The following is a 60,948-nucleotide window of genomic DNA, read 5'->3' as shown; positions in this document are numbered from 1 at the left end:
AGGACATGTGAAATTGTATACGGGTATCGATGAGGTAGGTCCGATAAGTATTCCTCGTCCTGTTCCTATGTGAATTGTGCAGTCTACGTCCGTTAGGCTGTCTAGACAAAGTCTGGCTTGAAACTGTAAGATTAAAGACAGCGAGATGAATAGAAACAGCCTAGAGATACAGAAAAAGAACGAAAAATGCCTTTACGAAGAAAAGCTTGTGCGCTGTCACGTACACTGTATTCTTATTTAATCTTTTTGCAAATGGTTTTGTCTAGAGTTCTTTGGTGCTCGCGAAAATACTGCTCTTGGACTGAAGATAATGACTATTGTGCGGATATGTATGTTTACTGTTCTGCATGAAAGCGTACGAAGATTTTTGGTCCTTTTCAAATAAAATGTATACGACCTCGTTTTGTGTTATTCAAATGTTGATTCATAAATCTCCGTTAGTGCCTACTGCCTATATAACAAATTAAGAATTCATAAACCTCTTTCATAACAAAATAGCGTTATTGTTGATGCGGCAGCCATTAATATTATTAATATGGCTTCACGACGCGAGAACCATAAACTTGAACAAATGAGAGAGGCGGGATACTTTTTTACCGCCCGAGCTCACATAAAAACTCAAGCCCTGAATTAGCCCGATTCTTTGTCACCCCTTTTGAACAACCCTAAATTTCTACTACCACCGTCTTTGTCTAACAATAACCACCACGTTCCCATCCGTTAAACTGCATCAAGGAAAAACAACGTAAAACCGCCCGAGATGAAACGAGATAGAATAAAATATATGCACTAGTAGAGAGGACAGAGAAAGCGTCATACGTAGTAGCCATCTACGTGTTTTGCGTAGTAAGAGTGAAAGAGAGGCGGGGAACCCTCGCGTTAGAGCGAGAGAGGTACAAAAATTAACTATCAGAGGGGAGAGGAATAGAGCTTCTTCAAGCGGGGTGGTTAGTCCGCATTCGACCGCGGTGCTGTGTGTATCGCTGCACGGGAGATGGTTATAGCGAACTATTAAGTTGTGAATTTTTATTTCTGCTCGTTTCGTAAATTATTAGTTTTATTAGTACACACTTTACGTTAAGTTTTACGGTGTTTTAGTTGTTATCATGAATAAGAATAACTTTTAAAAACTTTAACGTTTTTCGGATTTTGTACGTGCGTGAACTTAAATTAGTACGCGAATTTTTGTATTAGAAGAAAGGACATTATTATGATAATATCACTGTTTGGATTACTGTGCCGTTTATGATAAGGAAGGACTTTCTTGGACTTCATTATACCGGAGATACCAAAGAAAATGTGTGCCAAAATGTTATTTAGTTTTTCCTTGTTTTCTGCTTTAATATCATGGATTGCCGTATTTGCTGAAGAGGAGGTTTCATCTCCTTTGAGAGTAGCGCAGTGCCGGGCGACATGCTTACAAAAGGTCAGTGATGTAATCACATTCGCATTATTTATTTGCTTTACAGTATAATTTTTCACACATCGAATCACTATCCATCAATTTGATTATAGCCATTCAAAAGCACGTAGGTAATAAATAAATGATTGTTGCTAGCTATCCGTTCGCAGCCGGACCAACCACGGCGTGAAAATCAATGGTTAGAATATTGTGTGTAAGCTGTATAAAAAGCTGTATAGCATCTATCGAATTTAATAATAAATAATCCTTATTTATTATAATGGCTATAGCAGCAAATTACGTATGATATTGGATTCTGTTACCATCAATCACGTAAAGTTATCAATGCCGTCCCGACGGACTGCTATAATTTGAAACAGTAAATTATGGTTTTCAATACCATAATATTGCAAATTGATATAGCTCCATGTTTTATAATGAAAGTCGAGGAGAGGAGTACCTTTATAGTAGTTGAAAGTAAATTGATATAGAGACCGGTACAGTGTACATTACAATGACCTAAACGAATTGATTTTATTTTAGGCCTTTAAATATTATGGTGAATTAAACTTACATAGGATGTAAAGTTAATTTGCACCTATTTTAAAAGTGCTTTTAACTTACTGAAAAAATCGTGTATCGTAAGAAGTACATGTGTACTCGCAACATCTAAAGCTCGTTTCTATAGCATATGGATCGACCTATGCAAGAAATGAGCCTGCTATCAAAAATCTTGGCCAACATAAACAAAAAAAGAAAATCGAAAACTAGGTGCATATTTTTATTTATTTAATCATTTCTCACGCTTGTTAAGAATTTTTTTTTAAACAGCAATACTATACGTTATAGTTATGGCATGCTGCAATACCTACATTGTAGAATTTAGTTAATTGGTTATTTCTAAGTTCTAACTAATCACTTTTTCATGCCGTAAATTTATTTTGCTCTTAAACATACCTACTTTGAATTTGGAGAACTGTTTTTATTGAATATTTTTTCATGCTGTAATATTCTCAGAAATAATAGATGCATAGTTAATCATAGATGGAATTCAACTATTTTTTTCTCATAAACGTGTTTATCGTGATTCGTGACATATCTATTTTGTTAATTTCAATAGGTATATTATGTGCTTTTAGTTTGTATTATATAATATATGTATATAATATTTTTCTGAAAAATGGTATGCTTACATTTTGTAGATGCCTGCTTGGTACCTGCCTTCAGAATTCTTTTAATAGTCACAATTTTTACTCAATATTTAATGTTGTCTTTTACGCATGTCTTTAAAACATTGTATTCAAAAATGACAAACGTTTTCTTTGCTATTTTTATTTTGATATTAAAAAATATTACTAGCTCTACATTTCAGCGGAAACGCAATTAAGTGAGAAATGCTTATCACAAGGATAAGTATACAATTTATTCTAACTTTCACGATACTATTTATCTAGACTGGTTACGGTATTTATTTGAGCCATTCGAAACAGGTTGGTTATCTGTGGAAATGCAACCATAAATGTTATTCGTAACTCAAATTGGAATAACCATTAGCTTTTATTTGACTTTCGAAGTAGGCTATAATATTATATTACAATAATTCTACATTATGATAAGTCAATATTATCACTATAGCTGTTTTCAATTATAAGTACATAGCTGTTGTATTTAAGTTATATTATATATTAGTAAGATTATATTTTGAACAAGAAATGAGTTACCTATTCCTATTGAAAATTTTCGCTTTTGTTTAATACGTAATAATGGTACCTAGAGATTAATTAGAAGATATCGCACATTATGTTGCTTTGACCCTAATTTTTAATAAATCATAATAAAATTAAATTAAAAAATGAACTGTATTAAGTAACAAACATGTAGGTACCAATATCATTAAATCGCCAAATAAGGTTCATAATAAAACCAAATTTAATGAGAACTTAAGCTCAACAACAATGAGTAGACAAACAAAGGTCCAGTGTTCAAGTTATTGACGAAATAATTCAAGAAAAGGTTAAAGAAAAATAAAAACTTTGAATTGAGAATTGGTCCTTAAGTCGGGAGTTCGATTTCAATGGGACATAAAGTATCGGCTATCGAGACGGCTAACGTTGTAAATAAATTAGTCGTTGTATTGAAATTCCCTCTAAATTGACCTTTTCTTGAAGTTGACTTATGGAGTACGTTTCAGTAAACAGGAATGTTATTGAATATCAATTTTAATATTATCTCTACTATTGGCATTACTTCGACAAGCGATCTCTACAAAGTTTTTGATTTTCTTTTGATCTAGTTGTTTATCAAAGGATCCAACTTATTATTATTTATTTCATTTATTTATTCATAATTATAACTTAGGAGGCTTCCAAGAATTCGGTAGCTACTGCGTAAAGATAACTTCAAATTTATTTCGAGTTATAATAACCATCCTCACAGTTTGCCCGACAGAAGATCGTCAATTGATTTCACGACCTACCTGATCCGTCAGTTTACGTAAGCTATCGCTGTTTGCAGATTAAACATCGTACGTTGCTAACAAAGGAGTCCATATCACGCACGTTTCAAAAATTGACATCTGCTGATAATCCTGATTTCCATCACAGTTCAATTTTTTGCGTAACGCCTTGCTTTTAGTCCTTTTTTGTTCGTCTACCTGCTAAGATTGAACACAATGGCGTGGCATTAGGTTTTTTACTCTATTTGTGAAGGGACGTGCGTGATGTATCCGAGGGCGGAAGGATAGGCAGTTAGTGCTTGCCTTTTGTTCGCATGATGATCCTTTCGTGAAATACGCCAATTATCTGAAAATGATAAGACGTGACGTCATCGATTTAAAAATTAGGAATAACGTAGTGTATAATATCTCTGACTAACGCATTGATGCATATTGTTTGTACGGTTGTACCTGCTATGTAGGCTTTTAACGCAATGCATTTTAGATGAAGTGTATTTATAAAGTACACCATAAATACGCACGTTCGATAAATATTTGAATTATAAAAGAATTCATCCACGTATTGTATAACTTGTTGGACTAGATTCAAAAATTCACTCAAATAAAACAACATCTGAGATTGCGTCATTGTCATGCACTGTCGTCAGTAACGATTTTTTTTCTTGTAACTCAGTCCTTTTTAAATATGTTCACTTGTGTTTTTCTGGTTCTTTTGTAAGCTTTTCGAGAGTTTTTGTTAGAACGTGCCTCCATGGCAAGTCTGAGTACACGTGATGAATTTTAAAATGTTCTCATAAGTAGCAAGATAAAGATATGCTTATGTCTAAGAACTGACTTGTCATGTTAACTTTGAGAATGTTTTATTACTGAGATAATGTAATTTGTATAACACTGGCCCTATCTACTGCTTAAAATAACAAACTCTTAAATTTCTATAATTTGTAAGATTCAAGACATGAAGTGAGAAAGTTGAATTACCATGTCAAATAGACAATCTGGGGGATAAAAGCTCCTTTCAACAAATATAAAATTATTTTCTTCGCAGTTCTAATTTTTGTACTTTTATGAAATTGAAATATGCAAGTTTAATTGAACATGAACCACTCAAAATAAATCTTAATGCATGATACGAATTATCTTAAACCTATTCTTCTAATACCAAATAAAAGGGCTGTCGATTTATTCGATTCATAAAATATCAAAAGGCTATCAGATATCGAACTAGTCAGTTATGCAAAACCGATCGACGAGAATAATATCCGTTTCACCTTGAAGCTTAAAGTATTGCAAAAAGAGGCCATAAAGAACGAACCCGGTGATCTCAAAACACAATCCCGATTAGAAATTTAGGAGCGTTCCGGCATCCCCTTACGGTCCCTTTTCGAAACCACTGAGACTCGAGCATTATTATTTTATCGTTTCATATGAGAGGAATGAAATTTTGTTCGAAGTGGACCAAAAAAACCCTAAGGTTTCGGATGCACGTCCTCTGGGCGCTTAGGGCAAAAAAACAAGTCCACGCCGAAATGACCTGCGTTTTTGTCCACGATTTGTTTTTGTTTTTGTTACGTTTGAGATCATTTGGAAGTAGCCATGTCTGTTGCTTACTGAATTAACTTAAATTGCCTTCGGTTTTTGTTTGAGGATCATCATTTTTGATCGTAACATCGCAGATGTTGGTGAAGTTAAAATTGATATTGAAATATTCAATACGCCGTAATTATTTCCATCTCTACCGTGGATTTACTTTTGTATTGGCGAAAACTTATAACTTTTTTGAGTCGATCCTTTTTAAGGTTATAAAAAAGGATAATTTGTGTTCAGAATGAACCGGAAACTGAGCCGACATTGATGGGATTACTTAAGTGAAAAGAAACGATTCAACGATCGACAGGTAGGGTAAAAGTGGGATAGATGCCGCACGGGGATAGATGCCTCATTTTCAAAAAACCTCACTTCCCAGAGTCGTGACTACGAATTAATGATTTAAATAGGAGCTCCTATCACCCCGCACCTCGGGTACGCATGAGCTGTTGTTTGGTGAAGACGTGTTTCGCTAGTGCGTGTTATAATATACGCGGTGAACTTCACGAACACGTTAAAATTTAAAAAGGTTGATATTTGCCTTTGCATAACTTTATAAGTATTAATAAATTTCACTATATTTCTTATTATGTCTATACACTGGTTCATTAAGTACAAATCTAAGTGAAAATAGTGGCTCTTTTGTTTTTATTTAATAAAAAAAATACTGGGGCAGCTATCCTTATCAAAAAGGATAGTTGCCCCTTTTTTTTCCCTCAATACATATGTACATGTTATTATCGATAATCACAAGTACTGTTTATATTTTTACCTGATTGCGTCAGAGGTTTTCTCTACATTAACCGATTTTACTCGTTTAATTTGCTTTTTTTGTTATGTATACTTACTTATTAATGATCTGTCCTTATACTGATTGTAGGAGAACCACGCCACGAAAATACAAAAGAAAAGAAGGAGTGCGAGCGCAAGTATATTCTTGGACAACAGAACAACTATGTTAACATGACATTTGCTGGTTTATCATATTAATTTTATTAGATTTCGCGTTTATAGAGTATGTAAGGCATCTATCCCACTCTGCAGGCATCAATCCTCATTAGTATTTTCATGGTGGGGCAACTATCCAACTAGGTATCCTCAAAAAAGGTGTTCTACAAAAATATTTATTACACATTATCTATAAATGATAGGATAAAAAATATATATAGTAATTCAAAACAGATAATTAACCTAGCTATATTCATACAAAGTGTTCGTATAAGATTCATGTATTTAAAATTATGAGGCTATTTCAAAAAGTAGGGCATCTATCCCACTTTTACCCTATTAGAGGAGATGAGTAATGCCGCTCTGAGCTTGTACGTGTTATTTTTGATTGAAGTTGTTTTCCTGCTTCTTATATTTTTTATTGTGTCAATTTTAACGATCAATTATCATTTCAAAGTCTGCGCTGTCAGTAAATTATTTTTAAAAAAGGTAGTCTGGTAGGTATGTCTTTTATTCTTAGTTGAACATTTTTCTATGAGTAAGTGTACCTACCTACACATATTGAAAACATTTATAAATATATATTTTTTTTCAATTTATTATGAAAATGAAAATAAACTTTGATTATATTGTGAAAAATTTTGTTAAAATTAAAGAATCCTAAGTTGGTTTTTCTTAAAGAACGTTCATAAAATTCACGCATGGAAAACCGCGTTTTTAGAAAATATAACAACCTGAAGGTGCTGCGAAAGGCGCGCCACCTCGTCATAAAAATATGCGAGTTCATAATTTATGGAGAAGGCAAGTGGAAGAGCTGTACGTGTTGCAACGAGTTCACCTCGTGAAGGGTGGCTTATCCGACGAGGCAGTCGTAATAGAGCCATAGAAGAGACCGGACGATTAATGATTCATGACCCCTCGTAGCGGAGTGTCATCAATATTATTCTGTTTGTATCTCGCGTTTGGGCCACCCTCGCCCGCGCCCCGTTCATACATAAATAAACGCGACACGTCGTCTTCTCTGATTACATCGCACCGAAGTAGTGAGAAATAGTGTAGTCGGATGCTGTGCCCGTCTTTTGTTCAATATATTCCCAAGACACGCCGAATGAATAGTTAACACTGTGTGCTCAGCGCATGTTTACGGTTTCGGATTTCTCCTAAAGATCTAAGATAACGAAGGTGATGGAATTTATTTGTCTCGTGGTAATAAGCTGATGTTACAATCCGCTTTGGTGTGAAGTTGTCGTCGATATATATCGATAACTGGTTTTGTTGGTGGATTGCATTTCCATTGAAATTTATCGATTCTATACATAGCGTGGAAACATTGCTTTTTTAATTGTTTACAATTTATGAGCCTAAGAATAGTTCAATGCATAGAGTTTTGCTATATGCTCTAGCAAGAGTCGTTTTTTTTCTTTACTCACCGCACTACTGCCCAATAACTATAGTCTCATCAAATAAGTATTTAAGAATGCCGTATACTACCGCCACTGTATATCATGTAACACGTCATACATAAGAATCACATGTAGATGAAAAGTTGCAAATGAGCCGATATTTAATACTAAATACAACTTAACATTACCAGTTGATGGTTAACAGGTCGGCGCTATGTGACAGTAAAAGAAACACATCGTTACTGGGAATTACATGACGTACCGTTGGTTAAAACTTGATGTAGTGTATATTGTCACGCAATTCGACGATAAAGCTCAGTAAAGCTTGTGCTACATGTAGAAGAGAAGCTAAAGAAGCTATACATAAGAAAGAGTTAAGCTGCATTTTCATTTGATTGTGAAACCTGCATTTGCTTCATTTGCATTAAGTATAGATATCATGTGTTTGTTTACACTTTGAAACAAGTGACGTCTCATAATTATATATAGTTGATGTCGGTGTAGATAAGTTTTTCACAGATCAATTAAGAACACCAAGAAAGAAAATATTATATGCATCGTAACGTATACTCAAACATGCAATTTGTTTTTTTGACATATTGTGTCAAATTATTATTATTATGGGTAACGGTTGCGGTTTTGCCCCAGTATTTGCCATTCAAAATAACAATAAAACTTCGACAGTTGTGAATATAGCTGACACTAACTCTGCAGTAACACCTTGTCGTAGAAATTCATATAAATACGTTTAGAACCCATCGCTTATTGATATAAAGTATCAATGAATATTTGAAAAGCTGGATGAATTAAAAAATTGGATATATCTCTTTTGTGTAAACTTTTGATACAGCTGCCTCACAACGTTTAATGACAATTCAAATATAAAGTTTCTATATCCACAATTCTTACCTACTTTATCAATCTTACCCATGGTATTTTAAAAATTAATAAGTTTTAGGTAATAGGTATGTTTAGCCTATGATCTTGATAAGTACATCGAAATTTAAATTAGAATATTGTATGTAGGTACGTCCGGAATATTTAACATAATTATGAATATGCAGGTACGTTCAAGGAATACAAAATTCTCTACTTCGTCTGTCTTATAAATAAATGAAGAACAATCCTACCAAGATCGTTTTGGATAAAAAAACGCATATCCTTCAGTGATTCAGGAACCTTAATGCGGCCGTGACTGGATTCCAATATACAATCGGTCTTGGGCCGCAGGTTTTGATAAGTCACCTAATTATCTGTACGAAACATGCTGATTTGAATTATTGTTTGTTAGCGTGTTACTGGCTTATTTTAATACGAAATGTGTAAAAAAGATTATGTCGGTTTATATGTGAAAATATTAAATTACAGCTAATTTCTTTCCTATATAAAAATATTTTAAATTTTGCATTTAAAATTGCCTCTACCTCGTTAAATTAAACTTAAATAAAATTCAAAAGAACAAAAATACTAATTAGGTTTACATGGCTTACCTACGTTAAAGTCTTGAATATTCAACCTTAGTAAAACAGACCAAAAATAAATTATAAGAAGAATAATGTAGCTATTCGTTATACGTCTGTACGTAAATATTTTTAAAGTACAATTCAAGTTGAAGTCAGTAGGACTCTGATAAATGATGTGCCCGCTACTGTTACAGCGATTCGCTTTTAATCCTCCTTCTTCCATTGTGTCGCTGTCCAAATTTTGACATTACCGTTTTCTTAGTCCACGACACCTACGTTGTTTTAACAAATTAATGATCTCGCCTTATCTCTCACGATCGATCAGGCACGATACCGAATGGCCTGTCTCGCTACGTATCTAAATGGATCCGTTTTGAAAACCAATAAAAACTATCACTTTATCACACGTCCTATTTGTTTATTATTAAACAGATCCTCGTTTTTTCTTCCGTATTTGACACTTTTCTTTTTAGACGATATTTATAACATCGATACTTCGCTCATTAAAAGAACTGTGTAACAATCATTACACCACAGTTAGATAATGAATGTTTAATCATTATAAAAACTAATCAGCATCGAAATTACAATCATAAATAACACAAACATGAGCCGTATTGCTGGGATTATTAACAAAATATATAATAGGGACTATCACTTTAATAGTTGGAGCGCGGTAGTTTTGATTACATATTTTATACATTTAACCTCGTACCGAAGTTGATTGGGATTCGATTAAAGGCAGCTGCCCTGTAAAGGCATGGACTAAGCCTTGAAGCTTGCGATGAAATGGAGATAGTTTTAATGCTCGTAAATTTTGTTCCCGACCCGTCCGATCGGCTAATCGCTCTTGCGTTTGCCCAACTTTAAGATGAAAAATTTGAATCATTTATTACGGGCTTATAATAAATGTTTTTACAAACTAGTCTACAAGTATAACGATTTATTTGATACCTATAGATATTGGTGATTTAATACGTTTATAAAACTTCATTTATTTAATGGTTTTACAGTATGTACAAAATTTTAAGGCCAAACTTTTAGACAAATTAACTATCTAGTCAATAAATTAAATATCTTTTTGCTTAGAATTTCAGATATGCAACATAATATTATGTATATCGTGCATATGTTTGCATTTAAAAACAAATAAAATAACATTGCTTGCAAGAAGTAATGTCAGGTAAAACAAAAAGTATAACATGAGCAAGGAAAGGTTATTTCGAATTTGTCAAGCGTTATTATAATGTCACAACTCACAAGTGTCTGAAATGAATGTACAGCGAGTGTTCACGCATCGGTAGTTTCATAATTTTAAACAAAGCCCAGTAGGATGTCTCGAAGGCGGGGCCAACACGGTGCGTACACGCATAACGCCATAATAAACTTTATAAAGGGGTGGCCGGACATAAGTGGGGATACACTATTTTCTACCTAATTAATCATGTACGTATCCGGCGATAAAACAAACGTTTTATTCTCGTAACCAAATAAGGTGTCACAATTTATTGTCTCCGAAATTCCATCCAATCTTAGTCGCCCCAAATCTTTTTATCTCCGCATTAATCTTTTAAAAGCCATAAAAACGATTCGATCTTAACAAATATTTTGTACGAAATTGATGGAGGGACCGTCACTTATCGAGAGCAGAGATCTTACGATCAAAATTCCTAGAGGTGTCGATACAAGAAAAAACCATACATAGATTTGAATGATTATTTAAAATGTTCGCGTTTAATATTCACATGGTGACAGTATACCAAAATATACATTTTTATTTATTCTTTCTAACTCTAAACATGCTCTACGATCATTTTAAAATTCAAATAACGTAGTATTGTAAGTTGTATCGTGTCTTGTAAACTAACAGCTTTCCTTAGTAACGTTATAGTCGAATACTTAAAGAAAAGGGTAGTTACGGTACACATTTGTGTATTGTGAAGAATATAATACATTACGCTCTATAGGTATCTATAATTTAGTTCACTTACTGTATTTTTAGATTATTCAAGATATACTACTCAGCAGATTTTAACTTCAAAGTTTTAACTGCGCAGAAAGAGCCCCAAAAACCTAAAGCGTTATAATCATGGTAAAATTTCATAAAAATAATAGAATTGCAAGGCTTGTAGTCACTTCTACAAGTAGCTATTCAGGCGCAAGCCAACTACTGTGAGTTCACTTAAAGTGTGAACGATAGGCGACCGCGTGGGATGGGGACGAGCATTCAACCTACAAAAACACGGCACCCCGTTGTTTTAGAGAAAAAATAATGAAATATGCCCATTTGGTAGGTTTTTTATTAGTTTTAAGTGTCGTATTTAAAATGAACAACCCGCGGTGAACAATAAAATTTAAATTCGAATGTCGTTTTGAGTTGTGGCATTATTTTTGAAAATTGTTTAGTACATCGTATTTTAATTGAGATACACGGTAAATGTTTATTGGTTAAGGGATAATTACACACGTGTTTAATATTATTAAATACCAAAACCGCCGCAATTGTATTTAATTATACTCAGGGAAATATTTGTAAGCACTCTACTTGTAAATAAATATATTTGTATGGTGCGTGGCTTACTGGCTTTTACGCTTATACGAATGTACGATCAATAGCTATAATTATTATTAAAGATAAGTAAAGTAAGTTAAGTTTTCATTTCCTAATAGATAATTAATTAGTTAATTTAATCGTAAACTTGAATCAGAATCTCATTTTTATTGATTTATGATACACATACAATATATTTTTTTTTTTTATATTTTTGTAAAATGCAACAAATTAACAACGTTGTCATAAAATATGAGTAACATTTACATAAGTCCGTCAACATCATTATTTTAATGTGAACCAGATGAGGCTTGTTAGTTTTTTAAATATAAATGTAACTTTCTAGAAAGTTTAATGGATCGCAAGAAAAGGTCTTTGTTCGCGGAATGAACAAAAAACTACCCTACCCTCGTAATGGATTACCCCGTTAATTGAGATCGGAACATAGGTACTTTATATAAAAAATTAGACGAATGTAGGTATATGAAGTATTTAATTTTATTTATCGCATTTGAATAAGTACTTTTTTTACAATCGGGTTTGTATTAACAATACCTAATGTTTTAATATTTTTGAATGTTCCAAAACAATAGAGCTTGTCGATAAATAACATTTTGAATAAGGTGATTTTTTTTTTGTACAAGTCTTCTATACATATTTCATTTCATTTCCATGCAAAACGACTATCGCTACCCACTCCTGAAATACTGAATACAAATAGTTGGAACATTAACGGCATTATTAAGTCGTATCTCAAGTCACCCGTAATTCATGGTGGAGCAATAAATTCATGACTAATTTCGTTTCCGAATTCTAACCGAAATTACCTCCGTCGAATGCTTATTTTAAAGTTTCATCTGGGTAAACACGAACGAATGGTGACAGGCAAGTCGACAAAAATACGAACGTTCGTGTTCGTAGACGCAGTTGTCATGGCCAATAACACATATCAATGTTGCGTGCATTTGGCCACGCCACTCAGGGAGAACACTAATTTTGGAATCCACCCTAGTCGTACATTGTCTACCAACTTTTTGTGTCACGCTAATAATCACGGGAGATCTTTATAGACAAAGGTCTGATAAGGAAACAATAACTCACACGAATCGTAAATCTTACTAACTTAAAAGTTTAATTAAATTTTTCGTAACTTTAGTTATGTATAATGTCGCTACAATAATATGTTCGCTCTAAGTGCCTATATATAAAACTCCTTTTTTATTGTTTTGCGATGTAAATTTCACAGAAATTTCACGGCTTACATAAAATTGCAAAGGTTATGTTTTTCAAGTCACATTCATTCTTACAATTTATGGTACTATAAAATGGGACCCATGTATAAACAAACATAAAAGTTTAAATTGGTTTTTTGGTGCCCAATTTTTTACACGGTGCAATATACTTGACCGTATTAATTATATACGCCGTTCCCAAATGACGATGGTAACGAGGCGATATAGTTCGAAGCTATTCAATAAGTTTTGTATCGATTTACAATCGTTAATTCTGACTTTATTTGTATTAATCAATAATTCATCTGTCCCATCGCTATTTAGTTACAGTCGACAGGTTTATTATCTGTTCTGAGATATTTTAACGAAGCTGATACGTCTAAAATAAAGGCGGAACACACGAGTACACTTTTTTTCGTTCATCGGACATACCATTTAAGTCAGAACCGTAAATTTTATTGAAATGTCGCAACAGCGATCGCCGCACGAGATGTCTTGTCTTCGGGGACGAATTTATGCGTAATTCGTAAACAAATTGACATTTTCGTATACGCTCTTTGAAGGGGAGTCCCGCTTGATGATTTGACACGTCTTTTGAGATTCTCTTTAAATATTTACGACACGACTTTCCCGGTGTAAATGTTTCGGTTTTATTTCTATTTTGTTCAGTTTTTGAGACAAATTTAAGATACACGTCTGTATATGGAGTGGAATTTATGTATCATGTCACAAAATGCCTAATAAAATGTATGGTTTGGATTCGTGATGTTTTTCCTCGAGTGTTTTTAATATTGGGTGTGGTAGGTAAATATATTTAGATACAAATTCTAGCTACATGCTTTTACTACATTGTACTGTATTGAATTATAAACCTAAAGATCAATTTAAATCTAGTTTAAAGCCGGGTGGTATACGCATATCGGTATAAATAAAGCCCGACGTGGTTGAAATCGCAAAACCCTGCGCATTATTGTAACTTAACCGCAACTAATCAATGAGCAAGTTTGTTGTTCCAGATACGTATCATGTGTAAGGGAATCGAGTTAATCTTGTCATTGCTTATCCAGTGTTATCTTGCTAGGCTTTACATAAATATACATGATAATCTGAACTTGTTAGAGAACTTGTAAATCTTTATCGTTTGCAAGTCAAAACGGTTGTTTTTTTTTAAGTTTGACTAGCTGTTATCTTGTTAAACTTTATGTTATGCTAATATGTTTTGATGAAATTGTTAATATGATTAATGGTATTGAATATTTCAATTACCACTGTAGAGTGTAGGTATCATTTTAGATGTGAGTAGAGCTTCTGTTCTTTCTTATTTAAGTCTTTCAGTATTGTGTCAATTTGATGGTAATTTGAATAAGAGAGGATACTTACCTAAAGCAAAAAGCTTCTAATTTACCATTTACTAAAACCGAAATATATACCAAAAAAGCAATGCTCCCTTCTTCAAAGTTCAAAGCTTCTGTATCTAAACAGTACCTAGTACCTACGAGTACCTATATACTAAATTAGTCGCGTCTCGAAATTTCCACAGTAATCGAATCCTAGTCATATGGAACAAAGTATCCTGTTTTTCCAAATGACATACCACAAGCGATTTCGTATACGGTGTTTCGAAGCCGACACCTCAAAGCGCGCACTAGTATGGCTGCTTAAGTCGTAAAAATATCGAATAACACAATAGCCGCTAACGACATTTGAATGTTTTTTTGTTTTATTTCCATTGACTTTCTATTGTTTAATTGTAATGAAAGTGTAACGTTTTTGATTGGGTATTTATTTGGGCACATTTTTGCAATCATTTTGATTGTTTTTATGTTACAATTAGAACTGATCGATCGTTCGAACCGACGAAAAAAATATTTGGAGAAATAATAATTCCTAACGTCATCAACCCAATATTTGTAGCTGTATTAAAGTAATAAAGTATTGAAATTTCATTAAAGTCAAAAATTATTTTTTAAATATGCCTTAATAACGCAATAAAATTATGCAAATCATTAATTATTGCTTATAAGGACGACTTAATAAAACTTGTAAATAAATATTATTTATATCGACATAACCATAATATAGTTACTTAAAGTATTTTAATTTGCATCATTTCCAATCAGTAATAGCGTTATAAATTCGCTTGACAAATGTTTATATACAAATATATACGAGACTTCCCGCTGTTTAGGCACGAAGTAAGCACCTTTTAACTTTATTTTACGCGAAGCCTGCCGTGTTTCTAAAATTCCTATCCATAATTGACTATTAAGTATGTTCCGAGCTTGCGCCGTGATAAATTGACATTTTTATTATTGAACACGTGAAGATGAGTGTGATGGAGAAATGTCTAGTTAGGCAGCCTCTACGCGTTCATAACGGTTAAAACTTTATGCTGATATTGCTCATTTGTTACTTCAAAATAGCTACTTATACATGTTAATTATTTATTAACCCAGCTATTGGATATATTTCAACACAATAATTGTCGTGATTACCAAATGCATTTGGTACAATGGTATTTTGATTAATACGAATTATTATTCAAATCATGACTCGTGTCGATGGCACATAGCACCGACACATCTGTACGATTTTAATGATACACTAATACACCCCCTCCTATTGTTTTCGTTCCGCCTTCTTTCGTGCCATCGAACAAAAGGATTGTCAATTGAAATCGTCGCTTCGTGGTTGTCTTAATTGTAAGATTAATACTACCGACTCCCTTCCGATTGTTATCTAGGAGAGTAATGGGTTCTTAAATAAACGAACCACGCTCTATTTTCCTAGTGGCATTTGCAATTTTATAAATCCCGAACGGAATAGGAGGCAGTCTACTGTTCCGTTCCTTGTTAATTAAGGCTTGGTGGCCAATGTTTATGGTCCGCAGTAGTCACAACAATAATACGTCTCGAACATTGCGTTTCCTTTCCGAGTCGCTTGCGGACTTGATTATCTGATGCCGTAACTCCTATCAGAGCAATCGGACTCTGTCGTACTTATCTAGAAAAAAACAGTATGAATGGCACTCGTTTACTGATCGTATCACAAGTTAGTTTTATTTACACTATCAATTTATATCGCGGTAATTCTTGGAGTTGGTAAGAACTAGAGCAAAAGAGTTTATCCGAGACTCGAACAAGATAATACACCTAAGTAAATGAAATTGTCGTATAAAATAAATTGCGTTAAAAGTTCGAAATTTTGGAAATACGCAGAAACACATTGTTTTCAACATAAATTACTGGCGGGGTTCTTTCGGCTGCATCACATATTGTGTCCTTAACTTTATTCACAATCGTTTTGCATTCCGCCAGCTGCGTATGTTCATTGTCTGTTTGCTTAAATTAAAAAAAAAAAGATACTTTGTTCCTTTTTCAAACTGTCTCTTTCGCCCACAACTTTATGTGACTTCAACTTTGGAATGAGGTATTCTTATTGTTATCCCGTGCAGCGTTTACGCAACGTTGCATAAATTATTTGAAGGTTTTATTTTAATTAAGGCTTTAGATTCCGTTTCATGCGAACACGTTTGTTTAGGTATAATTTGCACGGCTTACTATGATTTACGTTTTTAATCTCAACCTCTTAGTCCCTGTGGGCTTTCAGTTTACGTTGCTTTCAATGGTTTTTTATGTTGAAACATGCATTGTTTAATTTTAGTTTGTTTGAGGCACTTGGGTAATATTCTGACTTTATAATCGTGATTAAAATATAAACATCTTTCTTTTTATACAGTAATCAATTTAGAGAGTTGCTGTACAAAGTAGTAACTATGAATGATTACAAAGTAAATGCGTGCTTATCTAGTTTGACCCTTTCACCGTCTCCGTAGAACTGGTTTACTACTTAAGTTCCTCATATTAGCGGTAATCTTCAAACAAATTCCATTACCGATTATGTTAATAATTATGGCTAATTCGAATTGTATTGCGGGCACATACGTCGAGTCACGCGCAATCGTCACGTTGGTCGAATTGACTGCGTGATTGGCTTACAAATCGATTGTTTGGGAAACTATTTGTGGTAATATTTAACTGCATTATAACCGCTTGTGTAATAGTTAATATGACTTGGAAACGGATGCATGCTTTCTTTTTATTTTTTCAAGTTACAAAATTAAAAAAAAATCACACTTCTTGTAGGTAATCTTTTTACTATAAAATAAAAATGTATATTTAACTCTAGTATAGAATACTGTATCTGTAAATTAGTTTGCTACCCATAACAGCAAATTTATAATCTTATTTGGTAGGTATACTATGTTGTATTTTGTATATCGGTTAATTGCAAAACAACTGAAAAACAAACACGCCTGCCCTTTTGAACTAATTGTCCTACATCTTCGATTTTAGTGTCCCGACCCTAGATAACGGTACAATGGGTTCGTTCACCTCCATCATAGCCGCGAATGAGTAGCAATAGTTATTACATATGTATAATGATCGGCCGACCTGCTATACCATGCTATAGGCGTTAACGACTTCCTAAGTAGAGACGCTCTTTACATACTAATTACACACTAGCAAAGAATAGTAGTATATGTCAAATGCTTTATGGGCTTTCGACACTTCGTTAACAGGAATTTCTTGTAAAATCCATGAGAAATAGACTTTTTGAGTTATGTTTTTGTAACATGTTTATCCTTTCTCTAATTGCACATCTGCTCAGTTGTTAACAGGTAGGTAATAACCATTACACAAGCGTGAAATAACTTTTAGCGTTCTGAAATGTTGTGTGACCTCAGCAGATGCATTTTTTGCATTATCTGTGCACGTGTATTAATAAATGTTTCATTGTTGCAGGTAAATTCCGAAACGACCGGAAGCGTTCAGCAGTTAACTTTAAAGGTATACATTAACACGGCCATAATTGTCAGACAATATAGGGAATAGGGATCGATCAGAGCACGGTATATTGTATTCGGGCTACCCGAAAACGTTTAGCAAATATTTCGTCGACGCCCGCACCGTTCCTTTGATAGAACGGAAATCGTAATTGAAATTGGCTCCAACAATGTCGCATGAACCCACAAATAAAATAGCCGTCTATTCTGGCAACAGCGTCCTAGGATCATTTCAATAAAAGTTATTGTATTGAAAAGTGACAATGGGTGGCACAGGAAGTGATGCGAGTTCGTGTATGGAGGCAAGTGGACTGTTTATAATTTGTGCATTGTTCGGTATGGAACGCGTCCAGTGTCCGCTAAGCCTTTGTTCGGCCGCGGTTCGCTCCTTTATGATTGACTTTTTACACCAAATATCGGTCGAATGAATGTGATTGTGTTTATCCGTATTAATAACACGTATCATGTTTATACTATTGTGGATAGGTTAGGGCATTCAATAGTACAAATGTGTAGACAGAATTGATCCGTATTGCGGTTAAATAAAGGTTTGTTCCAGGCGTCTATAACGATCAGGGATTTACTTCGTAGACATAATAGGAGACCCAACATTGCCTGTGACAATAATTGATTTCATCTATGCTACAAGTTTTAACTTTAGGTATAAACATAGGTAAATCTAAGGATGGATGAATGATATTCCTTTTTTTCATTTCGGTATCTTGTCAATAAGAAAATATAAATTGTGAGTATATTAACGTATAAAATCAAGACAGAAATCATTGCGCTTTCTTACAGAACCAGCTTATTAAATTATATCCAGGAATAATTCCCCACACTTATTACCACGACGATAACAAGCGAACAGGTACCATCTATGGGCACCATAGATATTATTTATAAGCAAAACTACCGTAACATAATATATTACCGTCACGATCCATACGATCATATATCTATTAAGTCTCGGATGTACAAGACTTAATATGCCGATAGTGATCACACTGCCACTATTTTCTAATGATATAAAATCAGAGGTCACCAGGGTTACTCTAACATTGAGTCTGGCCATGTACCGGTGCGCGGTAAGGCAATGCATCTTACGGTTACATCGCTTTAATATTATATTAGCTTCATAAAACTTAAGCAAAATACCCGATAAGATTTCGGATAAACTGCTTCATTACCTCCGCTTGTTAAATTATCTTTAATGTAGGTACAGCCAACGATGGGTACGATATGGATGTTTCGGATATAATTCTTGTGTTATAATAATTTATAAAATGTATAATATTTTACAACAGTTTATATTATTTCGCAATAGGTAAGAGAAATATCTTTTTAATAGTAACGTAGTTTGATACCAAGCCTCAGAACCTACAAGTTTTGTAGCCCATTTTACCTATAATGGCTCAATAATGTCCGATCATTTATGCAAAGTACACACTCAGGTTTTAAAATCCCATTAAAATACCAAGTGTTAGCTTCACTTGAGTAATGCTAGTTGTATATTTAATTAAACTAAAGCTTGAGTTTTATTGTCGAATAAAACTTTGATTATTTTGATACGTGACTTAACCATGTTATCGTGATGAGACGGGACCTCCAGGACAGTCGTTAAACGTTTATTACGATTTTAATATCACTGTGAACTTTATTAAAAACTCATTGGCATTGCAGTCACGCCACATGAGTCTAGACTCTAGCAGATGCTGAATATGCTGAAATGATGTCAGTGACGATCTACGAAATGTGCTTTGATATTATATATCTTTGGGAATGGCTGTGAAAGGGTGTCATTGACGGAGGGTATAATATGTTCGTTGTACCTTATTAGTTTGAGTTTCTTTATTTGAATTAGTAGAGCTTTTTTGCTTTTTTGTTTACACACGAGAGAGAAAACGTAACTGCCAATAAAGGTTAACTTTAATGTTGTTGTTTTTCCATTTAAATGAACTAACAAAAAACAAACTGTTTACAATTCGTGTCTAATAGCAAACTTCGCATTTGTCTTTATCAAACTGAATGAAAACAACGTTACAAACATTCTTATTTCCTTAGTGTTTCCAACTTGTACTGGATACGGCCATTTGTCAGGCTGAGTCACATTGAGCCCGCCTTATCTAAGAAAGCTGGGTTTAGTTTTGTTTGCTATCAACTGAATATCACTGATATCCTTTGCTACGGGATATTATTTATTATCTACATTGTTAGTACGTATATCTTATCAAGTTGGAGCGGAAGAGAGCAAATAATACGTTGGATTATTTGAGACGTTTTGATTTAATACATTACGCTTTATTGGTACGTCTTGCGGTTTCATCTGCGTCGTAAAGTAAATTTACTCGTTGATAATATTGCTGTTTGGAAGTGAAGTAATAATTTAACAGTTACATTTGTATTTTTCTAAAACAAATGTAGAGCAAGAAATTATTTTCTCTCTATAATATTAATAAAGGTTATTTATTATTATATAATATATTTGTACACAAATTTATTATTTATCGATAATATTTTAAAGCATACATAATTTACTTTATTATACGTTATCTATATTGACGTGCAGCTCAATTAATATTTTGCAAAAGCAATAATGTTTATGAAGTAATACCATCAAGAAAAGCTATTGGAAGCGGGTGAGTCAGCAAAAACAAAACTGAATCCATCGAATTTACTGTTTCCAAATAATCTCAATTTCAAATCCATCACGTTTAATCCTATAAGGTACTGTTTACATCATCTTTTAAACATATTCAAATATAGGTACTTCTCAGTTTGTGAAATACTATAATATAATGGGTATTGGGTACAGCATTTAAATAGGCTGGTCTAACCTTTATACCGGGTCGGGCGGAGTTCCGAGATACACAAGAAAGCCAGGGTAACCGCGGGGAATGCCGACTCTATTGTTTTTGCTGTTCTTTAGCTTAGCTATAAGCATGTTAATACTTTTAACTTTCCTCCTGAAGTGGAGTAATGCAAGTCTTGATCGTTTTTGTGATAACGTAAGTGCCGTACTCATTTTTTGTTCACGTTTTAAATTTAAAAATGGATTTAAGTGTTATAAGTGTGTGTTTTATCTTGAAAATTATTAGTGAGATAATTTTAACGTTCATACAAAAAGTGTTGGAGAGCACATTATCTTTTGATAATATTTGCATGTTATTGTTGACTTAAGAGCTTATTTTATGCGTTAACGGTATAAACAACCATTAAATAAATGTATCTGCTTATCCACGCTTTTATTACGCAGGAGAATTAATTCTGATCGCATCCATAAAGAATAAAAGCTACTTATGGGCACGTGATTCCCACATACTAATTAAACATAATATAACATGCATTTTATTAATATAATACACAGATAAGAACATACTAATTAAAGGTATATAAATAAAAATAAACAATTACACAGAACAAGTAAAATCTAGCTTTCTGAATGACATCACTAATTTGTAACTCAGGCACTCGCAAACCGCCTTCTCACTGCACCGTTATTTCTTTTACCTGACGTGTATGTTGAGTCTTAGGTCCTTTATTTATAACTGTTTTTACAGTATTTAGTTAAATTTTAATTGTATTGTAATTTGTAATCATCTACATTTAACGTTAACTAAACGTTATAATATTACAAATCATTGTTTAAGTATCTTCATAAAAATAGCAAATTGTGTGTTATTTTGTTTTAAAAACAAAAACATAGAACACTATTGATATTACTTATAGGTAATGAAAATATAATGATTTTTCATTCAACATACCAGAAACCATAACAAAATGGAATATTAAACTATGAACTTGACGTAATATTCAAATGTTTGGGACACGTAGGTACCAATAAGTAGGTATTTAAATGTTCTATAGGTTCCTATTAATAAGTTTAATTATGTATTTAGTACAGCTGCGAGATTTCATTACAGGCCGCTTTTTAGTATTTTTAATTAGAAAGTACAGACGCACTTGCTATCAGATGAAATTCGAGCGTGACCATGCGACAAAGAAGCTTACGGTGGTCTTCCAATAAATTGGATCCATCGTACCGTAACGATTTCTTTCGACAAAAAATCAAACCCTTCCTTTCTATGACTTTGGGTAATTTTGTGTACACAATAGACGAGGTAAAGTACCTATTCCAATGGTCACTCGTTTATCTCGGAATTACATCGATGCATTTTATTTTTAACATTTTAAATTACTTTCTGGTAATAATTTGTTTATTTCTTAGCTTATCGAGATGTGTTTTCAAATCAAGTTAGGTTTTTTAGTTCACAAGCTTAGTATGAACAAAGAAATATAAAGTTTAAAATTAGATATTCAATATTTATGAGAACATAACATTTGAAAATTAGGACTTGAATATGACACGATGTTAAAATCTAGTCTGTTAGATATTATTATATAGAAAAAATATGTCCGCGAAAAGGATATTAATTTTATATGCAAATCTGAATTATTTTATTTATTAGCTTGTGGACATGATACAATTTGTATTGCTTTGAAATAAATTAGACATTGGTAAGGATTAATATCATGTGAATTATATGCAATTAACTTTAATATATTCTATGACAGAATTTATTAAAATTACCTTGTTTTAAAATAACGCTGTAAAATTGGTGTGTTATAATTATTTATGATATTTGCTGCTATTGCCATTTCGATAACATTCACATAATATAGAGATATTAAATACATAAATTAAAATTTCAACATAGGTACTTACGCGTTAAAAATAATATAAAATTTAAAATTATTATTATTCAGTAGATCATATTATAGACGCTATACGCATCTTTGTATAAACTACAAACGGCAAGAAATTATAAACTGGATTAGTAAGCCGCGATCTAACAAATTTGCCTACAAAAGAAAATGTTCAAGAACACTTCAAAGAAGCATTAGCACATTTTTAAATTTAGGCCGTTATCCTGCCAACCTAAATCAAGTGTGGTCGTAAGTGGTAATAGCTCCCACAGAGGCAACTACAAAGCATAGCTCAGATTTATCGCGGAACCGACGGACATCGCCGTAAATATTCCCTTAACGTTACTTCCTCCAATACCTTTATTGATTTATTACTCAGTTTTTAAAGAAAACTTTTTACAGAACTCGCCGCCGCTTGTTGCCAACTGTCTGCGGCATCTTTGCTCAGTTTTTGGTCGTTATCCCGAACATTGTCATTCTAAAGTTTATATCTACTCGAAACAGGTGCTTATATCTGAAACAAATATGTACAACAAAATAAGTGCAGATTGACAAGTGAATTGTGTCGAAATTACATCCTCAACAGAATATGTTAATCGCAATGATATATTATAATAAATTCCTCATTCTATTTAATGCACATAAATCCTTATTAGACTTATTTGGAAGTCGTTTCAATAAGCAGTAAAGGGCCAAGACTCCATAAGAAACTCTCTGATCCCTTTGTTTTATAGTCGCTTCAATCAAGAGCTTTATTTATACCAATAAATTCGGAATTAAAACGAAATTCTTGAATCACTCGCTCTGATTAAAGACTTATTACGCTAAGAGATTAGTTTCTAACTTAAAGTAGGCCACTTTTCATGTTGTCCGAGTCTCTCCGAGGCAAAACTACCTTGTAGGAGTATTTTATGTATCTCAGCTAAACTTAGTAGTTCGCTAAACTTGTATTAGCTACTTGAATTATACTTGTGTTTGTTAAGCTTAACACTACCTTAATTGGCCATAAATTAAGTTCTTACAAGTTGGTTAGCTCCCGACTGTAGGATACGCTCTCCCATCGCAAGATAAGGGGGTTATCGCTACCAGGATGTTAGGAATTTACGTGGGGTCATTTTATTGCAGCACTTAACTAAACCTACATTTTGTTTTGTTTAAGAATTCCATTGTACTCGCTCTTGAAGTAATTTCCCTTGATTTATTGAGACCGATACCTGAGACGTATTGCTCGGTTTTATTTTATTTCTGATAGAAGATGGTTTATCGATAAAACCTCATTTCATATAAGAGAAGATCTTGACAATTTACGAGTCTAGTACAAACTCGTAAATTGTTTACTATCAAAACTACAACACACAGTAATACGTTTTGGTCAGATAAGAACTTATTCTTTCTCGAAACGATTCATAAAAATATAATGAAGTTTTTAAATTGCCTCTTTTTAGTATTACGAGTTGCTGATAATGATTGACCTTTGATTTTTCCAATATAAATTTATAACCGCTTATTTAAAGATGCAAATCGGCAATAACCATAAGGAGACTATCACTAAATATTATGTTCACGTAGATATTTGAATATCTAAGATAGAATTTTGGACGTATTGACGAAGTTATGAAAATAAATGTCTCTATTAAGGACCGGTAATATCAACATACCTGGGCACAGGAACGCTATACATATGCAGATGCTTAATCCTTCAGAGCGTTTCTAAGCAAGTCATTTACATTTGAAGCCGCGGTGCTTTGCCGTAACGGGCCCTAACACGCCTGCACGGAAGGATTACCTCACTTCACTCGCTCTCTATTTACCCTCAAGCAAAGAGACCTAAACGTGTTTGTGTCCCTCTCGTATAATTCTTTCAGCCTGTTTGTCTTGGATTAAACGCATGTCTTTGCTTTTAACGCTACTGTTTACTCGACCGCCTATATAAATATTTGTAAGAGAATGCGGCCATTTGCTCGCTCGGTTATGAACCCTTTAATTGCTCTTATTTTATACTTTTGAAATATTACCGCGATAAAAATTAAGCCGTGCCGCGATCGTAAACGCTGTAATAAAAAGTGTTCCAGATTAGTTAAAAATAAAAGCGTAGTGGAGTCGATATCAGTGATACTGTGAGCTTTAGTTTGATGTGGGTCGTGTGTATCTCATCTCCGATTTCGATCGAAGCACTGCTTCGATATAATGCGTTGATAAACTAACTGTTCATTTCTCTGAAGTCTAGCGATATCGTGCCCGTTTAAGATTGATAAATCCTTAAGTAGAATGTAGACAAAGTTCTATCAGGTAACATAAATTTATGGCGAGATGAAGGACATTGAGAGATAATTTGAGAGCTTATTTGTAATTAAGGCAATTACGGTCAACGCGGTTAGAATGCTAGGTATGGTACGTTTTATCCGGCTTACCTAGATATGAAGAAATAAAATTCCTTCAATAAACATTCCGTCCACTTTAATGTGCATTCTGAAATGTAATATGAAGCACCTAAATGACATTAATATCTTTGACGCATTATTTTATTGAATTTATTGTGCAACTGTGTAGGTATCATCATCAATAAAAAATCATGATTAGGTAAATTTATTATCTTTAAATTAGTTCGCCTGATTCTCACACAACATAACTTATCATTTTTTTAGAATAATTGGCATGGGCCAGAACTTTTTTTGTTATACATAACGGTACATCGCAGCGAAAACTTTCATAAACGGAGAATAGATTATAAATTGTGAATATCGTTTGTTTATTTGTTATTATACAAGCGAAGTGGGCAATAAATCGATCGGATCTAAGCTTGCAAGTAACCGTAAGTAGAATAAACGACGTGTCACAACTAAAATCAGATACATAGGAAACGCAACCATTTCGACGTCGCTTTTACGCCTTCGTTGCACTTGCTAGGGTTGTCGTGGCGATAATAGTTTTCAATAGAACAACTTTTGTTTGAATTTATGATCGTTTTACGTGAGTCGCAACCCTGGATTGTTAACATTTATTGTTGGTAATATATTGTGTCTAACAGTTTGATTCTGCTTGCATTGTGAAAAGATGTTTGGATGTCTTGTTTTTGAATGTTTATGTCTAATGTATTATACGTTACATTTATTATGCAATCTCATACATGTATATTTTTGACCATCATTTTTAATTATATATTTGTATATTTCTAAACACTTTTTATATGTTCTATTTTTTATGCAATTGCAATTCTTTTAATATACATACTTAGTACTTACCTTCTCCAATATTAAAACTATTTAAATGCGATTATTTTTTATGAATTATATACCTATTGATTTAAGTATGTGACAGAATAGGTTACTTAATATTGCTTGTTACCTATATCTGCTAAACTTATCACCCTATAATTTTCTATTATAGTTCCAATCCTTCACAATTACAGCTTTTAGAACACAAAGCAGATAAATCTAACCGTAAACAGAATTACTCGTTATAACAACTCAAATCCACAGCAGTAAATTTATCAAATCACAATTTAACCAATTCACAATATTACATTCCTAACAATAACCTAAACAATACTGAAATAGACGTCATGATTAAGTAATTCAAATTCAAAATCACGGTTTCCAATATTATTGAAATATATTATCATAACCCAATTGCATGCGGTGGTTGAAAATAATTTGCACATTGAAGTCGATTCTAACTGTACATCGATAATTCATAATACATTCCCTGCACGCATGAGACCTTTGAGATTAGTTTCAAGTTATGGAATACTGATTTTATAATACCCTTCAATAAGAAGGAATACTTTTTTAACCGTATATTGATATTTATAATAAAATACTTTCTCAGAAAAGTTTATTTTCTATTTCAGAACATTTCACCTTCTATTATAAGACGCACATCTCAAGAAACTTATTCTCATATTGAATGTACAATTAATTTCCGAGCGTATGTATCTTTATCAAATTGTTTACAAGTTTCTCTTTTCTATAGCCTCATTTTTCATTATAGGTAAGTTGATTATCGTGTCGATAATGTTAGATAAACACAAGCTTACTAAATCAGCGATCCGGTGACCGGTCAAACATTGGAGGTATGATTGATTATCCCGATCGAAACATGGTTCGTTACGAGCCGCATCCAAGCGCACATCTGTCGCATGCTCCGTGGCACTTGTGAGACTTACAAAAACTGACGCCTAGAGTGAGACAAAAATATCAATTATGCATAAGTACAACAGAGACGGGGATTTAAATAATCCGTAGCGAGGGTTAAACTGTCCTTCGGCGTCACTACGCCGTATTTTCGGTGATTTAGATCGAAAAGTTTTTGGTTTGAAATGATTTTATTCTAATTTTAAAAGTTTAGAGTAAACGATTATAAAACTTTGTTTAATACAAATGACTGTTCATTATTAGTCCGTCAGTAAATAGAGATGTGATTTTGATCTATTTATAGTTTCTACGGTTAGGAAGTTCAACATTATTAACATTGTAAATAGTTAGATATTATAAGAAACCTAATAACACAAAATACGAAAAAGATATTTAAATATCCTTCGTCTGCAACATTTGCTAGATTTTTATCAACAAAAGAAGTTTTTACATTGGGAATATTCTTGGAATTTAACCGGAACATAATAGTTTCTCGTAATCCTTTGCTAGTCTCTCTCGTAAAAGTAACAGATTTGTGACTGGGATTTCATAGAAATATACTCGGATCGAGGCAGCCATGAAAGGATTTAATAATTTGGAACTGAATAATTCTCTTTATCTATGAAAGTGCTCTGAATATAAATTGCAATGAAATCGTCATCGCTCACCACCACCTGCCTGTTGGATGAGCCTACTCCAGGGCCGCATCCCGTATAGTTTTATGAAAAACAAATCGGGAGCGGCACGTGTGTATTCCATATTAGCTTCCCCAAGATGCTGGCTTGCAACCCAGGTACTGAGCCCCCCCGCCACGACAAGGCTTGGAACGATGGGAGGGTTTGTTTTAATATTCCTGCCTTTTTTGAGCTCGATCACAAGTTACTGGTTATACTTAAATTAGATAAAGAATTGTTCTAATAAATATTCTTATAAAGTTTGTTTTAAAGGTGACCGTCTGTTTTTACATAAACTACATTAATTTATAGCCAGTGTCTCGTGTGACAGCATGTCACCTATAAAAATATGTCGAATACAGCCTTTTGATTGTGTGTTTTAAGAGATATTGTCATATTTCGGGGACATTATTGGATGTAATATACATATTATTCGAATAATAAGGCGCGTAGGCGGTATTTGTTTATGGAATAACATTATGAATTGCTACGATGGGAGTTAGAAATTCAACTCGACCACTTAGTTTTTGAAGCGGGTTTTCTTATTGGAAATGTATGCTATTGTCTCCAGCGAGATATAAAATGCCGATATGACCCTACGTCTTCGTTGCAAGAAATATTCAAGGGGATACGGCCCACACTTTTAATAGTGGTTACATCATTTCCACACAATGAGAGCGCCGTCCACACCCATTCTCTGTCCGTATGATTTGAAATTATAGCACCGTTTTATTTGCTCTCAGCGCATTTATATGCGGTCGCAGAGTCACACAATGTGCTACAATATTATATGTTAAGGCACCTACGTACATAGAGCCCGGCCGCGGCGGTTGCGGCAAAGTGTCGCGTATGTGTCGCGACGCGCAATTGTGTGGGATGCTGAATGAAGCAGTAATTTAATCCTTGATTGTGTTCGTATTTAATTTATTCGCTGTATGATCAAATTTGGTACGTGTTTGTGCCCATTTATGGCGTCGCAGTTTCAGCCTGATTTAAACGCTTAACACTTTCGCACCCGTAGTGGGCAGAGCTTTCCGATTTCCTCCGCGCGAACAATCTAAATGTGGGTTATGATTTATGAATAATAATGTATTCGTTATTTATACACAGATTAGTAAATACCGATTTTATTAGAATACGTAATCGCATAATGAATAGTAATATAGCAGGTAAATTTATGGGCACAAAGGTGCCAATCATGTAATGCGTAGGTACCTGAAACGCATCTATTATCCTTTTATAATAAAAGTGGTTTTTGGACCGAATAATTTAAGATAGTTAAAGGTCTATCGGGATTGTAATTACATACGGTCGGTCAAAACGGCTTCGGCGATAAAAACTTAATGGCGCTATAATATATGTAACAATATTATGTAAAAATTTTTTGAAACAAATAAAGAAATTTTTATTTTATTTTTTATTTTATTTTTATAATGTATTGAAGCAAATTGGCAGCATGTGTATAATTCAGGACTGATAAACGCCATTATGATCGTTATTAAGAGACATATAAATATTATCCAAGTTTTGTTCGATACTAACATTGTTCGTCGCTTTGTTGCGATACACTAATGAATTCCTACACACGTCTACGATATCGAATGACATTTTATAGCCGTGTTCGCGAGATAAAATTGTAAGGGTCTGGAGTGTAAAAAGTAGGGAAAAAGGAATCCATGTCGATACGATTGGCCTGCGTACTGCGAGCGGGTACCAGTTCATATTTTATGAAAAATTCATATCATGCCGGGGACTAATGATGTCGATGTCATCTTTTATTGCTAACGGGGACGTATATTTCATTAATCGGTCATATTCGTTTCTGCGCTCTGAGGTTTCGCTGATAAAAATAAAAATCAAGTGCCGCATGTATGAAAGATCATCTTGCGAACGACTGGACAGAATTGACCGCTTTTTATGGTTTTAGTAATTGTGAGGACGAGGTTTATCGGAAAATTATCTTGATAATTTCTTCAAGGGTAGTCGTTAAGACTATGTAGTAGGATAGTGATGATAAAAACCTGCTTAATATAACATAAAACGTTGCGTAAAAAATATACTTTGTAGAATATATTCCATATAAAATTGAGTCAAATAAACTCCCAGTTACTTCAAATAGTAAATACGTATCCGAATACGATTTATCACTTTATTTTAGCGACTCGATATCCAATAACCTAGTTTCGAGTAAGAACACGGTTTGGACCAGTAATTCAATTTCTACTTGTAAAAACGCTCTCGGTAATAGAGTTTACCTTTAGATCAAATAAAATAACAAGTGGCGTACGCTCGGTATAGGACACATTAAGTACACTTTACAAGGGATTTCTCAAATCAGTTAAGTCTATTATATTGAACACTTTTAGTCGTTGAAAAATTGGAACGGATTTGTAGATACTTTACGTTTCAATTGTTTGTAAAAGATTTTGGTAGGAACAGAATTATACCTTAGGAGGTTTGGACCATATTTTATACAATACTTACAATTCTATATTATTATGTACCTAGTACTACATGCTTTACCTACATCTAGGTAATTTTGGTACCATTTTAAAACGTACATTTTTTAGTATAAATTTATGTAAAATACTCAAATTTATAGGCAAGTAAAGAAAGATTCTCTTGGTACTGAAAATTTCATATATATTTTCACATAACTGTCTTATTGCGAAGTTTGTAAGACGTTAATACTAGTATATGGGGATCCAAATCCTGTTCATACAAACGACCTTTCCTTTCAGTTACTTAATACATACCTTGTTCCTATAAAATACTTTCTATTTTAGAAACACTCGTATATTCTGCTTGAATTTAATTTACGCTACACAATGTTAACCAACAATCAATCAAATTTTAACAATTAAAGTGCAGGATATTATTATAATTCCACATCTTATCATTTGAAGCGATGTTACACAATCTTCGAAATTATACTAGCTCGATTTACATAGATAAACAACGGAATGGAAACCAAACAATCACATTCGAATTAACATTCAAATTATAAAATGATAATTTGAATTAGATACATCGTCGGTATCATTATTTGTACAAAGGTTCCTGCCCTTCTATATCAAACGAATGAGAACCTTGTTTCGAGGTAGCATCGCGGTCGGTGTATCACGAGAAAATTACATTTTTTCTTCGCCATTTGGCGCGCTAGCTTAGATTGTATTTTATCTTTATGCGAAATCATAATTCATGATGTTTTTGCTCACTCGAGGCTGTTATACGTTTAACGTTCCCACCCATATCTCCGCACAAGATATACTATTGTTTATTTTATTAAGCTAGATAAGTTCCATCGCGAAACTATTCAAGGCAAAAAGATTTCATTGGCGACATGCCATATCTTGTTCGGCATAAATTACTTTTACGCATCAGTATGTAGGAACTATTTGAACGTTTGCTTAGCACGTTTTGTGAGGCATTCGGGCCTCGTTGACCCCCAAGAGCGTTAGCTACCCACAAAACGAAATGATAAATGAAGATCATCGGTAGTTACGCGTTACATAAACGTTGATAGATTGATTGTAAACGGCCGTGTGTGCCCATCGATCGATTAATTCTCCGAGTACAGCCCCGGGTCTCTATAAACGATTATATTTAATGGCTTTCAAATTTTAAGTGTTGCCTTATCCTGAACCATTTAAAAATGTACCGTATACATTATGTTCCTTTAACGACGTTAATAGAAGACTTAGAATATTAACTTTGACGGGCGCAGCTAAGATCCCTAAAGCAATCTAAAACTTAAATGAATATTACATAATTCAAGAGCGGTTGAAATGTTTAAACCATTTTTCTCGAGCGTCGTCCGCTAAGTCAAACATAGAAGATAAATTAAATAATACTCAATAAATGTTTGATGAACAAAGGTAATCTGAGTCGGCATCTAACATAAATATACCGTTCGGCCACACCACACTGATTTCGATCACCGTCATTCATTATTCACTTACTTCCCTTTGCTGTGCCGAAGTGTATTCATCACTTTTGTTTTGTTTAACTTTCATATTTTGTTCTGTTCGAGTCGTGCGATACAATACTGGTAATAATTGAATTGGTTAAAAGTTCTCAGTTCGAGTACTTGGAAAGGCGGAAGTCGATCGCTTATCTCTATGCCGCATTTTTGATGGCAAAGCAAATGTCAAACGATATTATTAAAGTGAAATTGTTTATTGTTTCTTAATGAGATCTGTTCCGTAACAAAGATAATTTTAATCGCGACGGAAATCAGAAAGTAAAAATGCAAAAAAGGCATTCGAGATTTCAGAAATACGCATTTCTTGTCATGTGTTATCATTACGCTCGCATCTTTAATGTTCTTGAATTATATTTACACATCACAATGACCTGTTTGCTTGCCACTCCACGCTAAAAAAAGGTAATGTAATTTTCTTTATAAATAGCATGAGCGCTCTCGTACATTTTTTGTTATCATTAGTTGACGTGAAATAACACATCGGTCGCGTAGTATCGTGCTCGAAAAAAATAAATTGTGTGAAAAATTACTTTGATTACATCTAATAACGGACGGACTCGTTTGATGGCCACTGGTAGACATTAGCGTCATTAGCTGCAATGATAGTGACCTACACGAGGAATTTTTACCTACATTACAGTACTTTCATATAGACAGATTTATTATATGCATTAGTATGCAATTGCAGAGAGTTGTGATTGTACCTAGAGTCTAGACTCTACAATGATAGTTTTATACACTGATGATATTATTTTATTATTTTCCAATTAGAGATGAATACCTAATATTACGCTTACTTTAATTATTCTAAATTCAAAACTCACGTTGACTTCTGAACGATTTGTTAGAAAAAAAATGTAAACGGTCCGAGTCATCGTGACCTTTCTTAAAAGCATTTATAAAACTCTCCATCACGTTGATGGTTTTGACAAGATGGATGCCACTGTATCCCATTTTGTCCCCACCGCCTATCAAGCAATTAAAACGACGACGGTAGGCAGATGCCTTTCTGTTATCAAATACATTACTGACTTTTTTCTCATATTAAACCCTCTCGACTTAGATAACGAGTAATGTATTCGTTCTGAGAATAATTAAACGTTCATTTTTATATAGTTTAAATATAAGTGCGATACTAATTAAGAATTCGAAAGTTCATTATGTTTTTGTATTTGTTGGTATTGAATAGTCATTACGGAGTCAATAGACTTTTTGTAAACAATTTCAATACTTGACGCGATGGCTATAGCAACTTTTATTAACAGTACCTTGATTGTGAGCATGGTTGTTTAGAAATTTTCCATTCATTAAAATGTCATGTTTTATTATAACGTTGAAAGCGATTTCGTATTTCTATTGAGGTCTATGTAAGAAGTTTACGTACGTTTAAAACAACTGAAATGGAGTATTGTTTGTACGCAAGATACTCGTCAGTTTGAAACACTGGAACTCGAGGGTTCTTATTTTATGTGAGTTGTATAAAGTTCATCTTCTCAAAGATAAAACCGCAAGACGGACTTAAAGGCTAGTCGTGGCACTTTGCGGTTAGAATGTAAGGATAAACTGTATCATATACTTGTATGAGTGCATTGCCTTCTCTTGGTGCTTTTACTTGATAGATAAATTGTAGCCGAAATGTTTATGAAATTGAAATATTATATTTTAGGCAGGCGTTTTTTCAGTGAACTAAATTTTCATTCTTCGAATACCTAATATATATATCTATTATGTAATATGAATCAAGAATTATGAAATATCGATAACCAAATACATAAAGAAGCATGACAAAAGTCGGGTTGAACTTTAAATAGTATTAGTAGTAGTAGAGTACTTTTTCGCTGACCTAAAGAAGTGAAATGTATACTCAATATATCTCCTGCATTTTATTTAAAATATAAATAGAATATAATTAATATTGAACGTGGAGATTCATGTAAATAATTATTTTTGTTTTAAATACATAACCCAAGTGCATTTGCATTTCAGAAATCCATATCGTTCTGGCACTTTATGATAATTATACTGTATAATGCACATTTCAATAATAAATCTCTTTTCAATGGTATGTAAGTTTAATATAAATGTCAATTGACTTGTTTTTGTGAATGTACTGCGTTTCTATTGTTTGCAATAGGTACATTTGTATCAATTACTAAATAATTTTCTACATGACGTATTTGAAGTATGACAATTATGGCTTGAATATTGTTATGTATGCCTCTAAATTATATGTAATTATCTACAAGTGAAGGCTAAGGGAAAGTGAAGAATGATTCACGACAAGTATGCTTTTCGAAATGCTATGCGTTTTAATTTTATGTTGGTATGGAAATGTCCTGGCTGCAAATATGCAATTATAGTTATAGGCTGTAAAAAGATTTTTAATACTCAAATTAAAGATAAAATTACCTTTTTCTTTGTTTATCTTATTGTAATTGCTTTAATTGTGTAGCAAAGCAACGAATAACATTGAATCCATCAAACTAATTTGCAATTGTAACACGAGATGGTTTTACCTGGAGATTTAATTTAACGTTAATTTATTTTACGTTTATGATTTGGCCGTTTCACTGGATTTATTTTAACACATAACCCTAAATAAAATGCATATAAAAAGATAATTAACCCGACTGAATGTTTTGTTCGCAGTTTGCGGCGCCTCGGCCCGGTGGGGAGTCATCGTGTTTGCAAGGCCCCGACTGTTTTATGGTATGTATTAAATTTAACAATGAAGATAGTATTATTCCTTTATTTTTAAAACTGGAGACGCATCATTAATCATAATTAATAAGCCTGCTTGAATTGCTTCTGTGGTCGCTATAAGAGTTAAGCTGCCGGCGTCGGCAGTATTTGTTGACCAACTGTTTCCATAATTTTCTTTGTAAAAGGCTGAATGCATAATATAATGTTAACTCTTATAATCGCATGGATATATCAACCAAGCCTGTTAAAAAATTAAACATAGAAACGAAAGTACATTTTGGCTAGAATATATTAGTAGGTAGGTATTACTAGAATTAAATATTATACAAATCATTATTTACATCTTTTACCCAATAAACATCATACATGTGTGTATCTCGAAGTAAATTTGCAATTCATAGTTGCAAAATATGTAGCTAGTTTCTCAATAAAATTACCGCAGTCAATAATCGTTATGCGTTGACATTAACGTAGATTTTATTACGTTCTTATATTAACCGAACTACTCCCTAACATTAAAGCAATCGTAACATTTTAATGACTCCACTAACCAATTTAGCGGATCAGCAAATATGTAGTAATATTTTACTGGCAGTGTCATATATTATACGTACTCAGAAGTCGCGCACAAACGCAAAGCCGTCAAAGCAACTCAATCATAACTTAGTTAAATCAATAAAATTAACTTCAAACGCACCGCGGATTCCAAGCGACAGAACGTTTTGTCAATAGCAGTAATTAATAATCGGGGTTTGCCGGTTCTTATAATTATTAAAGCTTACTGAGGCGAGAGTGGGCGTCAAGTTAACGTCAACTCCAACTATAGTCCTTTTCACCTATGATGATTCCTGTGACACTTCATCGTGTTCCGAATTACGAATTTTATGTTTAAAAAGTCAAAATAATTTTAGTGCATAATATTTTTATTTTATGGCGGCATTATTACCAAAAATATAAAAATGAAACATCTAAAGCTTATAAATCAAAAACAGTATTGTTTAGTTTAATATAATGAAAAATAAAATAAAATAACACAAAAATATAATACCTACGCAATTCGTGTACATGAAATGGATCGTTGAAAAATCATAGAGTTGGAAAATCATATAATCGGCGCCCATCTTGTGATCGTTTGTCAATCGAGTCAATCGTCTGTACGAGTGCGACAGCCTTGTATACAAGTTGCATTTTTATATTGATACTTTACGTGGTATTCTGTTATTGTTACTAATAATTGTTATTGTTGACTTTTTGTTGCTGTTGTTTGCTAAGTTTTCTTAGTTAATTGTTGGCGAAATGCCGAAAAAACTAATTTTGGTACTTTATTCAAATCGATTTCATTTCCATATAGAATATTATCGATTATCGGAAACAATTGATACGATTTCATTAACCGACATCTCTACACGTGTCAAAAATCGATGTGTCACAGAAATCATCTTAGGTGGAAAGGACTATAATGAGTGTTTCCAATGACAAATGTTTGAGCTAGCCATCACAGGGATTCTACTAGATGTCACGTCACCCGAACGCTGGCGATTGTTACACTAATGAGAGATATTTGTCATCGACGTAAGCTATTTTATGATTAATTAATCTTCGTTCAGTCCGTAACTCAATAATATAACTAGAAAATCTCTCAAAATGGTCTTATAATATGCTTTGATATTAAAAGGTTTACAACAGTTTCTATGAACCAAAATACGCAGATCCAAATGTTATTAAAAGATTCCCTTTGTATTTGCGGCTGTCGGTAAAGTAATTCTATTTTTCAACGTTTTGTTGGTCGTAACGAGCGTGTCCCAATTCCAAAAGTAATGACATAGTCCAGGAGGAATCGGCGCATGAGTACCGAAAACTATTCCACCTCAATTTTTTTACGTGATCCTCTTCAAATTGCCCTACTGATGATATAAATGCATGTTGCCATGGGGCAACCCGGTGCCATATTGTTTAAACCGAAATTGTTTAAACAATTGCAAGGAATTGTTATTTTTCAACCGGACAAATTTTTTTTATATTTTTTATCGAAATACCAATAAAAAAGGTCCAATTACTTTTCACGATAAAGTTAATATTTTCAAAGATATGAATTTTTTAAGGTTTGAAAAATCTCAAATTTGGGTACTTTCGACCCATGAAAAATATATTTAAAAAAAAAATAATATATAAGTAATATTTTTTTTTCAATTCTCTATACAATAGTTAATAATATTGTTAATAGAGATTTAAGAAAATTTCATTGTTTATATCTGTTTTTTAATTGTTAACTTCGCGCGCTCACAAATAATATAAGTTGCATACTTCTATGTGGTTGTGATTCAGAAGACTGTAAGAATATAATATATAAAAATAATATTGATAATAAATAAATACTTATTTTTAAATCTTGTTTTATTATTTCATACTTCTCCATCTATAACTTTCGTTTGAAGAAGTTATTCAATGTAATTAATAAGGTAAAAGACCTAGTTATTGACACTTTAAATTTTATTTTAGTTAAAAAAAAAACAAATCAATTCTAATAAATTAATAAATATAATTTTTGAATTAAAAATTTTAAGATCTTTGGTTTTTTGAGAACATTTCATTCTTTTAATTAAAATCAAATTGCGAGTGTCAAACAACTAGGCCAGTGTCAATAACTGGGTCTTTTACCTTACTTGCTGTTTCAATAACAAAAAAGTAATATAAACTGACAAAAAAGTAATTTTAATTACATGTTTCAATTTATGCTTAAATAACTTTAAAAAAATTGATTTCAGAAAAAAATATATAAGAAACAAATTGTAGACAATTTAATTATTAATAAGATTGCTCTCTTTAGAAATCTTGATAAAGTTGATAGTTTTTAAGATAAATGATAAATAATGATTCAAGACACAGAGAGGCCGATGCAGCGCATGAGTAAGAGAGAGACGGCGATACTTAAAGGTAAGCGGCGCGTACTTGTGAGCGCGCGAAGTTAACAATTAAAAAACAGATATAAACAATGAAATTTTCTTAAATCTCTATTAACAATATTATTAACTATTGTATAGAGAATTGAAAAAAAAATATTACTTATATATTATTTTTTTTTTAAATATATTTTTCATGGGTCGAAAGTACCCAAATTTGAGATTTTTCAAACCTTAAAAAATTCATATCTTTGAAAATATTAACTTTATCGTGAAAAGTAATTGGACCTTTTTTATTGGTATTTCGATAAAAAATATAAAAAAAATTTGTCCGGTTGAAAAATAACAATTCCTTGCAATTGTTTAAACAATTTCGGTTTAAACAATATGGCACCGGGTTGCCCCATGGCAACATGCATTTATATCATCAGTAGGGCAATTTGAAGAGGATCACGTAAAAAAATTGAGGTGGAATAGTTTTCGGTACTCATGCGCCGATTCCTCCTGGACTAACAGACGATCGTATCAACACGCGACGCGCAAGCTATCCGATACCTAACAATTTGACAGAGGCCTGTTATTTTGTTTATACTCAAGAGGAAATAACTGCTGATGTGATAATTATTTTAGTCTTTAGAAAAGTGAATAAGAAAAAATCATTCTCTGTATTATTCTTGTAATGTTATTTGTATTCCTGATTATAAACTAATGAAATATTTTTTGTTACAGTGCTGGGAAAACTGCGAATTGCTTCAATCAAACTATCAAGTGTGGGGAGCAGTTTGTGATGAGCAAGACATTTGTGTAAGTATCTTTATATTAATGTTTTAATTGTTACGTTTAAGTTTAAGTTTAATATTTCGCAATGTACTAATTGGGTCGTTTTTTACAGTTCCCTGGCTGCAAGGTTGCTTGTGAATTCCACGCTGAAGCAGCAAGAGCTTCCCAGACCCAGCCTGTCATCCACACAAAAGGCGAAGGGGTAATGCGAGTGAGCGGTGCGCTTGCTCGCTGGCCCCCGCCGGCTCCAAGGGCAGCTTCCAGGCCTACTCCGTTCGTGTATGTCGTAATGCGCCGAGCAGCTGAAGGCCCGTGGAGGCAAATTATTCAAACGCAGGCCCTAGCCACCAGAGTACCTTCCAATAACGAAGGCGCTTTACTGCGTGTACTGGTCGTCGATCCTCTAGGACTCGTTACAATTTACAGCCCAGATGAAACATGGGTTGCTCACGATAGCAACACATCTAATCACGATGAACACAAATGGATATTAAAAGAAATTTCACTTATTCACCAAAAAGTTCTTGTCATCGGTGAAATCGCATGGGAACCGAGAATAACAAGAGGTGTATATCTTGTAACGTGGGAGGTAGATGGAGGTGGATTAAAAGGAAATCTATTCACAGATTCTACAAGAGTAACGTTATCTTTATGGCCCGATACCATTTATCATATCCAAGTAGAACTCGTTTCTCGTACACCCGGTGTTGATAATGAAAAGTCGGAAACGATGACAATTGATACAAGTCGTGCGCAACGTGTTTCAACTGAAAGCGTTCAAGATGTCGAAGTTAGTGAAGGTGACCGACTGATGTCTGTTCTTGTAAGTTCAATGAGAGGAGAGCGGGTCCCGGAGAGGGCCCCAGACTCTGAGCTAGTTCTTGGGTGTTTATCCGCAATGGTTGCTTTTGGATTAGCTGTACTAGCGGCTATTATTTGGAGGCGACGGCGGCGCGGTACATTTCCAGGCACCAACGTCTATGTTGGATCCTCGTCTGTTCTAAAGAGAAAATTAGTGGAAGATTTTACACCTACTTCTCATTGTTTTCAACCTGTACTAGCTCCAGAAACACCCACTAACGAACCCGCTTCTAGGGATGTCGTAGTGTGACGTCATAGCTATGAAATGTTGGCAATAGAAGATCGGGCATTCAGTTCCTAAAGAGTATGGACTTAATAGTTTGAAGAGTAGATGCAACCGTGCTAATGTCAGTAAGTCAAGGATTTTCGAATGTGATAAAATTAAATTAGTTTGAACTTGTGAGAGTTGTGGTGGTGCGGATATCTGTGACTTTTATTTTTTGTGATTTATATTACTCTGTGCGTTGAAAATCACTGTACCAGCAACTATAAAATCATACTATATAAATTTTGTATGTAGTTTTAGAAAAATTGTAAATTTAAAAATTGTACTTATAAATGTATTTATGAAATCACAGTAAGGACAACACCAGGAATCTTAGATGTAAATATATTAAGGCTAAGCGATATATCTTTTTATGAATAATAATTGAATTTGTGTGTTGTAAATATTTTATAGGTGTTAAATATTTGCACCGTTTCTTTGTATTGTGCCGTGTGCAAAATCAAAGACTATGTAATATTACGTGCTGTTCTTAACTTTGTCTATGGTTCGTAGAGATTTTACGCTGTGGTATGGTTTTCTGCTAAACGTGTTTGATATGCCATAAATAAAGCTATGTTATTAAACACAAACCGAAGGTAAAGCCGGAGTCAAACAGTCTTATTACTGAATAAAAAATATGTATATACTTAGTTACTACACTAGTACTTTAGTACTAAAATATTATTGGTAATTTGATAAATGAGAAAAAATGGATGACGTCTTAAAGTTGGTACAATAATTGTTTCCGGTGTTATATATTCGAATTATTTATCACATTAGTTGTTTTATAAGTCATTAAAATGTAAAATTTACGTTGTAATAAATTCGTTTATAAACATGACTTCCTTCGGTTTGTGTTTCCTTAACAACACTATTCTTACCTATTATCAGTATCAGGATCTTATCATCGTTTCAATAGAATAGACGTCCTAATATAGGACCTATATATAGGTCTTCTTCTTCAGCAATAAATACTTGTACGTGTTTGTAAATATGAAGGATCTATTGTAAAAATTGTAACAGAGAAAGTATATTTTTCTTGAAGGCGACAGAAAATTTATCTAATATTAATACCGAGTTTTTAATATATAACTATATTAAAACGATACTCATATCGTTTAGATTAGCCAGTCAGTTACTCCTTGTATTGTTGCTGTAGAAATTTGTTTAAAGTCGATGTTAGCTTTGACAACTTACTTATCTTGTTTTTTCGTAGCGTGAAAAGTTAAAAGCCAAAAGTATTTTGTGTTGTAAACAAATATTTTGGTTTTCCCATGACCAAATTCATATTAGAGTTAGGCTTAGTTAAATTAATTTATTTTAACCTTCATCCGAATTTGTAAATAGTTGCTAATTGATGAAGCTACACTTTAATAAGTATAAATAAATATGTCTGCCAAATTATATGTTCTTTTTCATTTTGATCCCACTTTGTATTATTTAAATTCCTATTCAAAAATAATTTTAATAATGTTGAAACGTATAAGAAAGAACAGCATAATCTAATTTAGTGCCATATCACACTAGCGGATTGCGAGCGGTTTCAAAGCGGAGCGGGTGCGCAACGAATACGTTGCGGGCGCGCAACGAACACGCCGCGGTTGCGCAGCGAATTCGTTGCGGACGCGTCATTTTGTATACTCTCGCACAAAAGCCAGCCCTTCCGCCTTGCCTAACTTCCATTCAATATTTCCATCGTTTCTGTAGCACTCAATTTTTTAACCGTACTGTGGAAATGCACTTACTTAACAGTTAACTAAAGATGTAATAACAACTGGAGTTGTTAAAAAAAGGTGCTATAAAATTGAATTACTAGGACTTTTAGAATGTACCATACATTCCAAAAGTATGTAACGACTGACCAGTATAATCTCTCCCATAGCAACGTATGTTATAAAGAGATTTTGTGAACCTAATTATGAGCAAAGTGATAGTGAGTTGCTGGTTGCTTGATAAAATTTTCTATTCACTGCTATTTATCTAATAATAAGATAGCCCTGTTTTAGTTAAGGAGCTTTAACATTTATTTCACTAATGAACTTTCTTAATGAGCAATTAAGTTATCTGATTGCATTTCGACCAAGATTTAATAGATAAAACAATACCCTAAACATTAACATGTTATGAAACTCGTAAAAAATAATGATCTCATAATTATTATACTATCACAAGTTATAAGTAACAACCAGCACGGATTCCATTTTGTTAATGAGTGTACATGACTGCGACGTAAACGTTGCGCATCTGCCACGCGTCCGCAACGAATTCGCTGCGCAACCGCAACGTATTCGTTGCGCACCCGCTCCGCTTTGAAACCGCTCGCAATCCGCTAGTGTGATATGTCACTTAAAGTACGGTTGGCATTATTTTATTATAGTAGAGCCATTTTAATAGGCAACATTTGACAGTTCAACAAAATTCAACAACGTAACCTAGTAACCACGACATAGAATAACATGATAGTTCGTTTTGTTAGAACTGCACATTTGTTTAACTTTTTTCAATTACGATTACATATTTATAATAATAATGACCGATACAAGTAATTTTAGGATTTGATTTTACCGATAAACCATTCTAAACATAATAAACAATTTCTGATTTAAAGAACTGACGTCGCTACAATTTTGTGTCAATAAACCTTTTTTCTTTTTAAATACCAGAGACGTTACTCTAAAAATCGAAATCTGACATCTAGAATCGAATGCATTGATTACTTGGGAATAAAAATTATCATAAATTATTGACATGTGTTTCAAGTTCGATTGACAAATGTTTCAAGTCCGTATCGATTAATTCACTTTAATCGATGTTTTTAAGCAGGTTACCACCCTATGAAGATAAAATTGATAGACGACAAATGTTGCCTATTAAATTGGCTCTACTATAGCATATTTAAAACGGCAAATAGATATTATATAGAAAGAAAAGCAGATTGTGAGGCGTAACTTGTACTCATGACTTTTTATTTATAATGTTTACAATTTATTATTCATTCACACGGTAACTAAATTCTTATAAAAATAGCATAATAATCACAGATTCTCACATACACAATAACAATTACGAAAAAGAGAAAATATATAGAGCAAGTGATCATTTATTAAATTTATGTTGAATATGGCCGAGCTATTAATACACAAAGCGATTTATACTGGCGTAATATTAATTACACTACATTCAATTTGCTAATCACTATATAGCGAGAATAAATCAGTAATCAAATATAATTATTATGAACAAATATTGACAAACAGATTTAGCGGTTGTTTAGTAGAAATCCTAAAGAATTAATAGAATTTACGTTTGAGTAGAAATTTTTTTCTTTCTTTCCTTTCTGCATTGAGTTAATAGTTACAAGAATTATTGAAAACCACATTTTAAAAAAAGTTCACACAATGTTTTATTGAAAATAAAAATGAATATTAACTAAAAGGTTTAACGGTACTCAGAAGGGAATGCGTTTGGGCATCATTTGACAGGCCGGGATAAAACGACCATTGTTCTGGGATTAGCGTCAACGTATTGTCAACATTCGGTGGTCAAACAAAACGTCACGTTATACGGAACCCCTTTAATTGTAGACTCAGACGTACTTAATTACTTATCCTAAAATGGCTTAAAGAAACGGGGCTTTGCTTGTTTTATTGTAGAGGGAAAAATCTGGGATACGATTTTGGTATTTTGTAACAAGTCTAACAATCGTTTTTGGTATGTGTATATATTTTTTTCTTTTAAATTTAATATTCAGTGTTTTAGTTGCATTGACTAGAATCTTATGATGATTTTGCTAAAACGCTTCATTGCACTTCACAACTAAAGAAGCTTAAATATAAAGACCACCTAAAAATACTAGATTCCATTTCGGCAAGCAAAATCACAAATATTCAATCAACTGGAAACGCCGTCAAAGACCACCTATCTTGCCGTTTAACTATCGATATAAGCTTTAAAATCAAACTTGCCTTTACAATTTTATGACAAAATATCTTTCCAAGAATGTACCCATGCCGCTTACGTACAAACAAAAACTGGGTCGTATCTTCTTAAAAGCCAATTAACTCAATCCATTAAGCTAATCGGCGTGAGCCACCGACAATGTGATTATGAAGGTCATTCGAAAATGCAAATGGAAGGAAGCTCTTTTATAAATTACGTGTAAACGGTAGATAACCCGCGCGTTCGAAGTTTAATAGACCAAATTCGTGTTCCTATCCCCATAAATCAAGTTCCGAGATTAGATATCGAGATTTTGTTTTTACTTATTCTAATCGAAGGTGAATTATAAAATCAATTTAGATAAGTCTTTGAAATCGACTAACAGCCATTAATTTTCATTAACAAAAGCGATGTTTGTACTGGAAATGATATACAGTACGTATGTCTATTTTAGTTATTTTCTTCGTCCACGGTCATATAAAGCATTTGCTCATAAATAACGGGAAAATAGAAGGTGAACGCTCCCACAAGGATCCTTTCGGGAGCGGCCAAAGCATTCTTTTAAGATTTATTGCAGAACTTGAACACATTTCTGGTTCCCCATGTAACTTTCGTGTTCAATAGTCCCTCAAATTTGAATACTTTTGCCTCACATTTAATTGCGAATACTTTTACTATGCGCGGACTCAAATATTAGTTTGAATTTTTATTTGGACAGCTTTGAAAACTTTCCATTTTGTGCTTTCAATTTCAGGATCGTGTCTTTAATCTAGAATATTCGGGGAAAATGCAATGTTTCTATTGAGTAATAAATTTCAGTTCAAACTAATGTTTGTCTATTATTATATAAGTATAAGGATATTGCATGAAATGATGCGTCTTTATAAAAATATAGGCCTTTTTTATGGGTTACGCATTATCGGGTAGATATATTTATTCACATAATAAATAATATTTGCTATATAACAATTAACTATGACGTCGTGTAGTCGTGTCGTAACCTTTACTAATATTCTTCATGTAATGTTGTATCACATATCAAAGTACATATATTCATTTGTGGGGTCGAAACAAAATGGCTAACAGATCGGCTTTATTAATAGTCCAGCAGATAATATCCACACGTAATACACATGAATCATACAATATCGGCGATACTGTGTCATCGCAAACGCTTTTTCAAACAGATAAATATGATACATACAAGCGATCCACTATTAGATAAGTTGTATACACGATAGAACCAATGTACAGGATAACCCGGCGATTACCAGCTCCTCCAGAGATAGGCTTTAGATATAAAACGCAATCCACATATTTTATGTCAATTTTATCTTAATTGCTGGACCATAGTATAAGACAGTTCTTGTTAACGTGTGTTGATAGCACTGAAATAGTCTCGCTAAGTGACTATTACTTTTATTTGCAATATAAGTACTTAAGAGATTAATTTAATTGCTTTATATTACCGTTCGACGATATGATTTACATTAACAAAATGATTGGATACTTTAATTACAATTTAACCTTTTTAATCTCAAACTTGAGAGACACTCATGAAATAATGACAGTTGTGATTCCCTATTTTGAAAATGCGATGTAAAAAAAAACAAAAACACTATCGCATTTATAATATGAAGGACTAGTCAGATTCAGGATAGGATACTACCAGCACCAGTTCTTGCACCAGTTTTGAGCTCGAATCTGACAAGCGTCTCAAACCGTAGCAGACTTATCTGAGCCTGACCATCGAGCCTGTGATGCGATGTCGGAAACATACGTTACGCAATTACTGGTACAAGTGACTGTCAAGGGTGTCAGGTGGATGCTCAGTATTTGCGAAGTGCATTTATCATGGGATTCGTGACGGCTGGATTGCTCGCAATATTTGTAATGTTGTGATAAATATTATAGACTATAATTATATAGAATATAGAATTATAGAATATATAACGTGCGGATGAGATGTAGCGATAGGTGTACATTGTTAAGTGTGCTGTATTTATTTATTACAAATACCTACTGAGAAATTGTTTTTTGTTGTTGTGGCCAAATAATTCAATCTCGAATTGATATAATTTTAAATTGAAAAGTAAAACTATTTTCTTTACTTAATTTATTAAACAATTAAAATATTAGAAAATTAAACTAATAAATTAACATTTCATAAAAATAAATCTTACAGTTATGTTCACTACAAGCAAAACATAATAATTACAAGAATATTATCTGCATAATTATTGCACTTACACAGTAATTATAAACAATAAAGATTGGCTGAAATAAAGAAGCGGAAAATAATTAGCATTACTGTTTACTGTACATTATCTTAGTGCAGGTCCACACTGCGAGCCTAGCGCGGTTGCGACGGCGGGCGCGAAATATCAAACGTATGAAACGCGCCTTTGCGTCCACATTGAAATGACTATGGCGGAAGCCTAGTGCGACGGTAATGAGCGAGCCAGCGCGCGTAGTTTTCAAACTCTCCTATCCGCGCGTTCTGGCCACACTACGGGCCTAGTCAGCAAGCGACCCAATGCGCGGACGGCGGGGGTATCAAACCAGTTCGGTCTTGTCGCTCGACTTCTTATATTATATCCTTTATTGTTTTTCGTAAAATAGCGGTAAATACTTAATTGTTGAAGTGAAACTTCTTTATTTATAAGTGCGATTCAATCTAAAACACTTATATACACCACAGTAATTTTGTAGGGTATAATCTCAATTCTTCATATAAGATTCACCCGTTATTCCTCTGTTTTATTTATTTCGTGTACAACTTCTATAATGATCTCATCTTAAAATCGGACTGTCCAGTAAAAATAGCAAATCGTCCAAGGTTTGCAACACCCGAAAAACGTCGAACCGCTACTTGAGCTCGCGCGTCGGTGTGGCCACCGCGAGCGCCCGCTCGTCGCGCCCGCCTAGGCCGCCGCCACCGCGCATTCAGTGTGGACGCACACTTAGGCTTAGACCGGAACACAACAGTACAAATACTGTTAGAACATTATTCAAGCTTCACAAGAAATACGATTATTAAATGTGAGAATGGCAATAGTTATTTTCCTTCATGAGCCTAGTTCCGAGGCTTAAGCTATGTACACACTGTGATACTGTTTGTGAAACAAGTACTTGCTAAACACGTGTCTACATTGAGAAGTATTTAAATATTAGTTTTACAATGGATATGTGGCTTTATCTATTCTTTTGTAGGATTTATCTTTATGAAAGTGTATAAGGTCCATTTTTATTTAATAATTGATCATACATTAAATAATTTATTGAACCTTGGCACACTTATGGTGTTTTTTAGGATTGTGAAGTGTTAGGATAGGATTTTCGGGAAAAATAAAATTTCAAACATTTAAATGAACATATTTATTTGGAACGATTTAAACTAGAATCTAGATATAATCTAGTACGTTATTATTTACTTCAAAGTGAATTCAATTTTGATTATTAAACTAATTATTTATTAATAGCATAAACAATTAAAATATACAAACTTTTATAATCACTATACATAGTATAAAACAAAGTCGCTTTCCCTGTCCCTATGTCCCTATGTCCTTATGTCCCTTTGTACGCTTAAATCTTTGAAACTACGCAACGGATTTTGATGCGGTTTTTTTTAATAGATAGAGTGATTCAAGAGGAAGGTTTATATGTATAATAACATCCATGAAATAATGGAGAAGTACTGTTATTTTTGAGGTTTCTAATGTGATGTCGTAAAAAATTACATTTTTTCCGCTTGCATTGCAAACGCAGGCTGAACCCTACGAGTTTTATCAAAATAATGTACTAAGTATTATACACATTGAAAAGTTCTACAGAAAAGTCCGCGATGGTATATGTCTATCTCTTATGGATAGCCCACAATAACTTTTTTTTGTCATTTACTTTTTACGACAAATAATGGCTAATTTTCGATGCGATTTTAACCAATACAGCATTAATCCTTAACCAATTAAATACCTTGAATACATTGTTCATTTAATATAGATCTATATGGCCCTTTACACCGTATGATTTAAGTGAATATTTTCGAAGATATTACAGATTTAAAAATTGCGGGACGTAGCGTTTGCGGCGGTACCGGCCGGGCCGGCCGCCCGGCTATCTATTTTATACCCGTGCGAAGCCGGAGCGGGCCGCTATGTTTTTATATATGTACAACGTTCACAGTTTTTCTGTAGTGTATTTAGTATCAGCATTGCACCCGTGCGAAGCCGGGGCGGGTCGCTAGTTATAAAATAAACTATAGGATCTTTTTACTGTTCATGGTATTAATAAATGTCATAAAAATATTATTACGGGTTTAATTATGATGGAGTCGTCTACTGTTTTTCAGACTACCGTTTAAAATTTTATTTTGCAGTAAAGTTGACCGTTAAAACCGGATTAAAACCGGTTTATTCGATGCGTTATGAATACAGTACAAAATACCAAGAATAATAGCCCCATAATATTTATTGTCTACATTCCTTCGATCCAAAAACATAAGTATAATATTGCATTGTCGCGTAAAAGGCCGGTACTTTATTTACTGGCTATCAAACAAAATAGTTCTACGAATTGAAAACTGATGTTCTTCGAAACATGAACTAAAATTAAAATTTGCTTCAACGGAAACTTCATTATATTATTATATTCCATCATTATATTCCAATACATTAAACTTATTATACAATATTCTCTATTCGATAAATATTCTTCAAATCCACTTCGAAACGTAATTACATAAGTGTATCTTCAACTGCGAATCACTGCTAGACCCAGTTCATATCCCGGTGAATATGTGTAAACATCGCAAAGTTCTTCTATTTTGTTCACGCACCAATTTGTACCTGTAAAGATAGTATGTACATTAGTGATTATTTTAAAAATGAAAAATATGATTGGGTTGGTTGGAGTTTTTTTTCTAATTCGTCTTACAAATATGTATTATTGATAGAGAGCAGATGGTAAGATGCTTCAGTTTTATGCAAACAGATGTCAGATTTTGTTTGCTATCCAACAAAAAATTTTTTTACAAAAAATTCTACACATTCCCACATCCCGTAAGAAAGTGAACCCTGCTCAATCGTCACTTACAAAAGGTAGATATTACAGCGATGAAGAGCTTAATCCAATAGACGGCTTTATAAATTAGGGAGTTAATCTGTATCCTTATACGTCTATTTTTAAGTTAATGGTTCAGAACTTTATGGTTTGTTCAGAAATCTAAAGAAAATGCCTTTATAGGAGTTTTCACTTCTACATGATATTCTTAAATATGCATAAATAAATGACGGTTGTTAAGTCTAAGACCGCCTCTACATATAATTTTTGACTGCCTTTATGATATGCAGCATTTAATAAAAAAAGAAAACCTGTCCAAATTATTGACTGTTTGCACAACGATTTATTAAAACGGAAAACAACAGTCACGAACACTACCCAACTATAAAATGCACCATACAAAAGTAGCAACAAACTAATACTTTATGCCGAGCCTAAAGTTTTATCACGACTTATAAGTAATGAAGTATCTAATTGCACTCACGAAGCTATCTTTGTTTTATTTGCTGCGAAAACCCCGAGGGAGGTGCCCACTGCCGTACTGTAATATGCGGCTGTCAACGCGTGGGCGATCGCTAAACATCACCTTGTAAATAGTGGTAAATATTTGTCTTCAGTGTAATTACTGTAATTATACCTCGCCCGCCGGCTGTATATTGATTTTAAGATCTATTAAAAGAATTAGTTTTATCTTACGGTATCTTACGTACTGTTTAAGGAGCGTTTATTATAAGGAGATACGTGCACCTGCAATCGATACTTTCTGTGGGGTAATTTATTGGGCCATTAGAAGTTTGCATGAGGAGAATAAGAAGATATATTACTGTTTAACGATTGAACAGTACATATTATATGCATTATTCATATATATATTTAATACTGTTTGAGTTCAAGGCAAGGAAGGCAACGTTTTATAGAGCTTAAGAAGTACTAACTGATCAAGTGAATAACAAAAGTAGGTACCTATTACATTTGAGAAATTCTAGACCATTGTTTTTGTAGAATATTTGAAACTAAGTAGGTAAATGGGATATATTCAATTATTTATTATAAACAACGTCCACAGTAGTCTTTGATAAATTATAATAATATACCGATAAATCTTTGTTATTACTGTATACGTACTATATAACATAGAAATAGAAGGCATAGAAATAGAAGCATAGAACCTCCGAGCAAATCCCTTCTATTTCGCAATGCAATAATATATTCGTACATTAAGTCACAGATTTCGCAAGCACTATTAGGTATACCCAGAGCTAAGCCGAGATAAGTAAATTCAAATCCATAAGGCACAATTAGAAGACGCATTCAAGAGCTCAGAGTATATATAAGCAGTCGGCTCAATCAATCAATAATTTCTCAGAAGCATATTATCTCAAAATGCATAGCTGTTTGCCGATATCAAATTATATGAGATAGGGATCTGATGTGGAGACCTACGGTAATTTTACACCTCGGGCTTATGCTTAATTAATGTTTTGTTTTTATAAATTGTTCGAGCAATACTTAAATATGCACCACGTTTTGTTTTTATAATAAATTGTGTTTGGTTATGGAATATTAATGTCTAAAAAAACTCACTGATAATAATTAAGGTATTTGCTTCGAGAAGAATAAATAGCTGATGTTTATTGAATAGCATATACAGGCTAATTCGTACACATTTCGTAGTATTTCAAGGTCAAACATTACTCTATTCTAAGGTCAATGACCCATTAAAAACCTAATTTAGAAAAAAATAAAAACATTTCATTTTTTTTTCTTACAAGTTACAATAAATAGTACTTGATTGCTGTTGTCCTTAATATTATTTACATAAGTTATGAACAAACAATCAGCCAAACAAAATAACTATCTATTGAAGCTGCTCAAAGTCAAATATGGTTAAATAGTGTGTATAAGTTATGGGGCATTTTAACGTTTTATTGAACGCTTATACTACGACCAACAGGTGGCGTGGATAGGTCACTAATTACAGCATTTACAACCGGTTTTCATAATTAGTGATGGGCGTAGTAGGCGGTCCCGTGGCCCGCGTGTCGAGGCGTGGTCGTTTTTCGATGGCGATTCATGTTTAATTTAACAAGCGATCAAATGTCGCAAACTAAAGGTTCTCTTTATACTGTGCTAAAGGGCAGGGAATAATCGGATTCTGAACGGAACTGCGTTCAATAAAAATATATAGTTGTAAATAAATAATAAAATAATGAGGAGGAAACGAGGCATATAAACATGTTTTGTATTGACAGATGCATGTGCTTCTGAATGAAGGAAGTGTTTGTTTTACGATGTTTTATTAACATCATATTAAAATTTGTTTCTTTAATATATTGCCACTATTGAATTATTAATAAAAATGTTATTTTTCTCTATCTCTCCTCCGTTTCTGTGTTTTCTTCCTGTAAGTTTTTGTAATGATATTTTACAATGTTAATCTTAAAAAGTAGAACGCAAAACTTTTTTAATCCGTCAGTCCTCGGATCACAGACACAATAGAAAATCTATTGTGTCTCGGCCCGATCGGGCCGCTCGGTTGTCAATGGGTTAAAGCATAAAAAGCTTACATATCTAAATGCTGTGAATACGTGAACATTTTGCTCATCAAATATCGTACCCACGCTAAAGTATTCCATGTTTCGCAAATCCAACACAAATTGTCTATATCTTTCGATTTTCTCGTCCAATACGTGCATCAAAACTTTATTTATATCGGGATATGATTTAAAATGAACCATCAAATATGCACTTACAGGATTATGCAAACTCCTATGTTAATCTGAAATACAAGACGATTATTCTAAAGCTATTGATGTAAACTGCATAATATACGCCTCAGCGTAGGCTGGCTGTAATAAGCTGATGTAATGCTCGACCGATGTTTATGTAAACGACACACCAATTACTTAACACCAAAACTAGAGATTACACCGCGGATAAAAACATTGCTGAGGAAAACGCCGTATAGCCCACGCACTTTCAACATAACACAGATATTATCAGTAATTGGCATATCTGTATACTGTATACAGTAGATCATTTAATTTTCTTAATAATTTTCTATCGGAATACGCCCGGGGGTTAGCCGGTTGCTATCGCTCTATGCATTTACTTGCAATTCATAATAAATAAGGCTCAAGTCATACAAAATGCAAGACACATTACTTGGATTTTAAATCTGATTTATAAGATAAAGATGCATAATTTAGGTAGAGGTATAAATTATCTATGTGTTAGTATTGTTAATTACAGGGGACCATTAATAAAATTTTAAGGTATCAAAGCAGATTGCCTTTTTCGATATTCACGTTGAAAAAATGGGATTTCGTGAAGCGCAGATCGACATTGACAAAATATATGCCAATCTTGTCAGGCGACTGAGTTATCGACAGCTCATCTGTATACAGTTTTGGTGAATATCTTACTCAGTAATTGACTGGTTTATATCAAATTTCGGGGAAAAATTATGTGCTTAAATATGTTATTTGCGTGTAGTTATGATTAAATTATTAGTTTTACGTTTTAAATTATTTATAAGTATCAAGTAGTCTATAATTTAGATAATAGACCACTACTAATAATTGAAAGTTTGGTGAATTTTAGTCTCATACCAAGTAGGTAGAGCTTCTGTTTTGATAAACAATCATATATCTGACAATAATTGTTCTCAAACATTTATTTCAGAAGAAATCCTACATAATATACTTCATAAAGTAAGTATTTACACATTTTATTCCACTCTGTGGTAGGTATTTTTTTTAATGTAACACAAGATTTTAATTTTTTTGCAAAATTTTCGCCCATTTAAAATAAGATTACATTGAACCGTCGAAAGTCCTCCTAAAACAAATACGTTATTCTGTTGTAGGTACCTATTTGAAAATACCGCTAAGGAAAACTCATTCTACAAAGTAATTGTGCGTGGTTGAACTGATATAACCAAGAAACTAGTTGTGAATATGTACCTGCTAATCTACTAGTATTATTTAGTTGTTCTTGGAAGCCTTTCTCACCTTAGGCCCTAACCCATCACGGCGCGAGATGATTTGCTAAATGTCCGATTCTGTTTAAGCTATATAGGTTCGTAACTATTACAATATAGTTTCAGGCATTGATATTAAACTGTATTACTCGTTATAAATACAACAAAGTCAATGTTTGAATTGAACTTGTAAATTGTTGGGGAAAAATAGTATTGGCAAGTTGTTTATCATTAAATAACTCATTATTGAATATCGATACCTATGTAATATTCTAAAATCAATTTGATATGTAATCAAGCGACTTACTGTGTGTTTCACATCAACGTTATTATGTTTCAAACATATTGAATCAAGATATTACTGAATACTCGTTAATGATAACTCATTATACACATCACACAATTATTGGTTACCTATTTTTTCAATTGTAATAACTTTATTTAATAACATTCCACAATCAAAGTTTTAAAATTTGCGATGATTGCTACCTACGATTAATCGTCTTGTAATTCGGAGGTTTTAAACACCGAACCACACACAGATGGCAAAAAATCCAATTATCTATATTACAACCGCTAGTTCAACGCACCGCTATTAATGCTTCAATTTAGTAATTACTCGAGTACACAAAACACCAGAAGTAAAAAAGGCGAATTAAAAATCACTACAATCTCGAAACTCGGCTTTGTCGGAACCAGTGATTTATAAGGAGCGGCCAATGTCCTCTCTCCGGTAATATAAGTAATTATGTTATCACGTTGCTTGCTGCATCATTTTATACGTTATCGAGCGACAAAGAGCTTTTATTATCTATTAAAAGTTTAGTAGCATTTTATGATTAGCTGGCTAGTGGCTAATGTAAGGATTCTTTGTTTTATCGTATGAGGTAGTTTAATGTAACTATTAATAGTTTGGTGTTTTATAATTTTTGCATTGTATACAACTTTCATTACTTTTAGGTGGAGTGTGTATCATGCTTTCTTTTATGCTTATTACATATTAAAAGGAGTTACGTTCATTTTATTAGTTACTAGGTTTCCGCCCGTGGCTTCGCCCGCGCAGTCAAAGAAAAACCCGCATAGTTCCCGTTCCCGTGAGATTTCCGGGATTGCGTCATTTTCCCGGGATAAAAAGGAGCCTATGTCCTTTCTCGGGTATCAAAATATCTCCATACCAAATTTCATGCAAATTGGTTCAGTATTTTAGGCGTGATTGAGTAACAGACAGACAGACAGAGTTACTTTCGCATTTATAATATGTATTAGTATGGATTTACGTAAATGGAACTAAACACTCACAAACTAGCTACAATGCTAATTCAAATATACACTTAAAATTGATTCCCAAAGCTTCAATTTTAATACTTGACTAAACTGTTATGCCGATGAACCACGCTTGTTTATCCAGACTGTCAACTCTAATTAGAGCCGAACATTAACAAAATAACATTAGATAATGAATTAACAATATTCTGTGTTGAGGTGAGCTTGCATACATAATGCATCAAAGTGATAGGATTAAACAGAATTTGAATTGCTTATTAAGCTGATTGACGCATGACTTTATCCGTTCCATGAATTCGTAATCTGTACAAATGCAGAGAAAGGACAAATTAATCATCGGAATGGGAATTCGGGGGATTTTTGTCGATAGATGCATTGGCGTTGACACTAATTTGCATTATACTGTTATACGTAACTTTAGCGAAGGGAAATAAGATTGGAGATAATAGCATGAATATTCTTCTTTTATTGCTAACCAAATTTTTCACAATTATTAATGTAGTTATAATTTTATTCATTTAATTATTATTCATCACATTAATTTAAATAATTTATCTAAGGTTTACCCGTGCATGATATAAAAGCTCGATGTTTAGTTCATAAAATAATTATGTAGATGTATCGAATGAGTGAACGTAACTATAATATTATTTTTTATCATAGATATAAGTTTTCGTGATTCACTGACCCCGATCGTTTATTTAACAGTGTAATCTGTCAGTTACTACGAATACAAATAATTAGATTTATCTCTCCAAATTGCATAAAAATAGATTAGATGATTGTATAGTATTTTCTTATAAATAACAGCATTGTGCAAAGCACTTGCTACAACGATTCGAATTCCAACAGTTAATCTTTATCTCGATCTGATCTTTATAAATTGACGTTTCTACTGGCTTACTACGCCCTAATTTGTTCCATTTATCCAATTTCATAATTCAATTACAACCGCTATGAATTATAATATTTCGTAAAACGTCTCACTTTTGTAATTATGTTCAATTTTGTGTAATTACTCAACATTTTGCACAAAGTTTTCAAAACGATAAATGCCTATAATGTTCGTATGATATTAATAAGAAAAATTTATATCGTTTGGATAGCTTTTTTTCTTTTTTGCAAGGTTTCTTATACGTAAAGGTTTACACAATCGAATACACTTTAACCGCTGTTGAACAAAAACGAAATCTCACGGTTGCAAAGCGCTACCTCACCAGAGGCGGTCAACTAAGCCATGCCCTAAATATTTGCAATTTCGTACGTGATCGCGTCTAATCCAAACTATTTTGTTATACATGAAATTTTAGTAGTTTCAGATACAGTGCAGGATTAGGGCTAGTACGATAGCGTTAGAGGGGATTTCGCCTCCACTAGCCATTGCAGCTACGCTTAATTGTGAGCTTTGAAAGCTTTCATCGCGCGAATCGAGTATTAAAATATTCACTTTTTTGAATTTTCAACTCATATTTTTATTTGACTAGCCTAACAACTAGCAAGCGGTTTTTCCAATTTGATGTGTGTAGGTACCTTCATGACCCAATTACTCCATACAAAATAGTGACTACGTTAACCACTGTTTTTGAAAGGAAAATTAAGTTTTAATTTTAATTGTTTGTTCTAGATTAGATTTTTTATTAATGCGTAAACCAATATCTGTGACCTGAAAAATTCGTGAAGCTTTCTCAGCGAAACATCACAGTTCAGTTTTGTTTGTTCAAGGCACGTTTTTCATTCGATCTGGTAAAAATAAAAGTGAAGATAGTCCGTTCGCACGTGACGAGATGACAAAAGATCGTAGGTTTTTGGCACTGCGCTAAAGGTAACAACTGACTTTGTACTTTTTACGTGCACTCGTGGACAAATTTTGGTTAAACGACTCCCCTTGGAATGTTTCTATTTGAATGGTTTTATTTAGTTTTAAAATGTTAAGCAGATCTCTATTTAGGTATGTAGCTGAAAATGTATGCAATTTTAGATGGGTACGGGATATATGTACTTACCTACTTCTTAGCGATAGAAGGAATAATGAAAGTAAAGTAAGAGTAGAATATAATACAAAGAACTGAGGCTACAGCTGACTACAAAGAGTAACTTAAATTTATTATATATTTTTGTGGATGCCCACTTTCACGACATGTTGTCGGTACCTTTAAATACTCCGTCTCGTATCCCACGAGAATAAAAGTATTTAGAATTCCCTTAATTAAATCGTTATTATCATGTTTTTGTAAAGGTAGTTGTGTCATAAAATGTAAGAAAGGTATATAGTACTATTCGTTCAACCTTCTTCTACACCTTTTGTTCTGTTCTTGATTCCTTGGTGCATGAACTGTCGAAATTGAATCTGGTGTTATATTTATTATTTGTTCGTCTGTAGATATTTGATGTGGCTGTAATCGATTGACTGGTTCGTCTGTTTGTGATGTGTGATATTTGTAAATAACAAATTAAATTTTGTTATTTTATTATATTATATTTAAATACTATTATATTTGTATAGTAGGTATAGTTTCGTTCATTCAATACTTAACAACATAATATTATAACTAACATAATTTTATTCAACGTTACGATGTACTATAATTGTCTACTCATTTTACACTTTTAAATAAAGCTTTGAAAAAACAATATTTTTCCAAACATAAATCAAGGCCATACTCGGAAAAGTAATGAAATACGAGAAATACCAATAAAAAGCCCAGCTACTCCATTCGAGTATTAAATTACACAAGATACGTGATTTCTTACCGAAACTAATGGACAGTAATCAATTTTATTATAATATAGTTCTTGTCTATCAAAGAAATCGATCAAAAAGTTGCCGTACGCCATTATAAGCAAACGAAGGTCATTATGACCGGATTTTGTTATTAAGACGATTCTCTTACAAATTGTTTTTGGGATTCCGTAAAAGGAACGTGGAATGAATACTAACCGTAACCCAAAATACCTACAAAAGATGATAGTGGATCATGTTTCCTCAGAAGATTCTTCTGTTTTAAACTTAATAATATTTACAAATAGGTACCAAACTTTATAAAACTCAAACGCAGAAAATTGACTTTTTATAAAAACCACATAGTTGAAGTGAAACTTCTTTATCGGGGTTGGAAAAAAATTTAGTGTAACATTTTTTCGTTACGCGTGACATTTTTCCGTTACGCGCCATCTTTTTCTTATCCCTACCACGCGTGATTGACGTACTTCTGTAAAGTTGCATATAGTAAATTATTTTTTGAAAAATAAGGTCATAAAGAAGTTTCACTTCTTACGTGTGTACACGCACACATTTTTTTTATTTTCGCAAACTGGAAAGAAGCCGATCGAGACTAATTTTCGTCTAAAGCAATACTGCTACTGCAAGACGCTTCACCTTCCAATAATTTTACCCTAATTATCAAAACTATGGGTTAGAATTGTAACCTAAATTAAAATTTTCGTAAGGCGGATGATTTAATTCATTTTTGCATTGACTGCTCCAGTCACGCTTGTCTGTTTTTTGTTTCTTTGTCGTGAGTCGGCAGGACTCACTGTCACGATTAATTATATAAACCGTTGTGTTTTTTTTATAAATAAATCGTGAAAACACCAAGCTTTAGATTTGATAAATATTATACAATGTAGTGACATAATAATGGCGTAATATGCGGAAGCTTGTAGAACTTTTTTACAGTGACGAATCGATGACTATTGAAACGTGTAAAATTATTATTTTTATTGTATTTAGGGTATTACTGCATTATCATAATTGCAATTGACGAGGTAATTGTGATAACTTCGTCATTTTAGGAATATAAAGGATAGTGAATACGTTATTAAAACAAAACTCTACAAACCACATTTTCACCACCACGACAACAACTTGTTTCGTAACTTTTACTCCATTTAAACCTAAAATAAACTTTTAACATTTAAAGATACATAAAATTTTAACATGCAAGCACGGTAATTTTTTTTGTGTTTTGTTTATATACGAAATAGAACAGTTTAGCCCATATCAATGTTAATGACTACGTAAATCAAGCGACTTAACGACGAATGCGGTCAATATAGCTTCGATTCTGCCGTTTCACTAATTATTAATTGCCCGGTTTTTACACTTCAAGCTTAATCGAACTATATTTCAAACCAAAAGGTTTGAAATTATGAGGTAAAACTATTAAAAAATAGTTTTACCTCATAATTTAGTGAAGAACTAGCGACTCGTGTATAAACAAGGGTGCTATTAACCAATTAATTACCTTTAGTATGGAAAATTAACGATCTATATTTTTTTTAATATCGAGTTATAAACAAACATAAAACATTCAAACATCTTTATTAGCCGTAAAATTTTCTGTTTGTTCGAAGTTTAATTTACAAATTAAATAAATGTATAGAAATATTATTTAATATGATTGAAAGCTTGGAAATGCGTCGTTTTCCAAAGGTTTGTATTTATTGATTCCCACAATGTCAATGGTGTTTAATAACATGGATTGAATGGCGTTCACCACAAATAGCTTTTACTTTGAATACGTTTGTTGTTAGAAATCGGAAGCTGACATACTTCCAAAGAAATATGCAAGTGAGTTTAAGGATAAATACTGTTACGAACTGGCATCCGATAATAATGTATTTTTTTCTCCACCTTTATAAAAGAAAGCGAATATAAATCTCAGTAACTACTGATCCGATTTGAAAAATTCTTTCAGTGTTAGATAGCCCATTTATTGAGGAAGGCTAGCTTTATCATTAGGTACGCTAAGATCAACAGGAGCGGAGCACTGCGAGTGAAACCGCGGGGCACAGCTACCCTGCAAACTAAGAAAAATAAAATGAATTCTTAAAGCAATTAGCATTTAAATTACGAATTTTACTGAACTAAAACTTTTATAACTATTCTTTTCCACGCCTTAGAAATATAAGTAGAGCGATAAAATATTTCTACTCAGTTTGCATTTTACGTATGGCAGGTTAATTAGCTATTATGAAGCTTTAAAACCTGCAATACCAATTCTATAGTAGGGACCTATTGTTCAGTAGTCAGTACTCTAAGCACTACAATGGTCATAGATTTTGAATTTTATTGTCGATATAAAGAATATAAAAATAATGTTTTTTCCTTCAACACTTGACTCTATTTTTAGATTTCACATATTATATATTTTTTTAGATTTTTTTTAAACCTACGTTACGTAACTATGCCTTTTTTATATCGAATGTTTCTGTTTTTGTAGGTATCTTTCATAAGACTTGTCCACATAGGCGAGAACCTCGCGAGGCGAGGCAATTAATGCGCGAAGTAAGTCGGCCTATGTGGATTCGGCCGAGGAAAATGACAGCAAACGGAATCCAACAGCTAATTTGCTGCATTCGTTACATTGAATACAAGAGTTCTGAGCACGTGAAACAATTTTATCATTATTCTCGAAAATAACAAAAAACTACTCGAATGTTTTTGCTCTATACATCGATGTAGTATTCACATTTAATTATCATTGAAAAGTATAAATAGCAGTTTGAGCGCGATCAGCTTAAATTAGATACGAGAGAACAAAGATTCATTAATTCAGTTGTCGTTATTGAAGAAATAATAAGGGATAATAAAGCGCATGCGCACGGTCAGCTTGTCATAACCAGTCAAAAGTTATGAGTAATAAAAATCAGCAAAGTGCAGCCACTTAGCAGAGCCTGTGTGCTGTGGATTCTCATTTTTTAACATAAAATATAATTGTTAATTACAATGCTTACAAAACAATTACGGAATGGTCGTGAAGACAATCGAATTCAAAAATAAATGCATGGTTCACGTAATTACACAGATGTTGAGTGGTTTCCTCTTCTTTTTTATTTTTATATCACGGTGGTAGTTGCTGATACAACTAAAATAAATTACGGATAAAAAATATTAATACTATTGACAATTAAGAATGTAGTAATAGCCTTATAGGCATTTGGAAAGGCGACTGAATATTAATAAACACTTTTTTGTTCCAACTTTTAGGAACGTTATCTAACCGTTTTTATTTTACTTTGATAGAATTAGTTTTTAGAATAACCAAATTCATTTCGAACACAGAACAGTAAATTTCGAATGTCAATTAAATAACATAGATTGGAAATTAAAATTCCATTGAATCAATAATTATACTATGCTGTCAAATATAACAGCATAAGAAAATACAAATATGTCTATCGCATTCCCAAGAACATTCTATTTTAAAATTAATATTTTATAAGCCGCTATAATTAACAAAGAATCGTACAATAGCCTCAGTTGAAAAACATGACATCGTTAAATCTCCAGAGCTTTAAAATAAAAACTTGAGAGACATAATTTTATGTTATGACAAATTCAAAGAGGCGATTCATATTTTATGCATTAGCCGTATTCGATGTGCTCGCTACAGATGTATTTGATGCAGTATTTTTGTAGACAAAACTGTAGAATATTCTAATATACGCGCATACATAAATGTATAGAACATTCGGGAAAATACAGTGTGGATATTGTGAGGAAATAGTGATAAATATTTTCGTATGGAACAGGAAGGCGATTGAGTCGACGTCATGACGTATAGTTTGATGATTATCGATATAGGCTACTTAATACTTATTTATTATAATATTATGTTGTAGATAACACTGCGTATAATCTAAAGAAAATTAAACATAATACAAGGAATTAAATTTTATTAATTAATGCATTTTTGTAGTCCGAACATTTAAGTACCTACTACAGTAATAACTTACAATTTATGATCAACGTCGCTTTTACCTACCGCTAATACGTCCAGGATATTTTTTGCAAATAAAATATTAATAATGTAATCATAATCATAACATTATTCAAAAAATATGGCATGTTTCGTATTAGATTTGTAAAGCGTTTTCATTGTTATTGTTTCTGAATAAATTACAGTACGCTGTACGATACTTTATTGTCATATTTCTAAGATTTCCAATACAAATCGCTGATGCGAATAAGATATAACAATAAGCAAGATGTAGAGATGCGACATATTTCATGTTTTTATCTTTAAAAATACAAAAAACTTATTTTAATAAATAATGTAATGTGTCTCGTATATGTACGAGATCGGGGATTAAATCCTGAATATAATAAAATTTTGATAGGGTTTTCAGTTTTACTGAAACTCGATAATGATATAAATTAAATTATAATACACAATTTTATAAATTCAAAAATATATTTAAACGTTTTAAATAAAATATCGCTGAATATTTCCACTAAATAAAGAGCAGCGTACAAAATATCATAAAACAACAAAATTTATAATATCCGTACATTTTATTAAAAAATAAAACTTATTGATTTACCGCGTTGTTTATGACTACCATTAAATCCCGTAATATCCCTGTTTTACAATGCTGTTTATAATTTAACGCACACATGCCCATCTCAGCTCTACCGTATCTGCAACCAAGCGCGTATGATAAATCACTTCTCTTAAACCAAAGTTAAAGGTTTCCAATGGAATAATAATTTTATTTATCTACAAACAGAAGTTGTGTGCGTCAGTAAATGAAATAGAGTTGCTGCAGATATGATTGAAAGATGATATTTCCTACATTGGAGTGCCCCTCCGAAGTTACTTATCAATACCATCATTTATCATTGATTTATCGTTGGATCGACACTTCTGAGTGCTTAGAGAAGTCAATCTTTAATGTATAAATTGAAATATTCCATTTTAGTGCAAGTACTGACTACCTACCTCAGCGTTCGTTTGACTTGCAAGATATGAAATGTTTTATCATCTTCATTCGAACAATTTATTACA

The 60,948-nt window shown here is 32.9% G+C and overlaps 1 protein-coding gene across 1 annotated transcript; it reads left to right on the top strand.

The window, feature by feature from the left end:
- Positions 1 to 959: 959 nt before the first annotated feature.
- LOC149907083 (uncharacterized) lies at positions 960 to 40,293 on the top strand. The gene is made up of 4 exons (XM_090104149.1): positions 960 to 1,426; positions 34,030 to 34,089; positions 37,713 to 37,787; positions 37,876 to 40,293. The coding sequence occupies exons 1-4, from the start codon at positions 1,298 to 1,300 to the stop codon at positions 38,872 to 38,874; spliced, it is 1,263 nt and encodes a 420-aa protein (XP_089960275.1). The 5' UTR covers positions 960 to 1,297; the 3' UTR covers positions 38,875 to 40,293.
- Positions 40,294 to 60,948: the final 20,655 nt, after the last annotated feature.

This window comes from Colias eurytheme, chromosome 7, assembly GCF_061535395.1.
Source record: "Colias eurytheme isolate Ceu_HAF_F1 chromosome 7, ilColEury1 Martin Lab GWU primary, whole genome shotgun sequence".
Taxonomy (NCBI): Eukaryota; Metazoa; Arthropoda; class Insecta; order Lepidoptera; family Pieridae; genus Colias; species Colias eurytheme.
This window is presented reverse-complemented; position numbering and strand designations above follow the sequence as displayed.

Excerpts from the sequence above, each read along its gene's own strand:
- LOC149907083 (XM_090104149.1), top strand. The coding sequence starts at position 1,298 with ATGTGTGCCAAAATGTTATTTAGTTTTTCCTTGTTTTCTGCTTTAATA. Across the intron at positions 1,427-34,029 it reads GGGCGACATGCTTACAAAAG|TTTGCGGCGCCTCGGCCCGG; the intron begins GTCAGTGATGTA and ends TTTTGTTCGCAG. Across the intron at positions 34,090-37,712 it reads AAGGCCCCGACTGTTTTATG|TGCTGGGAAAACTGCGAATT; the intron begins GTATGTATTAAA and ends TTTTTGTTACAG.